We start from the raw sequence: 68,822 nt of genomic DNA on the forward strand, positions 1-68,822 counted from the left end.
GGGAAGATTTTCAGGAAGGCGCACATATCCCATCTGAAGCCTTGCCGGAGTCATCCGTGATTTCTCTTTAGTCTGTGCGGGAGGGTTTTAGGTCCAGAGGCCTGATCACCTCTGCTCCTTCTTCCTGATCAAGGTTCCTGTTTTCTTCTTTGTACCCACGCAACTCTTGGAGGGATTTCTTGCCTCCAACTGGATTTTCTTGGTTTTACCTTCTGCAGACTTCAGGGTTTCCGGTTTATAATTCTTCAACCATTGGGGGGAGAGGCATTTCGTTTGGTTCTTCATTTTGAAGAAATTAACAGAGGGGAGTTCCTCCTTTTGGGGGGGGAGTCTGAACCGGTTCAATACCTATATCTCCCCGGCTCATGTGTGTTTTATATAGTGTATGTGTGTGTGGTTTATTGGCTGCAGAGGCCACTGACCATTTGAAGGCGTTTGGCCTTTTCCGGTAGAGTGGCAAAGACTCCGAGCCGTGGTGTACAAGTTAGGAGTAGCTCCAAGTTAAAATTTTTGTTTAACTAAGTGTTTTATTTAGTTTTTGCTGAGCTGTTCTCCTTCTAACATGTGCGGCTAAGTTTACGGCCCCATCACTGATGAGGTAAGTTTTGCTTCTTTTAAATTTTAATGATTATTTTTATTTTTCATACTGTGAAGGTTAAGAGCACATGGTTTTCCAAATTGTAGTTTTGCCTTTTATTAAATTTTAGTACTTCTGGCTGTTAACTAATTTTTAAATTGGCTTTCAAATTAATTATCTTACACTTTTATTAGTTTTCACCCTTTCTATTCGGACTTAAATTAATTTTCTGTCTCTCAGTGAGGACCAGTCCTAGGCTATATGTTACAGTTCATTCTTATTCTGCAGCCAATATTGTTTGTTATGTGTCACTTGTTATGTAGTTTTTGTAAACAAACCCAGAGAGACTGCTGAAGGTTCATTTTACTAATTTTTTTAAGCCTTTCTGAGAGATGTAACGTTCTTCCGGTCTTTTAGCCCATAACTCCCCCTTATAGCCTAATTGGTTAATTTAAGGCCTTCTGCCATCAAATTTTAAATTTAGATTCCTGTTAATAGGCTGCTACTTATGGCCATCAGTTTTTTTTCTAATAATTTAATTTTTTTTTTTACCAAGAGTAAAAACGCTTAAATTTTTGTTCTGTTGACAGAGGGGATTTTCATACTAACTTTCTTTGGGGTTGTTGTTGTTTTGAGTTGGGAATTTTATTTTAAGTGCAGGATGCCCTTCCCTGCTTTTCACCAATTTTTGAGCCAATTCTGTCAATAAATGCCTGTTTTAAAAATGTTTTAACCAAATTGTTACGTATGGTAGGCTACTGCGTATACCTCAAATAAATTTCTTTATAACTTATTGTTTTAGTCTTTTAAATGGAATATCTTGTTTATTTATTGTTTTCTAATGTTACCAGCTTCTATATTAAGGTTTATTTTAATTTTTATCAGTAATTGATTGGTCTGTGATATTTTGAAATTTTGGTAATTTAACTTAACTTAAAATCCTTGATAGATAACTTTTGGCAAACTTTACTTTTATTAAAATCTATATTGTTTGGCAACTATTTTTAATTATTATTAACTTTAAAAGGGTACTAGGCTGAAACCTGGTTTCAGGGTCCAGGGAGATGAATTGATTTTCTGCTGTCATCTCTCCATCATGCGTGGTCGCAGAGAACCTTCGATTTTGCGCTCTGCTGAAGGACGGCCACCATGATGGACATTTCTACTAGTCAACATCTGTGATACCCTGCTCATATTCTTTATTTATTTGTTATTGTTATTGTTGCCATTTATTATAGTTTATATTTTGTTATTTAAATTTTAAGTTAGTTTTAGATATTATTTAGTTATTTCTTGGTTTTTCATTAGGAGCCCGCCCTTAGCCGAAGGATACCGGGTGGAATTGGCATTTCTTGTTTCAAATTATGGCGTTTCTAATTTTTGTATGCAGGTGCACCTGACGAGGATTGTTTGAGGTATACTACTGCAGGCACTTTTTATTTTTTTTTTATTTATAGTATATATATATATATATATATTTATTTTTGACTGGATAGGCCTATGCGGTGTCTTAGTAAATGAACCTGAGTATACTGACCACGGTGTTCTTTTTTTACCTAGTTTGTTTTGATCCGGCATCCCGTTCGCCACCATGGGCGCGCGCTTCCCTGATAGTTTGCTGTGGGTGTGCGAGCGGCGATGTACGGTTTCAGTACATGAGTATAAAAATACAAGGTTCTTAGTAAAATGAAGAATGAATGTCTGTTACATTTATGTAATGAAACGTGATAAATGTATTTTTATTTTAAAGAATTGTATTTTAAATTAAACTATTGCAGTATTTATGAAATTGAATAGCCTGAAAAATGAATTAATTGTAATAAAAATTTGTCTTTTCTCAAAGTGAAAAGTATTAGTGCACCTTGAAAGTATCAAAGGAAGATTGAATATTTAAATAATCTAATCAACAAAAGAGTAAAGGTGAGTATATTATTATAGATGATTGAACTCTTGTGGAGTATGCAAATTTTGCATATGAATTTCAAGCAGAATACAGTACCGATCAAATTAATTGGAAACACACAGGGAATTTCACTCTTTTCATCATGCGACAGTTGGCATCACTGCTATAGTACTTTTATTTTGTTTTACCCACAACCTAACCTCACAAACAATTGTGCACATCTGATTCTTTGTGTTGTATACATTTTTAGTGAAGTATTCGTAGTTTTTATTATTGCTGCAAAGTTTGTGTGTTGTTTAACAAACTTATTTTAGTTTTACAATAAACTCAATTGATGGATACCACACCTAGAAAATGTAGCAAGATTATTACGCTATGTCAGTATGGAAGTATGTCTCAGAGGAAGATAGCTGAAGAATGTAAGGTAGTCCTAGCTACTGTTAACCAAATTTTTAAGCAATTTAATGAGACTGGCTTCTGCTAACAGAATAGAAAATTTTGGTTGTAAAAGAAAAACCACACCTCAAACTGATTGCCAATTAATTAGGAACAGTAAGATCAACCCCAGGTTGTCAGCTGTAGATTTGGCATGAGAAATTAAAAAAAGCGGAGTTAATATTCATATTAGTACTGTTACAAGAAGGTTGGCAGAAGTCGGGCGAAAAGCTTACCGACCAAAGAAAAAGCAGCTTCTTACTGTGGCAATGAAGAAGAAACGCTTGCAGTGGGCTATAACCTACAAGAAGTTCTCTGTTGAACTGTGGAAAAACGTCCTTTTATCTGATGAAACACATTTTTGTTCAGCGACATAAAGTAGTTAACTTTGTCCGTAGAAGTGGGAATGAAGTTGAGACATCAGCTCACATCCTTCAATAGCCCAAACACCCACCTAAAAAATGTTTTGGGGCCGTATGTCCTATAATAGTCCAGGACCATTAGTTCCAATTAATTGAAGGTATGATGAACTCAGACAAATATATTACTTTATTACAAGGAAGAGTTGTTCCACTCCTTTTGCAAATGTTTCCAGAAGCCAATGGGAGTTTTCAATAAGACGGCTCCATGCCATACATCTAAAGATATGCATGGAATTTTTTTCTGAGAACAAAGTAAAAGTTCTGGAATGGTCTGGTAATTCACCCGATTTAAACCCAATTGAAAATCTATGGGCTATTTGTAAAAAAAGATTGCTAAAGAAGGTTGTACAACAAAAACATCCATGATTACTGCTGTAATCAAAATATGGTTTCATGATGACAAAACAAAAAATAAATGAAGAAAAAAACTCATAGAATCAATGCCAAAACAATGTGAAGAGGTTACAAAAAATAAAGGAGGGCATATAAATTATTAGGGAGCTGTTTGTATTTTTTGTGGTCAATAAATTGTGTTTCATTTAATAATCGTAGTCATTTACCTCGTGTTCCAATTAATTTGAGCGGTACTGTAGATGTATTTTGAACTCAATTGGACTTCACCAGAGTTAAAGTGAAATATTAATTAACTTACATCACAGTGAATAACATTAATATCCATGTTAAATGACAAAGGAATATTATCAAAAATTAGACTTTCTATTTAACGACATAGGACATTGACCGCCTCATATTATTTCAAATTTGAATTGAATCCAACAATTGTTGGTGGACCCATCAGACAAATTCAACACCTTTTAAAATTAACACCACCACACTTCCAACACTTACAGATTACTATCCAACCACGCGGGATTTCATCCTACAATATTCTTAGAGTTCATAGCAGACACATTCAACCCATTTCATATTCACACCACCACGTGAGGCAACAAACGACCCAGTACAATTAACACTAAAGGAAATGTAGGCAATTAGGAAGCGAACACGAATGCATATACATTCACTACACTGTTATGGAACACACTGACTGAGGGCAAACAATGAGTTTCCGCCTTGCACAACAAGTAGTGACTCGACTTCCTGAGTAAAAATAACGGATTACAGAGGGAATACTGTAAAAGAAATTTATTTATAATGTTTGTAATCGGGACAGAAAATGAAGTAGAGGATAACTTCCTGTAAATTCATTTGTCTGTAAGTGGAAAACAACTGTTGTTTTTTTGGAAAAATACCAATATGCTGTTCTTTGTGTGATAACAAATTCAACAGAGTTAAATTTGTTTTCTGACAAGCATGAAAGTCACTTATCAATAGATTACCATCTTTTATTTTCTGATGTTTTCATCTTGCCTCTCCTGTAACTCACAGGCTATCAAAAAGTCTACTTTCTGTGATTAATTGTCAATAAATATCACAATTTAACAAAAGTCAGAATGAAAAATGTCCAAATGTTCAAAAATAGTGCATCTTACCTCGATGCTCCCTCTTAGCTCTATGATGCGGTTCTGGTACTTGGCAACTAGTTTCTCCTTTTCTGACAACTGCTTTTTGACATCCTCCAACTCCTGCCGGAGGCCCTCTACTTGGCTGTAACAGTAAACAACTATCAGACCACTGTTATATCAAAATAATATCAGAATTCTTTATTGCTTACATATATATGAATTAAATTATATCAATCAGGTATGAAAAGGTTGATTCTCACTCCAAACTATTAAGTTAAATTCAATTAAGTGCACCGTATTTTTAGTTGCCTGTCTTTTGCTAATATAAATAAATTAGATAGTTTACCAACCGTGAGTATGCAAGATATGATTGGCCATGACAGAAACATGGGATTTTTCTAAATCTAAACCGCAACGGACACTGTCTGGTCCTTTTAACCTGTTGACAAGTGCAGCAAAACATACCCAAATGAGTGCATTTGCCGTTTGGTCCCGTATGAGGGAGCACAGCATTTTCCGTTGTAGACTAATGACAGTCAGTTCGTTCTCACTGACTTACTGTGACATCTAGCGGAGATTTTCGGAACTTTTCAGTTGTTCCTAATAGTGTTGCTGTACAGTGTTGCTAGTCCTGTATCGTGGTGGCACCTGGTGATAACTTTTAAAACTATTTTACGGAGGAGGGACACAAGACCCGCTACGCCTCCATTTTATAAGGCCACTCCCCCAGAATGACACAAAGAAGCGTAAACTACTCAGGCAGTGCTATGTGTGCAAACACAACCACTCGAACTGGACAAAGAAGAAAAGAAACCAGCTATGAATGTTCAACATGTGAGGTCGTCCTTTGTATAGTCATAGTCATAGTCATAGTCATAGTCATAGTCATAGATCTTTATTCAAAGCTGTAATATTATAAATACAGTCAGAATAGTGTCACAAATACAGATAGGACTAATATCATCACAGATACAGGTTAACCTATCTAAAATCTTATGTTAACTTAACATAAACATTGTTAATTTAAACAACTAAAATTAACTCAATTTTTATTTATATTTAATGGCCCAAGCCCTCAAAAAAATTCTTCAAAAGAATAAAATGATCGTGATATGAGATAATTTTTTAATTTATTTCTAAACGGATTGATTCCTTCAATTTTTTTTACGTCAATAGGAATGTATTGAATAAATCGTGTACCAGCGTATTCAGTTTTCTTTTTAAACAGCTCTAATTTATGATTTTCCAAAATTATACCACTCCTAGTATTATATCTATAAGTGGTATAGTTAGGTATATTTTTAAATTTTGTGTAAGTTATTGTATCGTATATGTATTGACTGTAAACAGTTAAAATTCTTAATTGTGCAAATAAATGTTTAACGGTTGCTTGCCATGGTAAATTTAGAATTAACCGTATTGATTTTTTTTGTAGTATAAGAATTTTTTCAAGGTTTTTATTTGAAGTAGCTCCATATACACTGATCCCGTAGCTTATATGGGAATGTATTAAAGAAAAATAAATTTGTTTTAAAGTATCCTGGTTACAAAGGTTTGCCATTTGCCTAAGGGCGTACAGGCCAGATGATGCTTTTTTTTATTACGGTTTGTACATGTTGATTCCAGCTTAAATTTTGATCTATTATTAGACCTAGGAAACAAGTTTCCTCTACCTCCATTATATTTTGGTTATTTATCTTAATGTCATATTGAAAATTAAACTTCGATTGGTGTGTTTTAAAGGGTATAAAATGTGTTTTGCCGGGGTTAAGTAACAAATTTTTTTTAGTTAAAAAAGAGTTAATTTTATTCAAAACAAATTAAGAGATGATGTTTCAATTACCTTGGGATCCTTTCCTTTGACAATTACGCTTGCATCATCAGCGTATAAACACATTTTGTTTTCCTCTGCTACTGTAGAAAGTCCTGTTATATAGCAAATAAATAGTAAGGGACCCAAAATTGAACCTTGTGGTACGCCATACTTTATGAGTTTTTTTTTCGGATACAAAATTAATTTTGTCTTTATTTATTAAGTATGATAATTCAACGTATTGATTACGGTTACTGATGTAAGAGTGAAACCAATTTATTTCTTTATTTTTTAAGCCTAAATCTTCCAGAACATTTATAAGTTCGTCATGAATTACGCTGTCAAACGCTCTTGTCAAATCCATAAAAATTCCTAAAGGTCTATTACCTTTATCTAATTCCTCTATTAAATTTTGCACAAATTCTACTGATGCAGTAATTGTTGACCTGCCTGGACGAAAACCATGTTGTTGATTATCAAGAAAATCATTTTCCGACAGATAGTTTAACAGTTGTTCATTAACAACTTTCTCAAATATTTTAGAAAACGTCGATAATAATGATACTGGCCTGTAGCTCTCCGGCACCTGAGGATCTCCTTTTTTGTAAATAGGAATTACTTTAGCCGTTTTCAGTTCATCTGGGAATTTACCAGATATTAGAGAAGAGTTTATAGTGTGTGTTAACGGTCTTAATAAATGCCTTATTGCTTTTTTTTATTATTACAATTGGTACTTCATCAAAACCAGTAGAATATTTATTATTAAATGAACTGACAATTTTTTTAACTTGCTGTTGTGTAACTTGACTGAATCGAAATACTTTTAAATTTGGATTCCAATCTCTATTACAATAATTTGAGGATTTAGGCACATCTTCATCACCATGGGATATCTGCTGATCCACAACATTGATGAAGAAGTTATTAAAAACATTGCAAACTCTACCTGGATCCAACAACAGTTTTTCTTTATTAAGCAACATAATGTTTTCTTTTAAATTCTTATTTTTACCAGTTTGCATGTTAATTAACTTCCAGGTTGTTTTGTTAACGTTACTTGAACATTTTATTTTTTTATCAAAAAATCTTTTTTTAGCTTGAATAATTTTTAGTTTAAGATCACGTTTTTTAATTTTTAGCTGCTTTAAGTTATTATTTTGTTTGTTCTTCCTATATATCTTTTCTTGCTCAATTAAATCTGTTTCTTTCGTTTTTAATCTCTTCTGTCACCCAATTGTTTTTGGATATGCAATTAGGTCTTAGACTAGATACTTTAGGGAAACAAATGTTAAAATAATGCAAAAAAATAGAATGGAAAGTATGAAACTTGTCATTGACACCAGACATATAAACATCTATCCAACTTTCTGATCCTAAAAGTTTTAAGAAAGTTTTAATATTACTTTCGCTAAATTTTCTTGTTAATTCTCTATATTTATTATGTTTATTGCTATCTGTATCATAAAAATTACCAACTTCCATCAATTGCCCGTCATGATCAGATACTGCTGTGATAATCCCCTCCACTTTTATATATTTTTTATCAAATATTGGTTATAAAGTTGTCAATTGATGTTGCAGTTTCTTTACTAAATCTAGTAGGAAAATTAACTGCATAATACACTCCATGTTCAGTTAATATATTTCTAAAACTTTTTAAAGTCAGATTATTATTTAAAATATTTATATTGATGTCCCCAGCGATAATAATGTTACCAAAGTTATTGCAGAGAACATTCAGCAGTTGGTCCAGTTTTTCAAAAAAGTTATTGATTAGACTATTATTTGGAGATCTGTATAGGCAAACAATTACAACAACAACATTTGCAATGGTAATTTCTGAAACACAACATTCAAATTCCTTTTCAGTTATTAATTTGTCAATTGAAAATTTACTTATATTTTTACTTTTGATCCCATTTTTAGTTAACACCATAACCCCTCCTCGTGTAGTTTTAGAACGGCAAAAAAAAGAACTTACTGAGTAATTACATACATTAAGCCGAGAAATTTCATTTTCGTTCAAACTGTGCTCACTAAGAGCTACAACATCGGGATTCAATTCCTCAAGAGCAATTTCTAAAAGGTCAATTCTCGTAGGTAGGTATTGTACATTTTGATGGAAGATGGTAATTTTTTTACATTTTTCTAATTTACCAAGTTTTAACCTACATTGTTTTTGTTTAACTCCTTTTCTAAAAAATTTGTCCGATGTACACTTGACATCGCTGCTTCAGGTGTAAGAAGAGCCAAGTAAAGGGTCAATATCACTCAATTCACCAACCTCACTTGAAATATTGAGCACTGACTTCCTGAAACCAAACAACACTTTCACTTGACTCTTGAGGCATATTCAGGGCATCCTCCTCCATATTCAAGCTGTCACCAGTTTCCACATCCATAACTTGCTGGTCACTGCTGAGGTTTACAGCGGCAGATGCATGCAGTGGTGGAAAAGACCTCATCTCCATCATGTCAAGAACATCTGTCGGGCCATCTTTCCTCTCATTAAAAGACGTTGAAGTTTGTGAGAGAGACAAACAGCTGTTTAGGTCAGGCGTTGACGGTGGAGGTTTTAGCTCTTGACTTAAAGAAGATAAAATTAGCTGGCGTAAACAACTCACAAACTTCTCATGTGATAGTCCGTTTCGCAGCACCCCATATGGTTGTTCATTATGAGTGATAACAAAAACTTGTGCATTGGTTGTCAGACGAAATTCAATAAGCTTGTGAATAAAAAGATCAGGAGGCAGGCAGTCCCTAACACAACCCAAAGGCGAGCATATAAGTCTCTTAAGTCCTCTCTCTTTGAAGTCTTTGGTCATTTGGTTAAATGCGGAGATGTAGTCAGCTGCTGTAGGCTTTTTGTGATATATAGCTTTAGTTACAAGTCCGTTACACAACAGCTCCATCATCACTCTTTTTGTAGAGTGAGCCGACTGTCGACCAGATTTGATGTTTCAGGCTTTCCAAACTTGTTTTTGAAAACAACTGCAACGCCTGCACCCAAATGAAAATCTGCCGAGATGCAGTGGGCAAAACCTACTGTGTTGTCTTTTTGGTTTTCGTCGATGGCCAAGACTCATATGTTTTTCTTGTACTACTATAGTACCTTCTTCTTGTTGGTTGTTGGTAAAATAAGGTGTTGATGAAAGCAAAAGAATTTAGAGTACTGTTTGGAGTGGTTGTGTGAGTTAAATCAATTTTTGGTTCATTCTCGATTACTTGAGGTGGATTATTAAATTTTGGTTCATTTTCAATTACTTGAGGTGGATTTGAAGTGGTTGCGGCTGAACAGAAATCATTTTTAATGTTTATAAGTAATTTGTGAACCATGTCAGATACGCTAACTTTTCCCTTTTTATTTAAATGTAGGCCATGAGCAGTGAAATAGTGGCGTGGAAGATCATCGAGGGGCAAAAGCTGCACGTTAGTGGAGGAATTCTTTACTAGGTTTCTTATTTCCAAGTTTATTTGTGAAACTTTTAGGTCTAAGCTCGGCTTGTCATGTCTCATGGGCAAACTACCCAGTACCAAGTTCGTGTGGCTAAAGGAGTTGGTGACAGTTTTAAGTTCTTCTACAATACGCTTTTCACCCATTACTTCTACATTGTTTGCTCCACCAATTACTAGGACACAATCTTTTTTTGTAAAGTTTTTACACATTGAATTTGCTTCCTCAACAACTCTATTGAGTCTTGCACCTGGGCGAACACAGGCAGAAACACTAACTGAAGTCTTTGCCTGTATGAGATGACTGAGCCCTTTTCCATGGCTATCCGCAAATATTAGAAGTTGACCTTTTTCAGTTTGGGGTACCAGTACAGCTGTTGGGTTTGGTTTTAATTTGTATTTTTTTCCAATTTCATTTTCGGTTTTATTTTTGTTTGACAAAGATGGAAAACAGGTTAAAACATTGGTTCTTGCTTTGTTTTTCAACGTCAAGTAATAAGTTTTTGTTGTCAGACTGAAGCAAATCAACTGTAGTTTTTAAGTTCAATATTTCACATTTTGCGGATTTTAGTTCTTGTCTGAGTATTTTTGTGTGGAAGTCCTCATTTTCAGCCATTTTAGTAAGTAATTGGCTTTTCTCTCAGTTTTTCTGTTGTTTGTTTTTCTTCTGACAATTCCTTTTCTAACTGTATACATTTATCCGTCAGTGCATTTAGTTGAAAGTGTATGTCCAAAAAATCTGGAGTGTTAACCCCAACATCTTTCTTGTTTGCTACAAGTTCTTCTGTGGAGGATTTCTTAGTATTATTGAGTTCATAAATGGCTGTAAAGCTTGATGATAGGTTCATAGATACGTTTGGTTTAGGAGAATTATGTACCTTTTCCATAGATTTTCTAGTTTTAAATTTATTTCTTGACCTAAGTTCTTCTTCAATTTCTTTCACCGCTACAACAAGAGTTTCATTGGTAATTTTCTTTCCATTAAGAATTTTATGTTTATTCTCTTCATAGTTACTTAGTTCACTAGGCCTACACTTTCCATGTTCTTTGGAATCCATAAAAAATTACATTAATTGTATAGGATTTGCCTTTTTCTTCTATTTTATTAACTAGTGCAGGCCGAGCAGGATGTCCTCTCAACTTGACAATAACTAAGTCTTCAACTCTAAACTTACAACTCATATTCAACTGTTTTTATGTTTCTAATATTTTTCGGTGTAATTTAATTAATATATATATTTTTTTCATTTACTATTCATATCTTTGAGACTTTTCCAATTTAAATAGAATAAATAATTAGATTTAAATAAATAAAAATATTTACATTTGTTTTTAATAAAATTTATTTTTAATTTTTATAATTAATTATAGTTTAAATGTCATAATAATGAATAACAATGTTTGTTGGGCGAGCAAAAATATCACTGTTCTGTATATGGTTTTGAACCTGCGACCCTCAGAACTACAGTCTGACACTCTACCACTGAGCTATCAGTACATGAGAACTGATGGCTAATATGGAGATGTTATACTCCTGTCTACTGTTACTGCTGTTGCCGGTTGTTACTGGCAATACTCACAGTCAATATCTTATCACTGGTAAACCCATAAGCGCCAAAAACTTATATTCAAATATGGTGCATTCACAATGTAACCTCTTTTGAGTTATTTTAAATTATATTACGTGTAGTCAGCAGTAGTTAAACATTTTAAATATGTATAGTTTATAAATAACCAACTTTGTGAGGTTAGCATTAGAGTTTAAATTAACAACTTAGTCAATGAAATCAGCACTTTAAAAAATGTAAACTGATTATACAGTACTTAAAAAATTACTTAAACTTGGACTGTAAAATAAAATGTGTGTAGTAAAGCAAATATTAAATAAGTTAATCACTATCTAAATACTTAGTCCTAATCACTACATACTGCTCCACTTATACTTTGCAGACGATATAAATCCTTGTTTTGAGCAGTATCACACACTAGCAAAGTTTTAAAACGAAATTATTGCTTTTAACAATCTAAAATGTATTTTTATATACATTTAAACTATAATAAACAAGTTTATTAACATTTAAAAGTTTTTTGATTTTACTCCCTAAAAGTCTGTCACTGGTCAATGAAGCACTCAGTATGAACCGTCATAGCGGCACCGCAACAGGTTAACTTAGTGGTTAATTATGCATTTTTTGGTCCATAGTTGATTTTCCTGGTTGTCCGATCAAGAAAATATATTTATGCTGTACATACACAGGACAGAGAAACCTACTTCTGTCAATAGACAATTAGATGGGTTTTATAACGGACTTTTTAAGTGTATAGTAAAAGTTAGATCGTGACTTTATTTTTTACATCTACATTACAACTGACCAGGCATTGTATACTTCACATTTTCTAAACTGTACAGTTTAAAAGTATATTTTTATTAAAGTTTGTAATTTTCTTATCTGGATGTTTTCTTACTCTATGCTAAACAGCCGTTGCACAAAATGTTGATATGAGAACTGATTTTACTATCAAGCTTACTTTATGCTTTTAAGACTATAAATGTAAAAAAATTGAAAATTGTGGTTAAATTAATTAAACCATATGGTTGTACTGCATAAAACTATGTTTACACAGAACAGTTTTATTACATTTAACAGGCTCTAGAAGTGAATTCAACCTTTTATCTATAAAAAAAACTGAAAAATTTGCAATAAAAAAAAATTAACGTTTATAAATTGAGATAAAAACTATATTTTAAGTTGCACCAAACAATACATCTCTATAAAATGTAATTGAAATCAGGTTCCATGGTTTTCGGAGCTTAACGTAAACAAACTTCATGACAAAAAATTTTTTTATATACGGATAAATTATGTTCATTTCTGTTCAATAGGCTAAATAAATGCTAAATATGAAATTACGAATTTACATGTGTATCAATGACATGACTTCTGACTGTTACGTACATATAATGGGTAATGGCATTTGTGACTATTTTAAGTACCAATTACACATTTCTAGACAGACATCTTTATTTCATAAATAAAAGTAACATACATTTTTGTATATGTCAATGAATTTATATATAAACTTAATATCACATAGCTAATAAATAAGTCAGGAATCACATAAATATAACCTTCAGAACTTTGGCAGACAGGAATTCCTTGTACATTACAAAACCTTCCTATCAACTAAAATTTTCTCAGAAATTAACAAAAGCCCTTTACATTCAGCCCTTTCACAGCAGCACCTTTTTATTTCAGATGGAAGTTTGTTAAAGAAAAAGGACCAGTGAAAACAAGGTTTCTTTTGGAGAGAGTGAGGTGATGACTAGGAGTGCGCAGGTCATTCCTGTGCCTAGTCAGATATCAGATGGATATTTTTAGGACGGCCCATCGTCAACAGTATTGATTTGTAGATAAATATTGAAGGTAAGGTGGGAAGGTTTAGTGAACGGAAGGACACCTTCATGTAGTAGGGGGTAAGCCATTAAAGATACGTAATGGCTCTTTTCTGGACCAAGAAGACATTGGAAGTCTGTGGAGAACAACCCCAGACTTAATTCAATAAGACAACCATTCTATTAATGGATAAAAACAACCATAATAGACCATGTGTAACAAATTGAGATCTTAATGAGTGTGTTAATGTCCTAAGTGCGTAACAGATGCTACTACAAAGATTAGAGATGGGAAGACCAAGATAACCCACTATCCAAAGTTACACAGACAAATTTAACAGAACTACAGTCTTTTAATTAGAAATTCATCCAAAGTAATTATTTCTGGTTTTATATTCAGAGTCAGATGTTGCATCAAACAGGACTTATTCAGATTCAACTGAAGATTGTTATAAGATAACCAGCTTATGAGCGATTGTACTGTTTCCTTGACTCTGTCCTGTAAATTGATATGTGGACCTCCAAAAAGCAAGCTTATGTCATCTGCATAAAATATAGGCTTTGACAAAGAAAAGATATACTACAAGATCATTTATGTAGACAATGAAAATCAAAGGTCCAAGGATACTGCCTTGGAGAAACCCCATATCTGCATTACTGTGTGTTCTGATCGAATCTTTGAATCCTCTACAAATTGCAGCTGGTTGAAAAAGGTATGATCGAAACCGATCCAGGGGCAATGCCACGTATACCATAATTCTTCAGTTTTTCATAGAGAATGCCATGATCAACTATATTGAATACCTTCGAAAGATCACAGAATATCCGCAGGGCTGGATCGCACCGCTTAAGATGAGATAATAAATCTTGCAAAAAAGTTCACAACTGCTTGAGTAGTTCAGCGGTTTATTCTAAAGCCACATTCATTCTGAATCAGGATATTGTTTTTTATCTACATGACCCAATAACCATGAATATATAACTTTCTCCAGCACCTTTTACATAGTACAAAGAGCAAGAGGCCTACAGATGTTGAAGATGGAAGCATATATTGGTTACTGTTAACTTAATTACATTTAAACACATAAAACCAATATTTAATACTTTCTATAATAGCAAGGGGTCACAAAAATAAAAGTATTAAATATTGGTTTTATGTGTTTAAATGTAATTAAGGCCTATATAGTTGTTGACACTACTTTTCTTTTGTGACTTAAATATGGGGACAAGCCTTTCAGTTATGTAAACATCAGGGAAAAATTCCAGAAGAAATCGAGACATTAAACAGATAAGCTATTGGATCACTGATGACTGTAAATTTGTTTCAGAAGAAAACTAGAAATTCCATCAGTTCCTGAACACATCTTTAATTTAAGAGTTAAAGGATCGCTTGTTCAATTTCACCAGAAGTAACCATAGACAAAAATAAAGAATGAGCTGGAGTATGATGGTGAATAAAATTAAGTGAAAAATGGTATGGCATAGTGTGATAAATCAGCAATATTTAATAAGAAATGATTGCTGAAAACTTTTACAACTTCGGATGATGATTTGAGTGAATTACCCAGACGTTTAATAGAAAGAATTGAAGACTATGATTTTGACTAACTTGTCTCTACAAACAACATTCTAGAGGGTTTTCTGGATACAATCTGATTTTTCAATTTCATGTGAAATATATAACGCTTTTCTTCCAGAAAACGCTTACGGAAAAGATTTTTCCTTCTTTCAATAGTGTTTTTTAAGGCCGAATCTTTAGTGCTTCGAGCAAAAATCACATAACATTTCTACTAGCAAAATCCTTTAATTCTCTGCTCTAAGATCTTTTATTTTAACCTTTGATATTTTTATGGAATTTATTAGGGAATTTTGTAGGAAATGATCATTAAAAATGTGCTTGAATAACGTTTGAAAAAGATTCAAATTTGTTGTTTACATTCTTGAATACGGACAGACAACTTCAGTCTACCTGTGACAAGCCATTCTTAAAATTTCAAACTTTTTTTGGAAAAATCTTTTATTATCTGATATAATTCCGGCTTTTTAGAATTTAATTTAATTATTATCAATTACAGTAAGCATCATGATCCGATGTGTTCATAAAGGAAATGTATGATAATATTTATTTCAGAATCTAAATTAGTTACATTGTCAAGAAGTGACTCATTATGATCAGTAATTCTAGTGGCACAATTGAGTATATCTTTTAAGATTAAAAGACATTAATCTTAACTTTAAACATTACATACATTTGAATATAGAAAGTTTATATTCCAATCTTCTCAAAATAAAGTACTATCATTATCTTTCAATAAATAAGACTTTATTTCCACTTTACTTTGACGTTACTTGAAACTAACCTGGAATATAATCCATTAGTGGAAGAAGTGATGCTGATGTCAAAAAAGTTACGTTTCTTGGAAATATCCCTGAATATGAGCCACAAGTGGAAGAAGTGATACTATTTGAGGCTAAACCCGAATCCATTAGTGGAAGAGACTATGTTGCTTGAAGCTTACCCTGAACATGATATACTAGTGGAAGAAGTGACGCTGCTTGAAGCTACCTTGGATAAGATTAACTTAAGTGGAAGAAGTGACATTGCTTGAAATCAACCCGGAATATGGTCCACTAGTGGAAGAAGTGATGTTGCTTGAAACTAACCCTGAATATGATACACTAGAGGAAGAAGTGGCGTTGCTTGAAACCTACCAGAAATTTTATCCACTAGTTGGAAAAAGTGACACTGGTTGATGCTAAGCCTGAATATTATCCACTAGTGGAAGAAGTAAACCTGAATATGCCCTTGTGCGTGTGCCTGATGGGCAAGAGACAATAGTTTCTGCAAGGCATCTGACTTAATTCCTCACTTGGTAAGCCACATCAAATTGTTTTTTTTTTTTTTTTTACCTACAGATGAAATAAGATGATTCTGAACTTTTTAACAGGTCTGTCTGTTGAATAGTCTACAGAGGAGATTACGATGATATCATCCTGTGAGACATCAGGGAACTGGGACAACAGCCATAATCAAGAGACTCTGTATATTCCTTGAGGCCAGAGAGTCTATATAAAGAAACCTTAACTATTGTATCTAAACACTAGGGAGAAAGAATCTGCTTTACAATCATGTATTAATAATTAACCATGCGATTAAATTTCTTGTTTTGTTTCCAAGTATTGTTTTGGTTAAATGCTGACTCACTAGTTTTCTACCCATAACATAAACTATGGTAGGAAGGGTTGATTTAATGTGAATATTGAGTTTAGCTCCGGTTGATGTACACAACACTGTCATCAACTAGAACCAAGGGCATATTATATTATGATCAGTCAGCTGTTTGCCAGCTGCTACTGAGTATAGCAATTTTTGGTCCTTTTAAATGTTTAAAAAAGATAAGCAATAAAGTATTATGATAGTCTTGCTGCAAGTGATTTTTCTTGTAATTTCTCCTAAATATTGCTTCGACAAAACCACTTCTCTAATTATTAAAACAAAAGTTAATATATTTGAATATTAAAGTTAAAACTTACTCTAATCCCTTTGTGGACAAATTACATGAAGAAATCTGAAAACAAAATAAATATATATACATAAATGATCACAAACCCATATAATTCATTACTTAATTATGCAGAAACTATTAAATGTGATAAACTGGTTAAGTTCTCTGTCCCAAATCTTATCTAATAAGTTACAAGACTGGAAACAGAATGAACCAAATAATACACACTCAATGCAGTAACTGTAACAAGATACATGCAACTGATATAGTAGTTAGATCGTCTCTAAAGCGGTCAATGCAAAAACCAATAGTTTTTTTTATATTTATTTACTTATAAAATAATATTTGAACTTTAAATTCACAGTAGTTACTGCAATTTAAATGATTTCATTATTCTTTAGAAAATGTCTACTAAAAACTGTCATTCAACTTGACTAATTGTCATCTCCATGACTAAGCCCCCTTCTATAAAGTCTAGAAAATACAATCAGGACAAAATTTAAAATTGTAATAAATAAAAGGTATCCGAGGGGGTACCCAAAAAAAACAGGAATTATTTTATACAAATTATATATTATCACATTTTTTACAATACGACCTTATCTCCTTCAAAATAATCTCCATTACAACTAATACACTTGTCCCAACGGTATTTCCATTGATCAAAACATTTTTTGTAGTCATCTTTAGAAATGGCTGCAAGCTCGAGCTTCGTTTTTTTTCTTAACCTCTTCAACGCTGTCAAATCGTTGATCTTTCAAGCCTCTTTTCATGTGTGGAAATAAAAAAAAGTCGCATGGAGCGAGGTCAGGCGAGTAAGGTGCGTGGGGCAGCGGAACCATGATGTTTTTGGCTAAAAACTGCCTAACTGAGATGGCTGTGTGTGCCGGTGCGTTGTCGTGGTGGAAGAACCAGTCTCCAGTCTGCCACAAATCGGGTCTTTTCTGGCGAACACTGTTGTGCAATCTTCTTAAAATCTCCAAATAAAATGTTTGGTTGACAGTCTGACCTGGAGGAACAAACTCAGAATGAACAATGCCTTTAGCATCAAAAAAGCAAATCAACATGGTTTTGATGTTTGATTTGACTTGCCGACATTTTTTTGGACGAGGTGAAGATGGCGACTTTCCATTGGCTTGATTGTTGCTTCGTTTCTGGGTCATAACCATAGCACCATGACTCATCACCAGTAATTACCTTTTCCAGAAAATCGGGATCATTTTCGAGATGTTCTTTCAGAAGGCGGCAAGTTTCAACTCGATGTGCTTTTTGATGGTCAGTCAGAAGTCGAGGAACAAATTTGGCAGCGACCCTTTTCAGTCCTAAATCTCCTGTTAAAATTTGCTGAACCGAGCTCCAAGTTAACCCACTACTCTCTGATAGTTCCTCAATTGTCTGTCGACGGTCGGTGAGCACAAGTTCACGAATTTTCTCAACATTTTCGTCCGTTCGAGAGGTTGATGGACGTCCAGAACAAGGTTCGTCTTCAATCGACATGTTGCCATTTTTAAATCGAGCGAACCACTTGTAGGCCTGAGTTTTCCCCATAGCATCATCTTTGTAAGCTGTATTCAACATTAAAATAGTTTCTGCAGCATTTTTACCAAGTAAAAAACAAAATTTCACAGCTGCACGTTGTTCACTTAAACTTGCCATGACAAAAAACGAAACAAAAACAAAACAGGGTTAGCGAAAACAGTCACTACGAACGAACAGAATGCACTAGGACAACGGAACTGGGGTCACTGAGCTCGCAATGGGTTGCGCGACACACGCCTAGCGGCAGGAATGTGTACTACACGCTGCCGGCTGCCAGCAATACAATCCTGGTTACTTTTGGGTACTCCCTCGTAAGTAATGTAGCATTACACGTAAACAAAAATATCAATAGATATCAATTTGAGAAGAGACTGCTCATGAACATAATTAAATCAGAATTTCCTTTTGGTTTAAAACCTTGATAATTTATGGAAAAATTTTATTTTTACTCTTTGGCATTTCTGATGGACATCAGCTGTGAAGTATTTGTTGAACACGATGCCTGAAAATTAATAGAATGCCTAAGTTGTTCATAGAGGTATTTGATTATGAGTTGATTGAGTTATTAATTGCAATCGCATTGCCACAATGAAGTACAAAATCACAAGGTTAAAATTCTTCCACATGATCAACTATAATAGGCACTAAACAATAGGGGATAAGTTTTATTCAGAAAAAAATGTTATCTATTCAAACTTTGTAACTCAGTTTATGAAATCAGTAAACTTTGATGAAAATACATTGTAGATAATTAATCCCAAAAGTATAAATACTCACTTTTCCTTTATTAAAATATTGTATCTTGATTGTTTGAAACAACACTAATGCTGCAAGAAACGTGTCAATGTTACCAATACACAATGCCTTCACTCATTAGTAAGGTGTTCAGACATTCTTGTTCGTATATTTGGCACAGCTCTACCTGATCTAGTCTGAGTCCGCTTGCTCACCCAGTTGTGTGATAGGAGCCATTAACGCTAATTGAAATGTTAGCTGAGTCTGTAACCCCTATGACTGACCTCTTTAAATTATTTGAAAGGTTTATAACTACAGCACCTTTCTGAGAAGGCATGTGCTTGTATACTTACTCATCGGCCCATTTCATAGTTATATATTTCTTTTCCTTACTTACCTTAAATACATTTCTTTAGTTAATACATTTTTCATGTAGAATAGTATCTTTTCCAATATTGTACTCTTTATAAAATTATATAGCAAAAAATAAACAGTCGTGAAGTTTGATACTTCATAATATAATAGTAGTGAATACATTGATTGAAGATCGATAATTATTAGGTATTCTTAGGATATTCTCCGTCAAATCCGAAAACAACCATAAGGTGTTGTCAAAAGTTACATTTTTCAGAAATCATTCTACCATCAGACTACAGGATAAAATATTATCTGCCGAATGGCTTCGTTGTTGCAGTTAAAATCATATAACACGTAAAATGTAAAAATAAACACCTGCTAAAGTGGAAGCTTTTTACAAGATTTCCTTTAACTCTTTTTTTAATCTTCCAAGTTTTGGGATTTTCTCTTTGTTTATACACCTAATAAATCTTATATTTTAGCAAACCATTGCGAGTGTATGGTACAGTAGTCTGTAAATTCTGATTATCTCAAAGATCACACAAAAGGAACTTCTCCTTTCTTTATTTTATTGATATGTATCTCCCTGAACTGCAATATTTGATCTTTATATTCAAGATGTGAAATGTTTATATCAGCCTTGGATGTTGCAAACTAAGAAGTGATTAAATATAACTGGCTACTACTCCAAAATGTACGTAATTTACTTTTCTACGAAAGTGAGATAATGAGATAATGAGATAATGAGAGATAATGATTTATTTTCGATAAATATTTACAATTTAATCATAAATTACTCATTTGAAAATACTAAACCATCTTTAACCAGTTGCGATGGTTTAGCAATACATAAAAAACATAACTTAGAGTCTACCTTTACAAAATAAATATTGCGACGAGCTCGTGCAACATCTTAACCAACACAGTATGTACACTACCTAAATCAACAAAACAACATACAAAAAACAATAGTCAGAACATAATTAGACAAAAGCAAAGCTTCACTTCTAATAAAAAAAATATGTGACATCATAAGTAACATAACAAAATGTCGTAGCTAAGATATATAATCAAATTGAAATTAACAAAGTTCCACAAAAGAAAATACTAATAACAATAATGATTGAACTGTAATATTGTACTAAGTATCTGTAAAAGAAACAAAAATAACAAAAATAGCATAATCTTACTCAAAATATTATTTCAAACTTATTCACATTCAGCAAAATATACCAAATCAGACTATCTCAGGATATGTATCAGTATTGACGTGTCCTCAAAGTTAAAAAGCCATTGCTTTTAATTTATTTTTAAAACCTAATTTTTGATCTACACAATTTAATGTCTGCTGGTATTTCATTAAATAGTTTTGCACCTAAAAAAATAAAAGATCTTGTCATTAAGGATTTTGAAACTTTTGGTTTTCTTAATAAATTGGCTGATTTACTACGTGTGTTATGATTATGCATTATAAGCTCGGTTTCATTATTGCCACTACGAATAAAGAAAATTTGAAGAACCTTGAAGATATATAAATGTTGTAAAGGTAATATATTTTGTTGATGAAATAGATTAAAAGATGATTCTCTTTTATTTTTATGTAATATAATCCTAATATAATGATTCTGCACTGTTCTTACTTTTGTTATTAAATTCTTGAAAGTTCCTCCCCAACAATGAATGCCATATTGTAATTTAGAGTTTATGAGAGCGAAATAGAGTATCTTTAAAAGCCTTTGGTCACATATATTCCTCAAAAAATAAAATTTTCGAATGCTCCCTTTTAATCCTCTTGTTAGCTCCTCAATGTGATCCTTCCAAGATAATTCCCTGTCTATTATAACCCCCAAATATTTGAAGGATCCCACATTTTCTATGGCTAGACAATTACAATTTGGCTCACTTTGACAATTTAATGAATGATACTTAAATTGGATCTCTTCAAATAAGGGCCTATTCATTTTAAAATTTAAAACTTTTGTTTTTTGAAACATTGACACACATTTTATTTTCTAAACACCAACTATTCAAGAAGGAGAGTGTTTCATTTACACTGTTACATAATCTCTGGCTATCTATATTCCAAAACAAAAAAGCAACATCATCAGCGAACGCGGTTACCCTTCCTTCGAATTGGACTTCTAAAAGATCATTAATAAAAATTAAAAACAAAGTAGCTGATAAAACGGATCCTTGCGGTACACCTTTTTTTATAATTCCCGGTTTACTTAAGCATCCCCTACACTTGACAATTTGTTCGCGTTCGGTCAAAAATTGCCTAAACCAGTTCAATGCATTTCCTCTAATTCCTATATTTTCCATTTTAGCCAGTAAACATGCATGATCAACCAAATCGAAGGCCTTACGAAAGTCTACAAAAACAGCTGTACATTTGTTTTTCTCGTTTATTTTTGTATAAACAATCTCCAAAAAACGCGGACAACGCATGCTCCGTACTTTTACCTTCCAAAAATCCATATTGATTTTTACTGAAAAAATTAAAACTGCTGAAAAAGTTTAATAACCTTGACTTCATTGCCTTCTCAAATATTTTAGAAAACACAGAAAGCAAACTTATTGGTCTAAGATTATCCAGTTTAATTGCGTTAGATTTTTTAGGAATCGGAACTACGATACTTTTTTCAGACAATTTGGAAACACCCCTGTATGGAAACTACAATTTATTATATGTTCAAGCAGAAGAGCAAAAATATCCTTACAACTTTTTACTAGATTGATAGTTACATTATCAAAACCACTAGAGCGTTTATTTTTCAAATTACTGATGATAGTTTTTAATTCTTCGCGATCAACAGGAGTTAAAAAGAATGAACGTTGCTGTGCACTTGGCACTTTCCCAGTGTTTATTAGTTGGCTAGTGCCGCTTGCCGTCGCTGTAGTTGCCGCCGCGCCACCTGTGTTGTCAACAATCAGCTGTTCGTGAACGTCAATTAAGTATTTGTTTATCGTGTCACAGATGGCTTGCGGTTCTTCAATAATCGATCCGTCATTTAAAGTTAACCTCTCAATGTCAGTTTTCTTTTTACATCCAGTGATATTATTGATTATTTTCCATTGTTCAGCCGAATTTCCATTATATTTAGTAAGTAAATTGTTGTAATACTCGTGTTTGGTATTGTCTATTAAACTTCTTAAATTAAGAGAAAATCTATTAAAGTAGCTTTTGAAATGCATGTCATAGGGCCTATTTGACATTATCCTGTATAACCTATTTCGTTTTTTAATTTTGTCTAGTATATATTTATTTATCCAAGGGCTTTTGGCTTTTGCTTTACTCTCTCTGCGTGATATAACTTTACTTTCTGTACCTACCTCTATTGCTTTATTAACAATACTGTAAAATTTATCCATACACAGATTAACATCCTGTGAGTTAATTACCTCATCCCAATGTGAGCTTTCTAAATATCTTTTAACCGTTTTGATATTTAAAAAATTTGATTTCATCGTGGGATCAAAGTCCTTTTTACGACGGTTTATTACTAAAATTGACTGCTACTAAACAATGATCTGATATACCTAAATTACAAATTTCAATTTTAAAAGAGTTCAAATACCTAAACCTAATAAACACATGATCTATGCACGTTTCTGTATCTTTACCCATCCTAGTTGGCTGTTTAACTAAACATGAAAGACCATAATTACTCATTAAGGTCAAGTAGTTTTTTGAATAACAATTATCTTTTAAAATGTCAATGTTACCATCGGCTAAATACAATAAATTACCTTCTAAGGAACTCAATATAACCTCTAATTCCTCTAAAAAGTTTTTAATTGAGTAATCATGAAGTCTATATAAAGAAACCAAAGTATATTTGATATTATTCAGCTTAAAATTCAAAATTACAGAGTCAGCATTTTTCATATCACTATGAATGCTATTACATATGATATTATCTGAAACATAAACCATCACTCCACCCGAAGCATAATTGTCATTACAAGTCGCATACAAATTATATCCATCTAAATTATAGAGTCCTACTTCCTCTGACTTAATCCATATCTCACTGAAAATTATAAAGTCAAATTTTTTATTACAACTATTAATTTGTGTTTGTAAAAAGTTAAATTTATTTCTTATGGATCTAACATTTAAATGAACAAAAGTAAAACCTTCAATACTAGTGTCTGGAAAAACATTATCTAGAGTATAAGAGACTGGCCAAATGACTTCTTCCTCATCATCCAAATTCATTTGTTGTTAACTATTACTGATTAATAAATGTGCCTTAAATATTTTAAAATTCATTAGAAACATATTTTTTAATTAAAAATAATACTGTAGAAATAAATACAAATACCTTAGGAACATAAGTAGGTGAATAGACTTATTTTATTTTACACAAGTCCTGTTCGCAGTCGATTCGGATACACCTTTGGCCATCCTCGCTTCTCATAAATATCTTGCCGTCATTGCACCAGACATACTTATAGTTAATTTCCTTTGCTTTCATCTTTGCCAGTCTGAGTAGGTTCTTGGTTTCCGGGGTCAGATGATCGTTCACGTAGACGATGTTGTTCGGGAACGCTGGGTTTATGTCTTTAGCACTTAACTTTTTGTTTTTCTTGTAGGCTGCAATGCACGTATTCTTAAGCCTCCGGTCCCTAAGCTGGACGAGTGTTGTGTAACATATTTTTCAAATGTTAAATTAGATAACTAAAAAATAGTACAAGATTTGTCTAATCAATTTTGAAATAGAAAAAAGTTTTGAAATTTATTTGTTTCAATAGAAACATGTTGTTTTTTAAATGCACATACATGATTCTGATGTTTTCCAAGAACAATTAAGTCGACAGATATGAAAACTATTTTATAATTTTCCCTTTGCAACTGAAAGTGGTTAAATACCATACCATACTGAGAATATTTTGTTGTTTAAGAGTAATTTGTTCATTAAAGGAGAACATTTTTTTTTGTTTTCTTCTAACATTAGTTTTAAAGTGACATACATGCTTTTTAAACCTTTGTGGTATGCTGAATAATTGATTTTTCCAAGTAAACAAAAACTTTATTCCCAAACAAAAGGAATTCTTTGGGTTAGCAACGTTGTTATGAATTGTACCACCAGTTTTAGAGTATTCCTTTATGATTGAATAAAACTTGATACAGTTATGATTAATTGATAAAAGTTAAGCAACAATTGACGTATGGTTTAACTGTCACACTAAAAATTATAATGAATACAATTTTGTTGTATAATTTATTGTAACCACCCACAGTTGGAACATTGAATTGTGTGATCACTATGTTCATCATTTATTTTTTATACAGCAAAAGGGACCGTAGCCTACAGTTAAAAACGGATTAAATTCATTACCCTGTAAGATAAAGTAAGTTATCTAATGATGCTGCTTTCTTAACAACAGTTTTGTACAATTACATAGATTTGCACATCAAATCAGTATTACATAGCATAAACACAGTAATCTGTGGTATAGTGGTAGCACACTCACCCGGCACGTGAGATCCGGGTTTGAGTCCCGGTGGAGCAAGTACTTTTTGTCATTCAATGTTTATTGAATATAAATTCGGCTATTGCCATTTATACAAGTTTCACGAACGTATATCTATATGTCTTACTGAAAGATATTACACATGCATTGTGATCATATGCACAAGGCATTGGCATTGTTCTTACAGATTATTTTTTTGCGTTAATTTCCCATAACTTTTTGCTAGAAATGTTGTAACGATGTTTTTCTTTGTGCCACTCTGTTTCTTTTAAATTGACCTTTAAAAGGACATGTCACAGGATAGAGGTTGCAATTTGAAAATTTAAAGTTACCCCTTTCTACCCCCCCCACCCCCTTAAAAAGAGGAAACATTTTTATTCTCCCAAAAAATCCATGAAAGTATTTTAATAAATATGGTGAAGGATGTACATGGATATCTCAATCCGTATGGAATACACGACTTAATTTACACCCACAATATATAAATAAATAAATATATATAATTTCAATAAACATTGAATCACAAAAAGTACTTGCTCCGCCTGGACTCGAACCCGGATCTCTCACTTGCCGGGTGAATGTGCTACCATTACACCACAGAGCCCTTACTTTTTACAATTCATTTATTTTGTATTTGGCCGTTTCCTTCACATATGTGTTTAAATAACCAAACTAACATATGATCGGAAGACCAAATACCTGTCAAATGAACTTTTATATTCATTAATTTTGTATAGTGGTATATGTATATATACATAAACACTAACTACAGTTTTCATAGAATAAAATAAAAGTGTAAATATATATTGAACAATATGATTTCACATGTCACATTATGCGTCATAATAAAAGAACGTGATATATTAGTGTTTTATTACAACGTCAACACGTGCACCAAACAATAAACAACCCAAACTGACTTGGAGTTTTTGCATAGGATGATGCAACATCCTATAAATTGGTTGCTTTTGAAACAGCTGTGTCACAATGATTGCTGATCAATAACGATTGCAAAGGTAATGAAATGATATTAAGAAATCATAGGTCTTCATTTGGTATAAATTACATTGCTGAAAATGTTTTATATCATACATATAAATAAAATAAGATTAGTCTGTTTTTCCAACTACTGAAACTTTTGTTTGTTTGTGGTTATTCAAACAAAGACGTAACTTTAAAAATCTGTTGTATTAAAACTATAACCCGTACATAAAACCATTCAATATAGTTGCTCCAAAATTGAAACTTTTCAGTGATGCTACTCTGAAGTTTCTAAAAATAAATAACTCTTATGGAATTTTTCAAAATTAGTGAATTTCGTCAATGTAACTACGGTAAATCTTGACTTTTAAAAAAAACTATTCTGGTTTTTTTTAACTATTGTAGCCAAATAAAGAATGGTCACTTAAGTTTTATATATACGAAAATGATAGTTCAGAATCTTGTCTTTTCATTGATATGTGCTATGTTAGAGTGTAACGTAGCCTTCAGAAATCCAATGATAGCAACTTCTAGAATAAGAGTTCATACGTCTTTGGTTCAAAGTGACCAAGAGTACAGATAGACGACTTTAACTCTGTGTGTGGCTCTGAGAGAGGTGGAAGGAGTGGGAAAGTAGCTAAAAGCTCTCTTGTTTATGGGCCGGTGTCATAGCTAACATCAAACTTGCGATATGTGCATCGCAAGTCTGATGTCATTGAACCAATGTTTACACATGACAGATATTAGTAATGACACTAGTTGTAGTAGCATGAGGATCAAAATTACTAACTTGTAAGGAAGGGAATGTACAAATAAAAAGTAACCATTTTCATTTATTTTGAATGAAAAATAAGAGGAATTAGGCTCAACTAACATTTTTGAACATATGAAGTGACAGTGGAATTTTACTTAATTTTGTGAAGTTAAAATACTAAAATAATTCTAGACATGATGTTAAATTAGGTAGAAGTGTCCATTACAGAAAGCCATATTGAGCATAAATGGTGAAGCTTGAACCAATCACGAGGAGAAAGCTCTGCCCTTCAACTCGCCTGTACAAACAACAGCTGACTATTGACAGTTTCAGTTTAACATCTGTTAACTGAAGGATATCTCTCCACAACAAGATCGAAATATCGCATAAAAGGTATAAGCAATGTTTCGATGCGTTGTGAACTGGGAGACTTTGGTGTTGGTAATACGCTCTCTGTTTTATAGAAACATAACATAACTTATCACTGAAATTTTAATCATACCTTGTGAAGTACTTACATTAATATTACATAAAAATCCAAATGTATGGTAGATAAAGTTTTTTTTTTGCTTCACAATAGAGTTTAAATTGACTTATTTTGTTGTTTTATTTATTTCTTACAATTATTATTCTAATTAACAAGTTACTTCAAATCATATCACTCTTTATTTTCAAATGTACAATAATTACAATTCCGAACATACAATACTGAAAATACCGCCACATGAGCCGAAGCCTGTGTGTGGCGGCGAGATCTTATTTAAAATAATGTTAATAGGACAGACATTTGTTTAATATATCCATACAGTAAACACAATTCAGCCCTCACATCAAGTCTTACAAAATGAAATATTATTTACGAAGAAAAAGAAAGAAAGAAAAAATAAATATCTAAGCAATCGGTTGAACATGTTATATATGCTGATAGTACAGCAAAGCGACTGGAAGTAGTTAAAGTAAAATGTAGTTATTAACGGTAAGTGGGAGTGAGGAGAGATTCAGCGTTATCAGAGCCGACCATCCGCAACCAGGTAGTAATCAGTCGTTTGAACAGACCGGTTGGTTCGGCCCTCAGGTCCCTTATAACTGGAGGCAAGCACCTGTACAATGTATTTGATACATATTATGCATTCATCAGGTTTAGTAACTTCAATGATAGGGACCTGCACGCCACCCCCCACAGCGGCCTTGGTCGAGTAGCTGTGAGTGGTTCGACTAAGTACCGCCTCCCTGTGCCTATAGATGTGGACCATTACATTCCTGATATACGAGGGGGTACCCAAAAAAAACTGGAATTATTTTATAAAAATTATATATTATCAAATTTTTTACAATACGACCTTATCTCCTTCAAAATAATCTCCATTACAAATAATACACTTGCCCCAACGGTATTTCCATTGATCAAAAACATTTTTTGTAGTCATCTTTAGAAATGGCTGCAAGCTCGAGCTTCGTTTTTTTCTTAACCTCTTCAATGCTGTCAAATCGTTGACCTTTCAAGCCTCTTTTCATGTGTGGAAATAAAAAAAAGTCGCATGGAGCGAGGTAAGGCGAGTAAGGTGCGTGGGGCAGCGGAACCATGCCGTTTTTGGCTGTGTGTGCCGGTGCGTTGTCGTGGTGGAAGAACCAGTCTCCAGTCTGCCACAAATCGGGTCTTTTCTGGCGAACACTGTTGCGCAATCTTCTTAAAATCTCCAAATAAAATGTTTGGTTGACAGTCTGACCTGGAGGAACAAACTCAGAATGAACAATGCCTTTAGCATCAAAAAAGCAAATCAACATGGTTTTTAATGTTTGATTTGACTTGCCGACATTTTTTGGACGAGGTGAAGATGGCGACTTCCATTGGCTTGACTGTTGCTTCGTTTCTGGGTCATAACCATAGCACCATGACTCATCACCAGTAATTACCTTTTCCAGAAAATCGGGATCATTTTCGAGATGTTCTTTCAGAAGGCGGCAAGTTTCAACTCGATGTGCCTTTTGATGGTCAGTCAGAAGTCGAGGAACAAATTTGGCAGCAACCCTTTTCAGTCCTAAATCTCCTGTTAAAATTTGCTGAACCGAGCTCCAAGTTAACCCACTACTCTCTGATAGTTCCTCAATTGTCTGTCGACGGTCGGTGAGCACAAGTTCACGAATTTTCTCAACATTTTCGTCCGTTCGAGAGGTTGATGGACGTCCAGAACGAGGTTTGTCTTCAATCGACATGTCGCCATTTTTAAATCGAGCGAACCACTCGTAGACCTGAGTTTTCCCCATAGCATCATCTTTGTAAGCTGTATTCAACATTAAAATAGTTTCTGCAGCATTTTTTACCAAGTAAAAAACAAAATTTCACAGCTGCACGTTGTTCACTTAAACTTGCCATGACAAAAAACGAAACAAGAACAAAACAGGGTTAGCAAAAACAGTCACTACGAACGAACAGAATGCATTAGGACAACGGAACTGGGGTCACTGAGCTGGCAATGGGTTGCGCGACACACGCCTAGCAGCAGGAATGTGTACTACACGCTGCCGGCTGCCAGCAATACAATTCCGGTTACTTTTGGGTACCCCCTCGTATAACTGATGGATCGTGAGAACCATCACAAGTAGTATTTAAGACATCATACTTCACATAAAGCAGCAATGGTGGGAAGGGCTAATTCAATATGAATGTTGAATTTAACTCCAGTTCACCTTCCTCTTACGTGAGGCATCTGAAATCTGATGCTTTTTCAGACTTAACTCATGAAATCTGGAGTCATGTTCGTCTGAAGGGATCCAAATAGTTGGTGAAGAGGAACGAAGACGCTCAAAACGACTCCCCCCACATCATTTTGACATCAGAGACACCCAGACTACAAAAAGTAATGCAATCTAGGTGAAGAGGTATTCTCATTGTCTCATCAAGTGCACAATGGAGTGCGCTCAATTAGATCTCTTCAGATGAACATGACTCCAGATTTCAGGAGTCAAGTCTGCAACAGCATCATATTTCAGATGCTGCTCATAAGAGGAAGGTGAACTGGAGCTAAATTCAATTATCATACTTATTACGACTCACAATGGCTGACAGGTAAAAGTTGGACAGAATATCATCAAAGTGAAAGCAGAATGAAGCAATCTATGAATGAAGAGCTTGTTTTTTGTCACATGCATATACAATAATCTTTTTTTACATTTGTTAGGAACTGTAGTAGCATCACATTACTTACGATTAATACCACAAAAAATGAATTAACTGAAATCAGGATAAATAAAACACTAGCAGTTACCTGTGGCTTTGCACGCAAATTTCATTTTGTAAAACAGGGATACCATTAGCATATTCTTTTTACATGGGATTCCAAACAATCCTAAGACAAGTGTTAGTCACTGAAAGATATTCCAATGTCTTGATCCATTTTAGATTTAAGTTTAAAAATCGGGCACTGAAGTCAGAGAGTGAATCTGTTTTTTTGAACGCTGAAATTTCTCGAATTTCCCTACATTTCACAATATTTTACTGAATAGCTCCAATTATTTCAGTAACAATTGAACTATACGTCAGTGTGGAGACATCCTATGTCTAAAGGGTGACTAAAACTAAAGTCCCTAGCTTTTCAATTAACACACTTATAGTGTAATAAATTATGGAATTTTTTGTAGCTGATTAAAATCCCAATAAAAAACCCAGACAAAGAAAAGCATCTGCACGTAACACATAATTTATAAAGTGTAACTGATTTTGATCAGCTGTTTAAATGTGTATAAATAATTATACCTTTTATTCTTGACTTTAACAGGTGACTATCATTAGGTGACATTCACTAATAACACAAAGTTAATAAACGTAATTTATAATGGCGTGTCGAATTTTCAAGACCAGTGGAGTGTAGCCTGGAGGAATGTTTGAAATAAGTTTATAGGCTTATATGTTAACCAAAGTCCCTAAGAATGTAGATGTCAATTTCAATACAATCAGTCCAGTCGTTTTTAAGAGATTGAGTAAAACACACACACACACACACACACACACACACACACACACACACACACACACACACACACACACACAGACACCACAAAATGTATATATAATAGTATAGTTGACTAAATTATAGAATTTAGTCAACTTCAATGCCTTTTTTCCTTAATTATTTTTCCATTGTATACCTTGACTAACAAAAGTAAAAGGACACCATCAAAATACTAATACATAGACTCTAATCCTTAAACACTTGCTAAATCTAATTATTATGTTATGCTATTGCCATATTATATACCCATGAAAAACAATTTGTTTTTATGTAAATTATACCTCTCTATTGTTAATAGAGAGGATTCCACAGAATTTTTTAGAATGTAAAAATGTAAAAACAAAAAAATTGTATAAAAAATATAAAACTCTAAAACGGATTAAGCTATACAAATGGTTTTAGGCATATGAATAATAGGCCTTCAGAAATTTTAGCTGGTCATAGAAAAAATGTTAAAAAATTGTGATAAGGTTGTAACAAGGTAAAATTTTATTTTTTTTAATTTTCCACTTAAAACATTCCAAGTATTATAATGTACTTAGTTTCATAATTGAATTCATAATAGTATAGTGTATAAAAACTTTAGTCATGTAGATCTCGATTGCATATACAACTAACTTCAGTGACAGCTTTTGTCACTATTTGTTCTATAAACAGCTGTCAAATCTTACTTTACAAAGTTTTTAAGTTAAGTGGAAAATTACCAAACAAAAACAAAATTTTACCTTGTGACAGAGTTGTCAAATTTTTATTGATACCAGCTAATCATTCATTTCCTTAAACATTCCTATTAACTAATAAATAGACTATTCATGTGCCTCAAACTATTTGTCTAGTTTTATCTGTTCTAGAACTGTAAATTTTTGTATACTAATTTTTATGTTTTATTAAGCCATTTTTACAAATATAAAAACTTCTGTGGAATCTGCTGCATTAAAGATAGAAAGATCTAATAAGAGTCAAAAAGTGTTGTTTGTCACAAGTTATATAATATCATTTAATTAAATTTAGCAAATGTTTAAGTACTAGAGTATCTGTATTAGTAGTTTGCTAGTGTCTTTAAACTTTTGATTGACACTGTAAAATGGATTAGCCAATTAACACTTCTTCACTTTTCTATATTCTTAATTTAGAGATCCTCTGGTTAGTAGTTCTCTAATTTAGCTCCCATAAACAAGGATCTCTCCTCGTATAGAGTACAGTGATGTGTATGTCTCGTGATATAGGCATGAATGTACAATCTCTAGAGACTCCTCTGTCATGGACATAGGTGACTGTCTCCGACACATGCAACGAAATTAATGTCAAAAGTGAGAGGTTGACAAAAGCTAGACGCCAATTATCCCTTAGTTGGAAGCTGGTCGCTGCTCTAATTTCCTTTTTCAGGATCACCAGAATGTGCTTGTGCTGTAGGTTGGCTTCAAATAAGCTCTCTTAGCTGTCACAATGTCACTATTAAAAAAACATTCTTTTAATCACATTAAAGATGGAGCTCAAGACCTCAAAGTAAAAAGCCCATTTCAGGTTTTATCAGTTGTTATCCCCAAGTAATTTGTCTCCGTGGCAGTCACAACATTGGTATTGGAACTAATTGACTTCTTTCTGCTTATTTTAGCATTATTTACCTCAAGACTAATTATGTGGCGTTACTGCACAGCCATGTTTACTGCAAAGTATAAGATGTTATTTCCAATTTAACAGGACATTTTTAGCCGTAATGAGAACAATACAATTTAGATACACAGTGGTGTGGCATACTCTTCAAGGTATTTAGGTGGATCATTAGTCAAGGGCAACGCATCCATTAACCAAAATAGGTGGACCTCTAGGACAGCAGTTCAAGAAGTGGCAAAAAGGGGAAAAATTACAAAGATTCGTATAAATTACTTTAGTTTTTACAAAATCAAAGGAGTTAGATAAAACTGGCTTGTGTTACTTTGAAACTTAACTTTAATCATGACCAAGCTGTACCTGATGTTGGTATGTTAACACTGGGTGGAAAACAAGTAAACTTACCAAAGTACAAAAATAACGTATTTAGCTACCCTGTATGTGTCAGTGACTACAATGTCAGTGTTGTGTGTGCCTGTGCGTTAACACTGTGGTTGGATGCTACAATCAAACCTCTGTTGGAAGATTGTATCACAGTCCAGAAGCTGAAAGCCAAATTACTTTGTATAAGTACATAACCTGGTCTTCCTTGAAATCGATAGATAACCATTAGCCATCTTAATTTTGGTGGAGATCAAAATGGACGGGTATCAAAAGGGTTAAAAATATAAAATGATAATTTTTTCACAAACTATTTTACTTAGCTGGGCAAATGAAGATGCTAAAGACATTAAATGAAATTAACTCTGTAGGGTGCCGGAATAGAAAACACACTAACAAAAACATCTTACACTTAAATACTGTAGATCAGTATCGGCTGATCCCCCCATACACACTCTTAGAGTGGTAACTCTCAGTATCTTTATCTAGTTGTTTGTCGGTGATATTTGTTTATGTGTCTGACAATCACTTTTAATTGTATGAAAAAATATAATCGGAGAAAAAAAATGTGTTTCCTATCTTAACCCTTTCAGTACTCCCCGCCAGAAATATTGTGGCTGATGGTCCCTTTCATTATTGAAAAATTGTTCTCTGTTTATCAAGAAAATCCATGATATGTGCTTATACAGTGCACATTGATCCTTGGCTCCTGGGCCTTTAGGCTGGGCATATTTTTTGCAAATGAAGATGTTAAAGACATTGAATGAAATGAACTCTGTAGGGTGCTGGAATAGAAAACTGCTGCAGACGCACTAGTGCGCCATGTAGAATCAGAACCACTCAGTATGGAGCTGCAGTGAAGGTGTTAAAAGTACAGAACCTAAAATAGGACTTTGTTGAACGTCTCTTAGGTGATCAGGTACTTTTTTTGAAAAATTTCATTGTTTTGGATACGTTCATCACATTGCCTGTTATCATGGTAGCATTTAAGCCAACTGCTGTATTATGTATACCAAGCTGCTCAATGAATAAATATTAATAAATATGTACGATTGATCAGTTTTTTTATTTAAGCAGATCTTGGCCCAAAATGTCCAAACGCTTTGATGAAATCTACAGAATATCCATAAATTACTCTAAACTTCACTATTGGATTTGTCAGGTCAAGATGAGTAAGAAATGTCACACATTATAAGCCTATCTTGGTTACTTTACCATCTGTCTGTGTTTTTTATCAACAAAATTATAAATTTACAAAGAATAACGGTATAAAATTCAAAATTTGGAAAATATTTAGTCTAATTAAAGTTGTTTTAGAAAAATATCACAAAGTTTCAAACTGGCAACCATACAAAATTTTCACACTGTAAAAGCTCAAAAATGGGAGATTTTATAAAAAATCTATACGAAGGGATGGAAAGGTTCTTAAACAATTGGTTACAGATATGATCGGCTTCATTCTTTGATGGTGACATTAAAAAACTTCTGATTCAGTGGAGAAATTGTGTCAATTAAATAGGAGATTTGTAGAGAAACAAGGTATACTCAATATTTTATTTTATTTACACAACCAATGTTCTAAAACAAGTCTGGTCAATATGTGACTAACCCTTGTATAATACAAAAGATAAAGATACATGTGAGCACAGGAAATACTGTATGCACCTAGGGAATCCGTGTTTTAATTTCCAAGTAATATATATCATATGATATGACCCTGTCACACTTTTACTTTTAACATTACCACCTAAGATACAAAACATGCATTGATACAAATTTATTCATACCATCGTACAGTTTAACATAACCGAAACAAAGCTTTGGCTTGGTACGCATTTTATGTTTATCTGTCTACAAAAAATTCTTCACTCACATTTTGAACTGGTACTGATTTCAACTTACCTTCCTTCACAAAATCCATTTCATAATAATGCTGCCAAAAAGAAAAGAAAACTATATGTAAGTTAATCCATACCAAATTCAATATGGCATCAGTAATAAAGCATATTTTATGAATATCATCTGTCATTTTGTACAAAAAAAAATATCCTAGCCATATACAAAAGAAATCTAGATACATCCGTATCTTATATCAATCTATGACATAAAAAATCCTAATGCATTACAAATATTTATTGTTAATTACAGCTTTTAAGATGTATCATATTACTCACGATAGGAAGTAATACACATGAGTCTGTAATCATCAACCTATTATTCAATCTGCAATTATTCAATAAATTACACCCATAATTTAAGATGCGAAATTGTCTTACTTTTGTAGCATTTTTAGTACATAATTCTGTGCATATTGTAAGCCTTATGAATGAAGTTCTAATGATTGATTGAATCTTATGTGTCATAGTCAGTTGATATACAGTACTTTTGAGGACAGTGGGTGGATTGAATAACTTTTGAGTACCCTTTTAATTTTAATTTCTTGCAAGTGCCCACTAAGTTTTTGTTGAACAAAACACACAGATTCGCCTTGAATTATTGGTGGTCTCTCCTGTTATCAGTTTGGTAATTATTTGCGATTCTCCAGTTCCTAGGCGATTAAAGTTGAGAACCTACTCGCACAATGAAGAGCGAGTGTATAAAGTAGCACTCACCACCGCCCAACAGTAACACTTAAAAAAGTTGTTGTAACTGAATCTATGACAGTACGTAGGCGTGAATTGTACAAATAAGATTACCATGTTTGCATCAATTCGAGAGGCAAAATTTAGATTTCTTTGATCAAGTTTTAGAAAGACGTTGTGGAACTATTTCGAAAGAATCCCAATTGAAAACATTCCTTCATTATCTTGCACACCAAGAATTTTACATGGTTGTGGAAGAAGATTTTAGTGTCTACACGTCAACGGACTGCAACACAAGTAATAGATGCTATTCTGAAGAGAAGCAATTTGTGGATTAAATTTCCACCTACTGTGGAGGAACAACTAGAGGAGAAAGAAAAGAGGCACAAAATATACCAATTTCTATCAGCAATTAAAGGCATAGATTACATTGACATTCCAATTATTAAGCCATTTGCTCATGGTGATGAGAATGTAAATCAAATAAAGTTTGCCAGCATCAATGTTCAAGCAACCTATAATTCTGTCAAAGAGTTCACAAGTGTTGATGCCTCTAGATTTAGATACACTGATATCTACAATACTAAAGCAGGTAAGCAATAATAGCTGACAATTTTAAAATTTAAAACAGTTAATTTTTAAATACAAAGTATGTAAAAAGGCATTTTATGAAGGATGATTAAAAAAAATAATGTTAATTTGTTACTCTATGGGTAACCAAACTCTTGACTGATAAACTCAATACATAAAGAATGGAACAAGCTTTTAAGTTTCTAATCTGGTACCATGAAAACAGTGATAAAATTTTCAAGCAATATAGTCACTGGGTTTTTATGTCAAGGTCAAACAATTAAGCCTATCAATGGAGTGGGGTCACACCTGGTTGCCGTGAGCGATCGGTTATAGGTGAATAGGCAGTAGCATTTTATTCGCTTGTTATTGAAAAGCTTGTACCTATATAACATAAATGCTTGAATGTAAATGTTATATATGTTAGAAACAGTTTAAGAGTTGCTCTTTTAAAGGAATACCAAACATGCAGGTTTTTAAACCTAATACATATCTACCAAAATATTGATTGAAACTATTTGTTTAAAGAGGAATTTTACCTAACTTGTAAGTATCTTGATGCATTGACATGGATACTTAATTGATTTAAGTTAGGTTAAGTAACCTTTTAAGTTGACTTTGTTATACATGTGAACATGTTTACAACAAATAAATATTTGATTTGATTTGATTTGATTTGATCAAAATAACTTTGGAAATACTAATAAAAATGTAAACTTTGAAATAGAAAAATGGTTACTAAGAGTTATTCTTTAGGGATACGACATATACAACAAACTTTTTTGTAGGCCTTTTTTCTGTAGCACATTATTTTGTTAAAAATCTTAAGGTTTAATCAGTATTAACAATGAAAGCACTCAAAAGTATCAATGTTCGCATTATAAACTGTTATCTACGTTCTATGATTAAAATATTTATGTATCATAACTAGGAACCTGCCCAAGTTTATAACAAAGCCGACAGTGAAAACCTTATCAAAATCCGTTGAGTAGTTTAGAAAATATCGATGCACAAACAGACCAACACAAAAAGCTACTTTAATTTATCTATGTATTGATAGTCAAATCACTTTATACCATAATATGTAAAAGGTATAAGGCATAACGTCACTACAATAAAACTAAATACCAATATTAATTTTAAAATATAAACAAAAAACATGGTAACATTAGTTCATTTACATGATAATAACTTGATAATGGGTGAAGTTAACTATATATGTTTTCTGGAACTGTTTAGTAGAGAATGATTAGTAAATAATATATAGATACTATATTTTACTAAAAAATAATATCTTATTGTTATTGAATGTAAGTTTTATAAAAGTCTGACCGATCAGACATTTGTATTTTATGTACAAACGTCCACAGATTGGATATTGCTCTGCACACAGTTAAATAGCCTATAAATATAATTTATTTTACTACTGGTAATAAGTAAATTTATTATTATTTTTAAAATGATTAAAATGTAAGTTTATTACTAATAAAAACTGTTAATTGGAATTTCTAGTACAGGTAATTTATTAATATTTAAAGATGTTATTGTACATTAAACTTACAAATTTGCTCTAAATGTATAAAACAAAAGTTATTGCTGTTATTTCTCATTTCATAATTTTGAACAGGAGCACTTTCTTAATCTTCCTGCTACTTTTTCAGTTGGAACTGAAAAAGATCTCGGAGATTTGTCTGAGTGGTTGTTATACCTGCCACAGAAAAAGTTTATTAATTCTTCCGTATAATATTCTTTGAAAATAATATTTTGTTTAATATTTGTTGCTTAAAATTATTTGCAAATCTTGGTGTCCTAAATAAACTAAATGATGGAGCAATGTTGGCTTAGTATACAAACTTTTAAATACATTTCACTAAGCAATCTTCTATAGCCCAAAATTAGTGCCTTAATGTCAAAAGTATCACGATTGCTGATCTGACCTTTGTTCGTTAAGTATAAAAGTAACTGCCCGAATTTCAAAAATTAGTTATTTAGTAACAGACAGTTTTATCTCCCATTAGAGCCACGCTTGTCAATAGTAGATGTTTCACTAATGACTGTCACACTACTCAAGCCTTATCTTTAAAGTACAAATAATATTTCTACAAAATTAAGATTACAACTAAAACAAATTTTAAAACATCACTACCACACTCCAAAAATACAACCAATTCATTCTGTTTAAGTATATTTACTGCCATTCCTGAGCCAGAAAGGTCAATGTAAAACTATTATTGTTACAAAGCATAAATAAGCCAGGTTTACAGATAATAAAATTGTTACAATGTATTTAATGAACTCTGTGTTTCAAAAGTCAATTAATCTTACAGAGATCTAAAAATTTCATCTTATTGTAAGTGTTATTTTGTTAATTTTACGTTACTTGAGTTACATTTCAAAATATTGTAAAATTTACGTTTCCTTGTGATCCTGCATAGTCTTGTGAACTAGACCATGGGAATGGGTAATAATATCAAGTTGGGGCAATGCCGTCTTATATACGAAATAAATTTAAGCTAACCCTTTAATCCTAACCCTTCAGTTATTTGTGGTTAGTAATTTGTAGCTCTTTTGTCACCCGTATTCTTTAGTGCGGTTTTAGTAATTAGTGTTTTTATTAAGTGCATTACAATAAACCCAGGGCTATGTGGGAAGTAATGAACAACATGCTCCAAGAAAGAAAAATCTGTGAACGAAATAATGCTAGAACTTAATAGAAAAATCACTGACAACTCTATAGAAGTGGGCGACCATCCAAACCCTCACTTTGTACACATAGCTGAAAAAACGTTAAAAAAAAAATATGCAGCACTAAGGACTACTTTACTACCTACACAGTTAGCACTTCACAGCTTGTACAACTTCAAGAAACATGAAAATGAGGTCAGAACTGTAATTAACAACCTCAAATAAAAAAATGTACCTGCTGATATAGATGAGATTTGTTTGAAAATTCTCAAAATTTGCTCTAAGAGCTTGAACTGCCCCTTGTAGGACATATTCAATAATGCTTTTAGAGATGGTAAATTTCCCTCTGCTCTTAACCTTGATGTATGCTGATGACACAACTCTGATATTTAGTGAAACCTCAACTGAAAATCTGACAATCACATCCTGTATATCCCTCAACAAGTCCTATCAGTACTGTCATAGAAACAACTTAGCTGTAAACTCTACCAAAACTGCCCAAATAACTTTTGGAAGGAGATCCGAATGTGTGCCATGTATGCCGGAGGTTGCAGTGAATGATGAAGTTCAGTTTTTAGGCATAACTCTTGATAATAACTTTTCTGGATTTCTCATGTAGACAAATTCTGTAAGAAGTTGCATTCCAGCTTCTATGCAATTAAAAACATCAAAGCTTCCACTGATGACACAACAAGAATAGCTTCTTTTGCTTTGTTTGAGGCTCACGTGAGATACGGCTTAGTAGCATGGGGAGCCTCAATTGGTCACATTAAAATGGTTCTTAAAAAACAAAAAACCTAGTTAGAGTTCTTGCAGGACTGCAACTACTTGATAGCTGTAGAGAGGCCTTTAGAACATACAAGATCGTTACCATCGTATTACTATATATTCAAGCAACTGTAATGCATGCAGTAAGAGAGTGCCTAACAAAAGCGGGGTGAAGCTCCTCAGTTCAATCTCAGAGATACTACTTTGTATGAACTTTCCTCACACCGACTGTCATAGCCCATAAAGAAGTCTACATACATGGGGAGGAAGCTTCCTAACCTTCAGCCATCAAAGCTGAGAGACAAAGGAGAGAAAGAACTCAAACCTGCACTACACAAATGGCTCATTGACTGTTCCTTCTATTTCATAGAGGAATTCTTTCAAAGAGCATTTGACATTTGAATTTTAAAACTTAACCTTTGTACCATTACACAAAATTCCATTTACTTTTCACTATAACACTAATACAGTTCTTAACGTAGGTTAAAGAATTAATAAGAGTTAATAAAGAATGTTTGTCTATTTTCTTTAAACAATAATCATTTACATAAACATTTATATTTTAATTACCAGTCATTTTTACAAGGACAATACAATGTCAAAAAATTAAGATTGAAATTTTTTTTAAATTGTAGCCATACTCCTTTCCAATTTTATCCATTATAGGGGGAAGATGTAAAAAAACTTCAATACCAATAGTAATTTGTATGATTTGCTCAAAGGCGTGTTATATAAACTGTTAGGGTCTACTAAATAATAATACTTTACAATGAAACTGATGAATACTAACTTGCAGAGTTCAGGAGGACATCCAAATATATCTTCATAAGTTACAATTTTGAACTTCAAGTTGTTGAGATACCAGAAACCCTTTTCTCGAAATCTTCTCAGCAGTTCCAGCAAATTCCGTATGTCATTGCACAAGTGTTCTACCCTTGTGTCCGTACACGGCAGCTGTTGCAAAACTTCATCCATCAAAACCAATGATTCCCTGCAAGCGCTAGTCAAGAGAAACTAACATTTCTACGCTTGAAAATTAAAATAATCCGTGTATTCCTTCATGTATAGCCAAAAAAAAGTTGTATTAGTTAGCCCATTTTTAAAGAAAAGAGCTCTTAAGTGTTAAAAACTAATCCACTTTTTTAAATATCAAGTACACTATATTGCCATCTGATTTAAAATAAACAATACCTCAGTATGTTTTAGTGTTTAGTTCAGTTTTTCCTCATAGGATTAAGAATGCTAGTTGTAGTGAATTTAGAGTACCTATCATTAACACACATATTTTGCTTGATAATTTGTTTTTTAGGAATTTAACTGTGACATCAGAAAATGATCTTAACCCTTTTAGTGCTAAGGGGTCTGGTTCATTGCCATACCCAAGAGTGCTAAGCATTTTAGGGCATAAATGCAGAGTTTTAGTAAATTCCTTACTATTTCCTTAATTGAGGTCATATCTTGTTACTTTTTTTGTATTGAAGATACATAACCAATAAACAGAAATAAATACAAAAAAGTACATTTGTACAAATTTGGATTGTTATAAAAAATCTTTCTTTATAATGTAAATTTTTTAATAATTTATTTTTCACTTTGGCATACAATTTTAGTATGTAAACAATTTTATATTATTTTTCTGATGCTTCCATCGGAAAGAGCAACTAAAACTAAACAAATTGTTTATATTTTATTTTATTTTTACACAACAAATAAGAAGTGTGGATGAAAAATATAATATGTTGTCCGCGCCAAATTTTGCCCTACATGGAATGTTTGAAACGCTCAAGAGAAATGTAATACACTTACTATTATTAGCATAAATACTTTATTAACTTTAGTATTATTTATGAAAGAAGAATTTCAAGCACAGTTAACAATTTTTTTACCTAAATAATTGTTTTATTCAGTAATAAAACTATAAAAAAGTTGAAGTAACTCATCAAAACCCGCAATGTTCTTATTAGACATAGTTTGTAACTTAGTAACATATAATACACACCGAAAACACAAATGAAAAATGAAGTAATGCAATAATTTGGAATAATAATGAAGTAGTATTTCACAATTATAACACAATTTAATGGATAAAATAAAATAAAACAGAGTAAACAAAGCACAGCGTCAGTTCACTCGCAACGTAAACATCCGAACTGACCTTCTTTTTATTTCACGTCGAAGACGTATAAACAGCTGGTCGTCGGCAATCAAATATACAAATATTGTTATTCTATGGCTTTTGGATGAACTGTCATCGTTTGCAGCCAGTAACTTGCATAAACTGAACCAATACATATAAAAATACGCTGTGTCTACAACGTAGACGCTACCACTTTTAGACATAAACGCAGCTACGAGTCTAAGACGCTGTAGCACTAAAAGGGTTAAAAAAATAAAGAAGTTATGTTTTCATTGCCAAAAATGTTCTACTCTCATGAAAATCGAGTTTAAAGGTCCTTCATGTGTAAATGTCTTGTGTCCAGATAAAAACTTGTATCAACTATGGTTTAACAGAGGGTATTTAGCTAATCAAGTATTGTTTATATAACACTTTCAGCCTCTAGAGTTTATGTTGCTCTGCAAAAAGTATGAATTTTATTAGTATGAATCTTCATATATCGCTCAAAGTGTTAAGAAACTTGAGTTAATTGCTATTTACCAAACAGAACAAACCCTTCTACTTTCAAATATTGGATACTTCTAGCTCTTACTTAACAAATAATTTTAGAATAATCCGTAGAAAAGTTTAATTTTTGTTCCAGAACACACCATAGGACATAAGTAAGATTGGATTAACTTGAGAAAATGTTCACTCATGTTTCTAAATGCATACACCTATCGGAAAAAAGCAATGACGTGTAAATGAGTTTAAGGAAAAATTCTTCAGGTTTGGGGGAAAACCTTTATCTGTACAATAATGCAAATGCTGATGTGTCAAATGAAACACCTGTAAATAAATTTTATTAAAATAAACTTGAGATTTTAGTTAAATACACCAATATTTTGACAGTAAAAAAGTCTGTAATGAAGATATTCGAAATGGATTCATTGCATGGTGTCCATATCACAGACACCTAGACTACAAAAGCGGTCTGTCTTGTTTACCCAGCAGCCATCTCATGCAATCCAGATGACGAGGTGTTCTCATTGTCTCATCAGGCACATAATTGGGTGCACTACGATGTTTTACACACAATCTCTAAGCACAGTGGAGTTTTCTACACATAACATAGGAAGAGTTTATTCAATGCGAACATGTTATGTTTGCTTCATTTCAACTTCCGCTAGGTGCAGTGTCTGAAATCTGACACATTTTTTTTATCTCTTCAGGTGGACGTGGACTCCTGATTCCAGACGCTGCACTAAGTGGAAGGTGAAAAGGAGCACAAACTCAATATTCGCATTACAATTTTGTACATTTTAAAGACTAATCAATTAATAACGGTAAGATTCAACTGTAGTGTGACATTTTCTATCACAGTTTACAAAGTTAAAAGCGATTAAAAGCTAAATATGTACGTTATCATAACTGTTCTGTAAAACTTACTTGGGGATTTTGATTGTCTGTAATATTGGCCTCCAGGAGTGTGAGACGTTGCAGAGCATCAGTTTCCAGTTCTTCCACCGTCTTAACAAGCAGATCGTTCTGGTCCGTGAGGTCTTTGACCCACTTCTGTAACACCCTCACTCTCGCCTGGAACATCAAAGATAACAAAATTTTAATAAGTAATAGAAGTAATAGAAGCACGTAATGAAATTTTGATTTCATGGTACAGACATAACAGTACAATTTTCCGGAGCATCAGTTTCCACTTTCTCAAAATGAATCATTCATGGAATTCTTGGAGAGGAAGCTTCTGCTAATTCAAAGTGATTTAAACCATATTCATTCTCTCAATTGATGATCACTTTAACGCTCCCCTTCAACCTGCCATTAATTGCTCTAAAGCTAAGTGAGACTGCTCTGAGCCGTTGTGTTTTAACAGCTACTACCAGGAGCTATCCATACACCACAAACATCCTCTCAATTGATGATCACTTTAACGCTCCCCTTCAACCTGCCATTAATTGCTCTAAAGCTAAGTGAGACTGCTCTGAGCCGTTGTGTTTGAACAGCTACTACCAGGAGCTATCCATACACTACAAACATCCTCTCAATTGATGATCACTTTAACGCTCCCCCTCAACCTGCCATTAATTTCTCTAAAGCTAAGTGAGACGGTTCTGTACCGTTGTGTTTGAACAGCTAGTACCAAGAGCTATCCATACACTACAAACATCCTCTCAATTGATGATCACTTTAACACTCCCCTCCAACCTGCCATTAATTACTCTAAACCTAAGTGAGATGGCTCTGTGCCATTGTGTTTTGAACAGCTACCACCAGGAGCTAACCATGGCAAGGCTTTATCTGAGGAAGGTAGTACAAGCGCTGAGGAAGCAAAAGCCCTTCAAGATATAGAAGATCAGCTCCTCAACAGCCCAAGCACTCCCATGTCTACAGGTACGCTGGATGATGCCACAGAGCAACTCGGCAACCTCAGAATGAAGAGGCCTAATCTCACCACTGCTCAAAGGAGAGAAGCACTAAAGGCTAAACTTCTTGAAAAGGGTGAAGCTTTTGACCCTTCCAAGTGGAGGAGGGGGAAAAAGAAGAAAAAGAACCCAGAACGGCAGGAGGTCTCAACTCCGGGCCCAACTGCGGGTACCAAGGCGGAGGAGGGGTCGGCCAAACGCCCCAGAGGCACCTTGGTCACCCCACCCTCCGCTGAGGGGCCCGCAAAGAAGGCTAGGAGGGAAACCCAAAAGCCGGAAGCCCACGATCCCGAGGCCTCTGGTAGCACACCTAAGGCTACCTACAGAGAGGTCGCGGCGATCAAAATGGCCATAGCCCTCGAAGGCTACCCGGAGGCGAAGCTTAGTGCAGAGCAAGGAGAAGCCATCGAGGACACAATTATGGAAGAAATCCAACCCCTGGAGGATGGTTCCGTTCCATCGTTTGCGGGCACCTACCTAGAGAAAGGTGTTTTAATTGCTTCCTGCATCAACGAGCACACCAAACGTTGGCTGGAAGAAGTTATTCAAAGAATAAAACCTCTGGGAGACGACATCTCTCTGAGAGTGGGTCTGCGTAAGGACATCTTGAGGTCCACTAGGGTGTTTTACAGAGCTCACCCGAAGCTTCTGAAGAAGACACCTGAAAAGGTACTTGAAATGTTCAAAAAGCAGAACCCCAACCTAAATGTAAACGAGTGGAAAATCCTTCCATCCAAGCCAGATCCGAAAGGTTACGGATTCGTCTGTTTCCTGGACGAGGTCTGCTACAAGGCTGTGAAGGCTTCCAACTGTAGAGCCAACCTAGGACTCTGGCAGGTCTCAATTGTCTCCTCGACAGTCAAGGACAATGCCACGAGTTCTACAAATCAACCTCCAGCACAGTAGGGCTGCTTCGGCAGCCTTCTGCCAGTTCTTCCTCCAGGAGGGATTTGATCTGGCATTGATTCAAGAACCATGGCTTCACCAAGGGAGAGTGGCGGGCCTAAATGAAACCAAAGGTAAGTTAATTTACTGTACCTCTCTAAGAAATGTCAGGACCTGCATCCTGTTGAAGAGAGGCTTGGATTTTCTAACCCTCAACGAATTCTGCTCCAGAGATCTCACTGTGGGCATACTGACCTGGAAGAATGGAGGCATAGTACAGAGCACAATTGTAGGCTCCGTATACTTGCCATATGATGCCAGGGAACTCCCTCCATCAAGAGACCTAGAGCTCCTGGTGGAAGAAGCACAAGCCAGACATCAACAACTTCTTCTAGGTTGTGACGCCAACGCCCATCACTCTGCTGGATGGGGCAGCACCAACACTAACCCCAGAGGTGAGGCACTTTTACAATTTCTTCTAAGTAGGGACCTATTTATATGTAATAAAGGTAACCGCCCTACGTTCACAACACGAATTAGACAAGAAGTTATTGATATAACAATCTGCACACAAGGTATACTTGGAATGGTTGATAAGTGGCACGTAAGCGAAGAGGCCTCATTATCGGATCACAGGTATATCCGCTTCAACTTGCAAGATGAGGCTGCCGAGGTCCTCTATCGCAATCCCAGGAGGACTGACTGGTTGGGATATAAGTCTGACCTTCAGTCACAGTTGGGATCGGTAGGCGGAAGGGTGCGATGCTTCACAGACATAGATCAGATAGCTTCTGACCTGCAGAATGCTATAATCAATAGCTTCCACGACAATTGTCCATTGCGACGGGGGAAGAGTCGAACCAATACTAAGTGGTGGACTGCGGACCTCGCTCGCAAAAGGGTTAATGTTAGGAAGCTGCACAATCAATGCAAAAGGAGCCGTATCTGGGAGTCCTATCATAGAGCTCTAACAGAATACAGCCTAGCAATTAAAAAGGCAAAACAAAGTTCCTGGAGGCAGTTTACACAGAAGGTAAATGAATTAAGCGCGGCAGCTAGACTGCAACGTTTACTAGCCTCAGGTCCAACCGGTCACTTGGGATCTTTAAGGTCCCAGGGAGGTCAACACACTTCCGGGACTAGTGATAGCCTCAAACTTCTCCTTGAGACTCACTTTCCTGATTGTATCTTTGAGAATGACGACACCGGAACGTCTGGTAACCACGAGGCAGGCTCATGGCCAAGAGCTTATCGTGGTAGCTGGGCCATTGCCAGAAGGATTGTCACTCTCTCTAAAGCCAAATGGGCAATTTCTAAATTTGCCCCTTTCAAATCTGCAGGAGGGGATGGAATCTTTCCGGCCCTGCTTCAACAAGGGCCGGAGAATCTCCTTACCCTTCTATGTGAACTATTCAGGGCGAGCCTAGCTTATGGGTACATACCACAAGTCTGCCGTCTCAACAGGGTGGTCTTTATCCCTAAAAAAGGGAGAGCGGACTATTCTGTCCCTAAATCTTTTCGTCCCATCAGTTTATCTTCGTTTCTACTGAAAACATTAGAAAGACTGGTGGAGAGGCACCTGAGAAAGGGAGTTCTCTCAGACACTCCCCTTCATCGCAACCAACATGCATACCAGCAAGGCAAATCCTGTGAATCAGCACTGCACCAACTAGTCAGTAGGATTGAGGATAGCCTGTCCGCCAAGGAATTGGCATTGTGCACCTTCATAGACATTGAAGGAGCTTTTGACAATGCTAAATTCACTGCGATGGTAAGTGGAGCACAGCGACGTGGCCTCGAGCCAGCTCTGTGCCGGTGGCTTAGGGCCATGCTGTGCTCCAGACGGATCAGGGCCGATCTCAATGAAGAGTCGCTTGTGATCGCACCCACAAGGGGATGTCCTCAAAGAGGCATCCTGTCACCTCTACTTTGGAATCTAGTAGTAGATGGTCTACTTGAGGACCTTACTAACAATGGAATCTATGTCCAAGGATATGCAGACGACATAGTCCTTATGGTACAGGGAAAATATACAAATGTTGTTGTTGATATCATGAATACCAACCTTCAACATGTACACAACTGGTGTCATGGAGAGGGACTGAAAGTAAATCCCTCTAAGACAGTAGTTGTACCATTCACTAGGAAAAAGAACCTAGAGTCTCTTTCTAGGCTGAAACTCGCATCCACACAGCTTGAGTGGTCAAAGACAGTCAAATATTTAGGACTGACTCTAGACCATAAGCTTACGTGGAACGATCATCTTAACAATATCCTGCATAAAGCAAAGTGGGCGCTCATGACGTCCAGGAGACTTGCAGGAATCTCATGGGGCGTAAAACCCCATATAGCACTATGACTTTACAAAGCAGTTGTAAGGCCTCAAATCACTTATGGTTCATTAGTCTGATGGACAAAGGTGAATCAGGTAACTGCTAAAGCCAAGCTCGAAAGCTTACAAAGGCTTGGCACAATCTTTGCAACCGGAGCATTTAGGAGCAGTCCCTCAGCGACCCTCGAGGTGGCTTTAGGACTTCTACCTCTTGATGTCCATATAAAAGCTGAAGCGCGTAAGTCAGCCTATCGGCTGATGGTTGCTGGCTTGTGGAGGAATGGCGCGTCTAACGCGGGCCATGGCACCATCACTGAAGCTGTAAACCCAAGCGCTATTCTCGAAATGGTCTCCGACATGAGAACGGAGTTCGTATTCAATAAGCCATTCTCTGTTGACTTCTACTCCAGAGATGAGTGGAAATCGCAAGATAACATCCCAACAATAAGAAAGAGCTTTGTCTGGTACACGGATGGCTCGCTTATTAAGGGCAGAACTGGATATGGAGTGTTTAGTCAATCCCCTAGAACTGCCCTTTGCGGCAGTTTGGGACGGAACTGCTCCATATTTCAAGCCGAAATCTATGGTATCCTGGCCTGTGCCAACCTAGGCCTTACCAGAGGGTACCAAGGAAAGAACATCTGTATAATGTCAGACAGTCAGGCAGCTCTTAAAGCTCTTGACTCCAACAGCATTACATCCAAGCTTGTGTGTGAGTGCTTTAACACTCTCTGCAAGCTTGGATCACGCAACTTTGTGCGTCTTGGTTGGGTACCGGGCCACACAGGCATAGGTGGCAACGAATGCGCCGACAGGCTTGCCAAAAGCGGAGCAAGCATGCCATACACCGGTCCAGAACCGAGTTGTGGTATAAGCAAGTCAGCCGCTTACCAAAGTATAAACAAATGGTCCAGGAAGACACACCGCTTGCGGTGGCAGAGTCACCAAGGACAAGCACTCGGCAAAAGACTGCTTGCTGATTCTAGCTCCGGCTTCACCAGATGGCTGATGGGGCTGGGCAGGGATCGGGTTAAGCAAGTGATTGCCTTGATCACTGGACACGGCCACTTCAGGAAACACCTAAACACTCTAGGTTTATGAAATGAGGACTCGGAGTGTAGACTCTGCAATAAGTCTGAAGAGACTGCAAAACACATAATACTGGACTGTGAGAGACTGGGAGCAAGGAGAAGGGCTCTTTTCGGTGATAAACAACCAGGCGACGAACCAGATGCTAGTATCGGGGAAAAGCTTCTTAGCCTAATTAAGGGCACAAAGATAGGCTTACCCCTCTAACATCAAAGGGGCACACAATAAGCTCAGGTTGACGTGTGAGGATCTGTGAATCCACCCCAATACCCCAACGCAAAAAAAAAAAAAAAAAAAAAAAAAGGAGCTAACCATACACCATAACCAACCTCTCAATTGATGATCACTTTTTAACGCTCCCCTTCAACCTGCCCCTAATATCTCTACAGCTAAGTAAAAACATAGTACACAGAGGGGATCAAAATGCAATTATCTACATAAATAAAAAAAATTGCAGTTTGTCTAGGTATATAACTTATAACTATAACTTAAGTTCAGATGGCCAGAATTGCCTATTTTTACTTCAAAATGTTTGTAATAATACATAAGTCACTGGAATATTTAAAGTCACTGAAGGATAAAACTGAGGGACTGGGCAGTAATACGATTTAACGAGCCATCTCCTCTAAGACTATAATTTCGGCTCTGGCCATTGCACATGAAATTATAACAGAAAGTGCAATTTTTCAGAGGATGAGAAAACCATAAAATGGAACAGTGAGTCCATTTTGCACCAATGAGAGGGCACACGATACTGATCAGGCATACAATAATTTAATTCGTAGACTAAACCAAGGCAATAAGATAATACATTGAACAGAGATTGTAATGCAAGGACATAAACTGTATTGCATCAAATTTACAAGTACATATTCATACTTTCCAAGAACAAAAACTAAGGACACAAATGATAGAGAGTCTGGTGGTCAGGTAGCTTTGACGGATTTAATCTAATTGTAAATATTATAAATATGATAGTTTGGATGTTTGTGCCCATGTCATGGAAAGAGGCTACTATGTATGTATTGAATTGTATTGAAATTTCGCATGAACCCTAAAATAATACTGTATGTATCTCAAATATATCTACTCCCTTTGTTTATTGTTGATGATGATTAATGGTTTGAAAGGATAAAAGGATTTTGGAAATTTACCATTGACAAAAGGTATAAACGTTTAGAGGATTGGAATCTATCCTCTTCATCAGGTAGGAGAGGTATTACTTATCTATCCTGTTATCCTTTCATATCTAGTTCCGTTTCAAAATTATCAAACGCCTTGATAATACAACATCATAAGTGCTTTCACTACAACTTCAGATTCTTTCTCAGTGGTGTACAATACAGGGTCTGTATAATAAGTAACCGGACTGAGCCTGCCCCGCTCCGTCAAAGCGTCTGCTAACCGGTATCTGGTGCTGTAGTGGTGGTGGGGGTCTAGTGAAAGGGAACCGGGCTGCAGCAGTTGCCTCCAAGCGCTTGGAGAGTTTTTTTTTTTTTTTTTTTTTTTTTTTCCTTCTGAGGGAAGAGGACACTTTGTCCCCGCACTTAGTCCTAAAAGGACCTTTGCGCCTCCCTTACTTTTATTTGTGCCCTCAAAAACCCGAGGCTTTTTGCAAAAAACCAATCAGATTTAAGGGCTCCTGTTCTTTGATGTCCTTGGGGCTGAGGAGGGTATGCTCCCAGGTATCTTTTCCTAGTCTCTACGATGGCAGGACAATCCAACCAAATGTGCTCCGCTGACTCCTCCTCCTCTCCACAGAGTCTACATTCGCTGCTCCGACTAAGGCCTACCTTCAAAAGGGTGCTTTCTCAGAGGGCCATGTCCTGTCAACATTCCTAATATCAGTCTTATATCCTCCTTATTCTGGTCTAGGAGAGCTGTCCATCCTTTTGCATAAGGAGAGATAAACAGTTTGGATATTCTTAAACCCGAGGCTCTGCTCCAATTCTTATATCTTGTCCTCTTTTTCCAATCTTTAACCAGAGCTTTAATGCTGGAGAAGGATATTCCACATTCCTGGCTCTGGCCCCACCAATATGGATTCCGCTCCCTTTTTGGCGAGGATGTCCGCTTTTTCGTTTCCATGAATTCCTTCATGACCCGGCACCCATCCGAGTGTTACTCTATTACTTGTTGCTAGCTCTGCTAGGGCCTTCCTGCATTCCCAGACCGCTTTCGAATCAATCGAACAGGTATCCAGTGCCTTCAGTGCAGCCTGACTATCAGAGAGTATAAGGTATGATAATCCTTTAGTCCCCAACTGTGTGAGTCTTCTAGAACATGAATCTATTGCCATGACCTCCCGCCTGAAAAACTGAGGCATGTCTTCCCCAGGGCACAGCCATGTCAACTCCAGGTCCATGTATTCCATATCCTGACCCTTGAGTCTAGGAGTGAACCATCGGTGTAAAAACTTCAGGACTCCTTTTTTTGGGTAGGCTCCCTTTTAATCCATTCCTCCCTACTTCCCGATAGAGACCGTGTATGGTTTTTCAAAAGGAGTATTTCTTAACCATAGTATCAGATACTTTGGTTAGCATTTCAGCCTCAGGGAAATTTTCCAATATCTTCATATGGCCTTCTAGGGAGGTAACATTTATTACCTTTGTCCCTAGAAGCTTCATTGCGCTCATCGCAGCTGTTCTCATCACTTCCTGGCCAAGAGGAGTATAACCCAGAACCGCTTCCATTGCTAGTGTTGGGCAGGAGCTCATTGCTCCCGTGATGCTTAAGCAAGCTAACCTCTGAAGACTCTTGTAGCCTTTTTTGCAGCTGTTGTTTGTTTCGACCTTCGGCCACCATACTAAAGCAGCATATGTGACCATTGGTTTCACTATGGTTTCGTAAATCCAATAAATCATTTTGGGTTTAAGTCCCCATTTAAATCCAAAGAGTCTCTTACAGGCCCCAAGGGCCAATTATATCTTGTTTCTATTATGGGAGTTCCAAGTGTGCTTCTCATCCAAGATTTAAACCCAGATACTTCACTTCTTTTGTTTGGTTTATGCTGATTCCCTCCAGGACCCGGTTTAGCTAGCTGGAATTTCCTTTTCCTGGTAAAGGTAATCATGTTTGTTTTTGATGGGTTGATCCGCAGACCTTCCCATGACACCAGTTGCTTATGAAGTTCAGTTCTGTTTGTAATTGGCGTTCCAGCCTGCCAGTGTGTTTTTCCCTTTAATCATAAGCACTAGGTCATCCGCATAACATTAGTAGCCTTATCCCCTCTTCTCTGCTTTTCTTAGGAGATCATCCACTACCATCGCCCACAGGAGAGGAGATAAGACTCCCCCCTGGGGGGGGCAGCCTCTTTGGGCCGTGTTGGAGAGTTAGTATCGAGCGAGAGTGGAGTGCATGTTCAGTTACCCCGTCGGAGTGAAAATGGAGAGTACGATCGAGCAACGTTTTAGCATTAAATTTTGTGTCAAACTCAAGAAAACGGCCACGGAAACTCTTCAAATGATTCAAGAGGCTTACGGTGAGGATGCTCTGTCCAGAACTCAAGTGTTTCAGTGGCACAAAAATTTCCGGGAGGGCCGCGATGACGTCCATGACAAACAGCGCATCGGTCCTCCATCAACGAGTCAAATGGACACAAATGTGCAAAAAGTGCGTGATGTGTTGAACAGTGATCGTCAACTGAGCATTCGGACTATCGCAGATGAGATCGGAATTGATAAGATGACTGTTCAAAACATTATTAAGAACGATCTGGGCATGAGGAAAATCTGCGTGAAGCTGGTACCAAACACCTGCCTGATGAGCAAAAGAAGCGTCGTGATGCTGTCGCTTCGGAAATCCTTGATTGACTGCAAACCGAACCAGAGTTTTTCAACCACGTTATTACAGGAGACGAGACGTGGGTTTTTGAATACGATCCTGAGACGAAGCAGCAGAGTTCGGAGTGGCACACACCGGCGTCACCATGACCGAAAAAAGCGCGCATGAGCAAATCGAAGGTGAAGTCGATGTTCATTGCTTTCTTTGACGTGAAAGGCATTGTTCACAAAGAGTTTGTGCCACCCGGTCAAACTGTAAACGGCCAGTACTACAGAGAGGTGCTCTGTCGACTAACCGCCCGGGTTCACCGAGTCCGTCCGTAGATTGATGATTCGTGGATTCTCCATCACGACAATGCACCGTCACACACCTGCCTGCTCGTCACCGAACAGTTGGCAAAACAGTCGAGGGCAACGTTGCCACAACCTCCTTACAGCCCGGATATGGCACCACCGGACTTCTTTCTGTTCCCCAAGATCAAGAGACACCTTAAGGGGACGCGGTTCGGGACTCTGTAAAACGTTCAACGTGCTACGACAAGGGCTCTAGACAACATCGAGGTTGCCGACTTCCAGGGAGCGTTCAGGGATTGGAAAATACGGTATCAGCGTGTTATCGACTCCAATGGGGACTACTTTGAAGATTTCTAAAGAAAAATTGTACATATTTTGCCAATAAAAAATTTCCTGAAGTCAGTCCGGTTACTACAGTTATTATACAGACCCTGTAGTATAAGTGCTACTGAAATCATGGAATGTTACATATAGGAATTTTAGTCATTAGCGTTTTCTTTCGGGTTTCAGATCTCCCAAAACACTATTCTTTAAACTTAAAGGTCAATTTTAATTGGATCAGGGGGACAGGAATATTCTCTAAACTAGTTGGCCATCACTTAACTAAGAAGTGCTTAATATGTCACTTAAAGAGGGCATGCTTATGAAATCCCTGTTATTCAGCATGAAAATGCTGCAGGTTAATAGCTAGTTGCAAATGAATATTATTGTAAGAACTATGTAAAACACATTTAATGACAAATAAAATAACCAGTTTTCTAGCACACAACACATTCAGGCCCGGCCCTATTTCGGGGTATAGCACCCGTGATCCCAAACTTAATTTCTTAGCCTATTGTATTCATTTAGCATTATAAATATTGAATTATATTTGGAAAAAAAGTTCTTTTAATTTAAAAATAGGCATCGTTGGAACTTATGGTAAAGATATGTGTCACACTGATCAAATATTGCATTGAAATTCTTGATATAATACGTATAGTTATATAGTAATAACATGGCTAAATAACATAATTTCTGTACATGAAATTTTTACATACAGTAAATAGTACTGTGATGCTACCATGGCGTCATTGCCCATTGGTACTAATGGTGTTTACATGTTGTAACTTCAAACTTACTCATCTCCCAAATAATAAAAGTAAAAAATGTGAGAAAATAGTGGGAGTCCGAGTTAGCTGAGGGTAATGGAAACATGTGAGAGACTGGCTTGCATTGAGTCGACTAATCAGAACAGCTGATTACAAATCAACTGACACTTAAGTTGTAAACATTAAAAAATAATAAATTCTTTGAAGACTGATTTCCAGAAACCAAAGCTGATTTGGTATACTTAGGATATTAAAATAAACATTTAATATAGCAATAATTATGAATTAATGTCACTGTGGCATCGTCAGTACTAGTGGTGTGGCATCTGATCTAAAAATAAAACATACTGATTTCATAGATGCACAAGATTAATGTTACAAAATATAGTCTAAATTGTTATCTTCATTTCTTTACACCAGCAAATGAAAGTTAATTAGTTGATTAATTGTGGACCAGTTCACATGGTCTTTGTCATTGCCAACACATTTTTTTAATTTTTTTAGCATTTAAATATGTGAAAAATTATTGTCCAAATCTGGGAAGAATGGCTTTTAAATTGTTTAAAACCTATCTTTTAAATTATACCACAATTCTCGATGTTTTAATACAATTATGTTATGGTGTAATAAATGTGTCCACACTGCTGGCGAGAAACCAAAAACAGCATAATGATTGTACCATCTATGTATAATGAAAGGTAAAAAATCAAAGAGAAGTAGTCTTTAATAAAGCGGCCTACACTCGCTATTTGATTTGTTATTATCGAAGGATTTGATATTATATAAGAATCATTCGCAACAAGAACTATATTACATTAACAACAAAAATAACATATTACAACAAGAAAAGTAAGTTAAAAAAACAACAAAACCAATTTTAATGTTGGCCTACATATCACAGATTCTTTACAATATTCACAGCTTTAACCAGATAGCAGCGAGTAACCTATTTTGTGAAATGAAGGAAAGGATTTGCCCCCAGACAGGCGCACTTTCCTGCGACACAAAACAAACGGTACTTTGGGATTATACCGACCACACCCAGACATGAATCGTTATTTCACATTTCGTTTCTACTGATTACTAGATTAGCGTAGAACAATATTTCGTCAATATAAAACAGGAATTGTCTTATCGCAAACACCTCCCCATCCTCAGACAGAGGTCAAAGTCGAGCGTCTAGTAGATAACGTGATTGCAGAGTCTCGCCGCCCGTTCAGCTGGTGCATCGCTTTGTTTTACTTCCGTGTTTTACCTCTACATTTCTCCAAACACAAAAATTCAACAAAAACAAACATTTACCAAACTAAACTTTTTATTAAAAAAACACTCAAAACTTGTTTTTATTCTTGATCACATTCCGCCACCCAAAATGCGAGTGCCTCCGGCCGAAGGTGCTGCCGAAGCCCGCGCTGATGTCGACGAAAGAAAAACATCCCTCGAGATAGTACCTATCAGTAAAATATCAAATTCTAGAGGGGCTAATCAGAAATATAAATTGAATTGTAATGGAAAGGCAATGATGTACCGTGCAAATCACGTGATGCCGCGCGGCCTGCCGTAATCAGGATTCTCGAGAAAGATAAGATAGATAACAGCGACAACAATACCGATCACAATACCTGGAAATGCTTGTAAGTTTGTAATTTTTGTAATTGAAGAGTTGTTTTTTCGTTCTATCATGTTTGTTTCTATAAATTTCTATTTTTGTGTTCTTCATACTGGTGTGGTCGGTATAATCCCAAAGTACCAAACAAACAAAAAAGATGGTCTGCTAGACAGTATGACAGTATTCCACTCCTCAAGCTCGCCAAGAACTTTTATTTCTCAAATTCATCGCCATTTTCAAATTCTCCATAAATTCATAAATTGGTTACTTTGTGTAATTTATTGTTTACATTAAATATTATTATAATTTATTAATATTTGAAGTCGTATTTTAGTTTAAATAAGTAATATTGAATTATTCATTATATAAAAACAATAAAAAATGTTTGTTAACAAATCTAAAAATGAATGTAGGCCACTTTGAAAGTCTATCCCTAGAGGGTTTTATCACATGCCTACAGCCATCAGTTTAGGATGCAACGATCACCACGGTGTTGCTCCACACTGCTGGCAGCAAATGAAAAAATTTCGTAAATATTTAGGATGTTATTTAATTTTGAGAAATATAGCCTAATTTAAATTTTAATGATTTGTCACTTAAATACTGGACGAATCAGATGGGTAGAGTACGATAAGCGGACCGGTTTTTTATATTGAAGAATGTAATCATCGATAACTAACATTAGCATCTCAAATCCTAGAATATCAATCGATATAAAAGTATCTATAGTCCTCAATAACAATCATATGTTTTAAATTAAAATATGAATTTAATATTTACAGTGATGAAACAAATTAATTATTACAACCAAAATTAGGAAAACTGAAGACGACCATATTTGCTCCTCTCACAGTTACAGTTGTTTCTTTCCCACAAATTTCACATAATTTTTTGGTTTATCGGTCCAACATGTTGAAGCCACGAAAAACATGTCTTATCATCTTTCAAAGCAATGTTGTGTAGTTTTCTAAAACTGACTGCCATTCTTAATAATCAAATGTTACTTGAATAAAATTGAAATATTACGTTACAAGTATTATTTGAAAGTGTTTACAGCTGTTGATATAGATTATTTAAGTTAATTGTTCAAAATAATTAATCAGTATCGATTGATTATATCAATGGTTATGATTAAGTAATATCGTTTGCCAATTTCAATATAAATAACCGGGCCTGCTTATCGTACCCTACCCAATAAGTTAAATGTAGGCTTGCTTGAAATATTATAATTGAAAATATATAAACATGGATAGACCCATCCTTCCTATATTTGTCATGTTCACTACTGTGGGTTACAGAAGCAGCTTATGGGTGGGTGGGTGTATATGCCAATATAGACACTGTGGCATTTAATAAAGTAGGCTATTCACAGTGCTACATGACTACAACACAGGTAAAAATACTATTCGCTGAAACTTGAAATATTCTTCACAGAATACATTAAAAATGAATTATTTTTGAACACACAATGTTAGTTGGTAAATTCAATATTAACCCAGATCAATTATCCATTTAAAAAATATTTTATAAAATACCTTAATAAACAGATAGCTCAGTAATTAAATATACTTATTCCAAAGAAACTAATTATTATATTAACCAGATTATTTTCTTTAAATGAATACTAGCTAATTTAGGTTCTATGGTTGATATTCTATGATAATAGTTACCTTAAGCCCATCATATGAATCGTCTGGTTTCTGTATTTGTTCGTGATACAGCGTTTGAAAATGTTGTAAAGATTCGAAGATACTAGTACTAGATCTGCTAGATGATTCTTCTTTTTGATCATCCATAGCTATTTGATACGAAGATGACTATTTTGAAAACAAGGAATTTAATAATAAATGCAAATGAAAAATAAAGATCTACCCTTATTTATACTTAATTTGAAATCAATTTATGTACACAATCATCTAGGATCACGAAATTAAACTACATCACTAATCTTTCACGTGAAAACGAAAACAACATAACTAAGATTGAAATTATAGAATAGTATAGGAACAGGAGCGCCCAAGTGCAATAAAAATAAAAAAAGCAAAACATATGATTATTGTTTCATAAGTTGTCAGAATCAGATGTTAAGAAAAATAACGTTGACTGCTGGACTGCTTGTTTCTACAGCCTTCAGGGACATTCTGCTGTTAGTATCGACTTTCCATCAATTGTTAGGTAATAGACTACCTATTTACATGGCTATATCCAATTTTCTGTTCCAAATGCATACTATTGAGTTTGCAGAGTATTATATAAAAGTATATACATATGAATGTATACAGAATTGAATCTATATTTCACTAAATCCCAAATTTATATTTTATTTAAAAACTGTTCCATGTTACCGCACCATACATTTTTATTAAGCGCTATAAAATTTTATATTCAAATTTATAACTTCTTTAATGACAATATTACATCTTAGTCTATTAAGTTGTATTAATTATCATGTTTATAGGCATGTAAGTAGAAAATGTTTTGCATAAAAATATGCCAGAACTTTTAGACTGAGCTCGATAGTTGTGAAGTACGAGAGCTGCTTTAGAATCAAGAGAAATACCAAGTTTCCACGCACTTAAGTAGTTAGTATGTTTTATTTTTTCTTAAAGCCTTTTGTTCTTAAGAATCTCATCTGCATAGTAAATTTAAGATAGATCTAAGTTGTGTTTATTGAGGTTTTAAACGTTATTTTGTACTTATTTGCAGAAGCCTCATAAACATATTTTATTCCACCAGATACGTCTATTATTGTATGCCATGACGTATAAGAAAATTATGAGTTCATCCTGTTAAAAACAATAAAATTTAATCTTTAAGTAATTCCAGCTCTGAACGTACCAGTTCATTGTACTGGTTATTGGATTTCCTTCAGCTTTATTAGCACTAAACCATGTACATCAACGAACTATCCATTGTTTTAGCAGTTTAAGCCTTTTAAAGTTTTCCTAATGTACTTTCTAACAGTAGCAGGCTCGAAAACATATTTTAAAATTGTTACTTTTGTTTTTGATATCATATAATGAGGACACTATACTAAATTCGGCAAAATATGCGTTAGTTCTCACCTGTTTGCAAATCTTCTTATGATGCACTTTTTTAATAAATCGTCGATATTGTGAAAGTGCAAATAAGTACATACTTATAATTATCCATTTTTGTGCACTTGAATTAGGAATTGAAGACATATCGAAGCAATAGAAATATTGGATTTACTATATTATTCAAATCACCGTAGGAAAAATAAGGAATTGTTCCGAGTTCCTACTACTCCCAACCGCTCTCGATTATTCTATCCCCATTTAATAATATCCATTTATACTAGGAATAGCTACAACTACTAATAAATATAAAATCGGTGAATGACACATGCTGGACTATCTAGCCCGATGACTGAGAGGTGTGCGAAAAGAAAAATCACCGGGTCCCGATCCAGGGTAGTCCGGCAGGTTTAAAGAGGACTCACTGCTACCAGTATATTATAATATAGTTTCTTACGAAGGAATAGATAAAGAGTATTTTACTATTCGTTTAAAGTCCACGGTGACCCGGATGAGTCAAAATATAAAAGTTAAGTTAAGTGGAGTTGGAAGACCTGAAGACAGCTCAGAGCAAAGTGCACAGGCCCTGCCGGCCTACCATCGCTAACGTCGACCGTTTTTGGAATTGTATCAGTTGAATCTAAACTGCTTATAAGCATTAGTTTTTTAGTCTATAATTTAGACATTTTGTCTAAAAAAGCCAAAAAGGGTTGATTTAACTGTAGTCTAATAATGTTTTATGAATTTGTCTGTAGTTATAAGTTAGTAGCTACAAAATCAGTTTTTTGTTATTCACTCAATGTATTAGTCCACTTAGCAAACTACGATCAATGTATTAAAAATTACTATTCATTCAACACGCTTACTTCAAACTCAATGCGTGGCCCTACTAGTTTTTACTTAATAAGTTCAATTAAATAAAGTTATGCCGTTTAAACATTAACCAGACAAAAAATCTATTAGGTAATAAACAATATACTATACAGTGTGCTTTTAAAACCATTCTCAAATTTGATTCCATGTGTTTCCCACATCGCAATTGTAAAAGTAGTTACACCTTTGATACATTATAGTCTAGATACTGTACTTTGTGACAGGTAATATGTACAATACTTTTCTCATACACCGTAATGTGAATTTTGTGTGTCACAATTTTACAAACTTTTATACAATGTCATGGTAGTAGGTAAAAGTATGTTCTATTCTTGGGTAAAAAAATAGATAGGTACCCGAGTTTGAACGTTAACCGCAAACTGAGTAATAGATTAAAATTACGGTAGTTACATTAAAATTTAGCTGGTTTATTTCTGCGTTTAGGCCAATAAAGCTAATTATTAATACAACTTCAAGTTTCTACATCAATAAGAACTAAAAAAGAGAGCGGTTTTTTACTCTTTTCAACCAAACTGCAACTTTGAAAATTGACAACTAGGAAACTTATGATCTTATTAACACCAACATTTTATACGAGATAGGTACAAGTGTATTGTTTTCAAACGTGTAATTTTAGTGTTTTGCTCAGCCCCCCCCTAGCTCTCGTCAGCTCTGTGGACTATAGGGTGTCGGATTAACAAGATCGCTTTCTGGTCTTATTGTAGTCTATCTTTGGATCGTTTCGACATCAGAGACATCTAAACTACGAAAGAGCTCTGGTTATGTAAAGAGCTCATTTTTATCGTCTTCATCACTGACTTTTGTTGGATCTCTTTAGACAAGCTTGGAATCAGATCTCAGGAGCCAAGTCTGTGACAGCTTCAGATTCCAGACGCTACACTAATCGGAAAGTGATACGGAGCTAAATTCAATATTCGCATGGAATCAACCCTTACCACCATAACTGTGTTATTTTTTACTATTTTTTAAATGTACTAATTACTTGTTACTAACTAAATTGAACAAAAAGTAAGAAAAGGGTAATTTTTTTAATATCTGCACAACATAATATATGTTTATTTACATTTGTTATAATCATGTAAGTAAAATTTACGCAACAAATAAATCACTCATTGTGATTCTGGCTTTGTTGTTGAAAATCAGTAAATCAAATGGAAGGCAGGACGGTTGGATACATTTGCTTATCCCTAAAGTCATATTTTAAGTTGTTGAGGAGTGTCAAAAACTAATCTTAATTTTGTGAATCGGTCAGTCATTTAGTTATTGTACATCTGTTAAAAAAAAAAAAAAAACAGCTCATGCATTAATCAGATATATGAAGATAGTTCAGCTTTGGCAAGCCTCTGCAAAGAAATTCGGCCGGGCCTCTGTCATGTCCCGCTACTTCGCATTCCGTCCACACGGTCCCTTCAGACTTGTGATGAGGCCAGGCCCGGGCCTCCTGAGGATCGGTAAAATTTCCGAAAAAAAAACGGCCTGAACGAAGTTATAGGTAAAACCGCTAAAAAAATTAAGTTTTTAGGGCGATTTTAGTTCACGCAGGGTGGAGTAAATTCCCCTCCGCCGCTGTGAAGCAGCCGTCCCCCAAGTATCCCCACCACTGCTCGGCACTCGCCCGCTTGCTCTATCCCCTGACCTGGCCACTGCCACTTAGCGGATAACCTCACTCCAAAACGCAAGCTCCCGGATACGTCTATGATACATTACTCTGTTCAATCAATATTTTTACGCTTGTATAGGCCTACACACTAAAATACAATATATATAATAGAATAGGTAAGTAGCTGCAGAGTAAACAATATAGCGCGAGCGAGACACGACCCACACAGCTGATAAAACAAAGATGAGGAGATGCTTATCTCACTCCTCACCACTGGAGGGGGGCCCTCCTGCGCGTGGCTGCTCAGATATTTGCTTCTGCGCAGGTTCCTTTGCGAGCGGTTTATATATAATAATGCCAACCTTAAAGCATAGTTACCCTTATTTTTGGTTACAATAATCAAACAACACCACAGTTTCAACATCGAGTTTCTATTTTCTTACACACACTGGCACAATAACATTTACATAGCTTTATAATAAATATAGAAAAGTCCATTGTATACATTCATATTATAACATATGATAAACGATTCTAAACCATTTCGATGGTAATACATTAGAGTTTTTCACTTATGTACACAGAGGATAAATCGGGGAATCACTATAAATTATCTGTGTGTTGCGCATTTAATGATAACACTAGTAAATGGAAATCAACTTGAAGGAACTTTCTTTAATTAATGTAAGTAAACAGCTTTTCATGCTTATAAAATAAATACAGTGGATTTGAGATCAATTTTACACAGCTTACCTTTATAAAAGGTATTTAATCCTTGACACTTTTACCTTACAAGAGACTTTGTTGAAGAGCAAAAGACTTTGATAAAACTATTTGATTATTTAGAGTGTATTACTGGGCTCACTTACAGCCTACATTGAGAAATTTAAGTTGTTTTTAATCTTTTCAGCTCAGCAGGAATCTCTTTAAATAAAAATTGTAAAGAAATAAGCAAATAAATTAAGAGAATTTAATTCTTCAAATAAAGGTTTCACAAACCTATAACTTTGTCAAAAAAAGTATTAATTCGTGTTTCAAAGCTGCAATTCACATTATTTTGTATAACACACTAAAACATTAGGGTCCAGGAGTTCTACCCTTGTAGGTACTCTGTACATGATACAACCATATGACTAGACTTTCTTACAACCATTGACTAGACAATTCTGAGATCAATACTTCAAACTTAGGTAACTAATTCCATTTAATTATATACACTTATGAAATCTGAGATAAGGTAAGTTCAGTTGTATGAACCTGTTTGTACGATATTTTATATTACAATTCATACTTTTTATACCTGTATTATTTTTAATCTTTGATCATGAGTTCAAACATTTTTGTTTTTTAACTATGTAGAATATTGTAGTATAGTAACGGGCCTTTTAGATTGTCTTTTTAGAGAGCTATTTTTAGTTTACATATAAGTAATAGTTTTTAAAATCCTTTCCACATTTTATTTGTATAAAAAAAGCTAAAGTAAAAAATATAACAATTGGCAATAATAAAATTACCCTGACTATTCTGTACTTATAATCCTTTCTGACAATTTGTCTGTATCGTAAACAGATTTATTATAAACTAGAATAGTTGCTTCAAATAAACTATAGACTGGTGGTAGAAATAAATATATAATAACAAACAGATTTCACTATGACATGAATACAGTAAGGGTCTTCAAATCAGATTTCACCCCTTTGATACTTACAAACTGTTTAATCGTAATAACTATAGTAGTGTTACAAGTGTTATGTTCTGAACCTTTACATTGATCCTTAGGTTTTAATGATGATATGATACCAGTATGTGTAACAAAGATTCAATTTGTATACAGAAGAAAAAACATAGTTTTTTAAATGGACATCGTCAGGTGACTTTTACAATTTACTATTTATAATTACTGACATCACCCTGCTTTCTGTGAGGAATTTAAATGTTCAAAATATCATAAAGAAAATCATTAAAAATAAAGATTAAGACAACTTTTATAAAAATATTTATATGTATAACAGTTCAATGGATTTTAAGGAATGATAAGATTTTACAAAGATAAAGTTTACCTTGTTCCTAAATCTGGAATAATTTACCATTTCTTGCATAATATCTTTTTTAATTCAAACTATATTAAAGTAATTAAAAGTAAGTCTACAACAGAAATTATTGATTTATGTCTGAGGATGAAAAATTAAATACAACATGGATAAAGAAACAACATCTGATACAGTACGTATTTCAGTAGTCTAGTTCATTATTAAAACTTGAACAGATTGTATAATAAAGTGAAGTTTAGCAATGTTGATGAGGATTTGTTTTTCAAAAAGGTTATTGTACTCTAAATATGTTAATAATCTGTAATGCATGGCCTTATAAAATATTTTTCATATTGATGGCAGAAGTGCGATAGGGTGATAATTAGAAATTTAATGTAGTTTCTCAGTTTTAAATATTGGAATTACTTTAGAAATTTTTATTTTTGGGGACAACTACCAAATAGAAAGGTAATATGCATTATTAACATATTTTGTGCAGATTGTTTATGAAGCTTGGCATTAATAATAATCATAGAATAATAAATAACTATTAAAAACATCACTTGGGTAAGTCAGATTGGAGATCTACCCATTAATATTTTCTATATTATTCTTCCTTTTCCTTATTGCCGATTGTTTATAATGTTCCACTTCGTCTTACAAAACATTGATTAAATTATTTCTTTTCTTTTGAAAGAATACATTTTTTTGCAAACTTTAATATTGTTTATTTTTATTTTGTATTTCAATAAATAATTCTGACAGGTTTGTTTGTTTTTCCAATCTTCTCAACCGTACAATTATTTTTCTTAGCTTTAAGTTAGTCTGTTACCCAATCATACAAATAGTTATGTTCTCTTTGGAAACTTGTGTGTAAATGCCAAATAAAAGTAGTACGCTACATGAAAATATTGAAGGCTTCATACTTTGCATACACAGAATCACCATAGACTGATAAATAACCAGTTCAAAGCACGATAAAAAAGTATCATATCAGAGTAGTTGACTCAATCATCAGTATGGGTTAGTGGTATTAACTTTTACCACATTCTGGACTTTCCAATTTCATCTGTATAGACATAAGGAACCATCTCAAAAGGTTCAATGTGAATGTTACAATTCACAATGATTTCCTATAACAATACAAAATCATATTTGATGTCAAATATAAAATACTTATAACGAAATAACAATGTAAAAACTAAAACAGACTAGCAGCAATAATAAAATAAATATAACTTTTATAGTAGTCAGGACACAGATTCAGAGTTTTAAAATTTTTAAATGGACCTTAATATAGTTATAAACTATAATATCGATCGTTTACCGACTAGAAATATTAATTACAAGAGTGTCGGTCTCACTACTCTGTCTGAGGCGACTGTACGCCTTCCTTACAGTAACTCTACACAAGGACGTAGCCAGCGAGGGGGCCCAAGGGGTAAGGACCCCCCCACCCAAATTTTTAAGGAACAAAATGGGTATGAATACTCTTCAGGAGGTAATTTTTGTAATCATTCAATACAATTAAAATTATTATTAGATGAAATTACTATACACTGTAAAATTATTCACAGCTCTGTCCACTACGGGAAAATATCAGTTGTCTGGAACCCCTCAAAATTTGTTTTCTGGCTACGTTCTTGACTCTACGCTAACTCACTCGTTGGCTCGAAACATACGGTACTCAGTACAACATAATGTAATTGACTAGAACGTGCTTCCGTTTGCGACAGAAAGAAATATACTTTAGCATTAAATACTCATTGTCTTCTATTTGTCTGTACACACATTTCAACACTATGTCGGGCGGCTTTCCCTGGGGGACTGAGGACGTACGGGGACAATGTGTTTAAACAATTTTGAAAGAGTGGTGGTACTTGATGAGTATCAAACACGTTGTTGCACTAAATCAAATTTGGTTTCGTAATGAATGATGTAGTAAATGTTTTTTTTTTCTTTTTTTAAATCACTCAAACTAAATGTGGGCAAGGAACGGAGTGCAGAAGGGGCAGAGCGAGCTGGGAGAGCCGCCGGTGGTTGTTGGGTCACATCTATACAAGACATCGCGTCGCCTACCGCCGACTATCTATTTACATAAGACACAAAACCCAAAGGAGCGGGAGGAAGAGTCCGTTTATCACATGGTTTCCTCCGTCTTGACCGAGGGTATGACGAGGGGACTGGGCGAGGATGGCGGGGGGATGACGGGCCGCAAGGGGACGGGCTGGGGCAGCGCCCGCGGTCTGAACACATCCAGTCCCGGAGGAAAGAACCTGGGAGCGAGAGTCTGGATGGCGGGGGCCGTATCTCAGTAGCGATGGGGGGCTTCGCCTAACCACGAGTCCGGACTGGGGGGAAAGTCCGGGTACCCATGGGTGGAGCTGCCGTCCGATATCTCCGAGGGTGGCGGGTGGGGGTGTCCTTGACCTAAAATAGAAAACATTTGAAATTCGTTAAAAATTCGATACCTCTAAATAACATAAAATGTATGAGAGAAGAGAATAAGGATGTAGTAATTGACCGAAGTTGGGTGTACCTAAGGAGGAGTAGGGCTCTCCACCGTAGGGCAGGGGGTGCGAGGGTGACGACAGGTAGGGCGGGGTGGAGGTGTCTCCGTGGAGATAGCGGTTGTGAGGAGAAGCGCCTTCCTGATCCATCGCCAAGGTGCCGTAGCTGTCGTTGCTCTCTAAATCTGCAACAGATAAACAGCATGAGAACAATTCTCGTGGATAGTACTCATGTCGTAGGTACATGTAGGTATAAACTATAACAATAGACATTGCCCGATATCAAACCCAATGCTGATACTAACCATAAACTCTGAGAACACATATAAAGGACAACCACAGAACAAGTGAACTTCGAGGCTTCATTGATAAAATCCAGCCTGCCAAATGTTTTAAGTTTCCAGTGCCTTGTTTAAGTTGTAGTCTTGATTTGGTTATGATATGTTAGTGAGATGTTATATATCTATGGTATAACCAATAATGAAATTTAGTACAACAACAAATCCAGAAAATGCGCACTAAACATTTGTTTCCCACATCAATTAATGTTTGCGCATTAAAATTGGCAGAAATCTAAAAATATTCGAGTCAAATTTTAATACAATCATCAATATTTAGATTCAAAGAATTCAATATTTTAACACCAGTAACATTTAGCTTATCGATAATAACTAAGTAAAATTTAGTTATGATGTTAATTTGATATATTCCCTTGATTCGTGTCAAAGGCATTTATTTACAATTACACTTATTACAATATTTTAAAAGATTATACTTAGAATTGTAATTCAATAATATAGCTCAGTACGGAAATTCTTGATTTAGTTCTAGTTTGATAAGCAATAATGACTTAGGTAAAGACCTGCCATGTACTATGAATAGGAGGACCTGTAGCAGAGAGGTCTGACGTCAAGTTTTGGGTCTGAGTTAGATCCAATATAGACTTTTTGTTCCCTAGGACAAGAAGCTTCGAAATTGCACCTAGTCCTAAAAGGACCTGTACGCTGCTTCTGGAGTGACAGGATATGATGTATGGGTAAGGTTGGGAGTAGGGACCGCCTCCTGTCGAGATCCATGAAGAAGCACTTAGGTTAGGTTAGGGCAGTGGTTCTCAACCTTTTCGACGCTGCGACCCCCTTTTTTAGGTTGAGAATTTTGGTGACCCCCTTCTTGTAACATCGTAAAAGTAAGCCTTTGTATGCAAAAAGACAGCAATAATTAGTTTTAAAAAACATAAAAAAACACTATTCAAAACTATATAAAAAACGTTAGTGAGCACTAATTTCTTAATAATTAATAAACGATCCGGTAATAAATGTAACGAAAGTAATTTTAATCATTTTCAATTCTTCAATATCAAAGCAGGCAAAGACTTGTGCGCAGTATATTTACAGAACTGACGCGTGGTGTATTTAAAGCCGCGGAGACAGCCTGACATGGAGCTGCGCGCGCAGCCATCGCACGGCGCAATTCGTCCTCCGACAAGCCACTGTGCCACTGTGCCAGTCGACTGCCTCACGTCTTGAAAAATAGTGCGTACTTTGATCTTCAAATTGAACACTCAAGTTTTAGTATTAATAATGGACAAGATTTTAAAAAAGAGAAGCTTCATGTAGCAAAAGTAGTTCCGAAGTCTCAAAACCAAAATGCCGAAAGTATGATAATGCATATCTACAGTTTGGTTTTACTGAACTTGAAAACAAACCTCAGTGTGTTATTTGTAGTGAAGTTTTATCAGTTGAAAGCATGAAACCTTCAAAAATGAAGCGTCATCTTGAAACTAAGCATTCTGCGCTGAAAAACAAACCAGTCGAGTTTTTTCCAGAGAAAACTGCTGTCCCTTCGCAGTCAACAGGTAAATATTAAAAGTCATACCGATGTTAGCAAAAATGCCCTCAAAGCTTCGTACGAGGTAGCGCTAAAGATTGCTAAAGTGGGGAAGCCACATACCATTGCTGAGGAATTAATTCTTCCTGCCGCAATCGATATGGTTTCAAATATGATTAATCCTCAAGAAGCTGACAAGCTAAAAAAAATCCACTATCAAATGACACTGTGTCACGACGAATATCAGACATGGTGAAAGATGTTCAGAACCAGCTAAAGATGCACATAAAAGAAAGCACGTTTTTTTCGATTCAAATGCGACGAATCAACTGACATTGCTAACTGTGCTCAGTTTTTGTGTTTTATTAGGTATGATTGCGGTCACTCTATTAAGGAAAATGTATTATTTTGCAAATCTTTGCCAGGACCATGCCACAGGTGAAAGTCTTTTTAAAGTGTTCATTGAGGCAACTGAAACCATTTGAAATTGATTGGAACAAAATGTGTTTCAATTTGTAGTGATTGTGCAAGAGCCCTTTCGCGGTAAAAACAGCGGATTGATTGCCAGGTTGAAAACGTTAATGCCAAATGCAAACTGGGTGCAATGTTTTTTACATAGACAAGCTTTGGCAGCTAAAGGAATGCCGGAATGACTTGCGTCAAGTTTTGGCTGAGGCTATCAAAGTTGTTAACTACGTCAAGAGTCGACCATTGCAGAGTAAATTACTTGAAAACTTGTGTGAAGAGGTAGGAGCCTTGCACAACAATTTGCTATTCTACACCGAAGTGAGATGGCTGTCCCGGGGTAACGTGTGGAGTAGGCTGTTTTCATTGATATCAGAAATGTTGCTTTTTTTTTAATGGACAGTAAACATGAACTTTCCCATTTTTTCAGCGATGAAAAATGGTTAATAAAGCTTGCTTACTTAGCTGATATTTTTTCTCATCTCAACATTTTGAACTCATCCCTACAAGGACCAGAAACAACTATTTTGTATGCTCAAGACCGAGTAAATGCATTTGTAAGAAAACTTACTCTTTGGAATACAAGAATAAAAGATGAAGACTTTGAAAATTTCCAACTTACACAAGAATTCAAGGAGTATGTCCTCAAGTATTGGTGATACATCCATAGACACATCATCCTCTCTTCATTACTCATCATCATCACACCTTGAAGCCTTGATAAAGCAGTTGAATGATTATATTCCTGTTAAATATACAAGTGGATCTGTGTGGATAACAAAACCATTTTCCGAAAAAAGCTGTTCAAAAAGCTAAAATTGAATGCTGGCCCTCCACGACGTACTGATAGATATATCAAAGTGATCAGTCATTGAAACTAACTTTTGACGATGTTTGTCCCGACAAGTTTTGGCTAAGTATAAAGAAGGAACACCCAGAATTGACCAAAGTAGCATTGAAGATTTTGATACCTTTTTCTACTTCATTCTTACAATTGTGGAAAAAGGATTTTTCCACAATGGTGAATTAAAAAACACAAACCAAGAAATTGTTTGGCACTGGAAAATGATATTATTTTGTGTTTGACAAAAATCAACCCAGACATTCTACAGTTAGTTAATTCAAAGCAAGCTCAAGTTTCTCATTAAGTCATTCTGCAGGACTTTAAAAAAAAATGTATTTTTTGCAATGTATTTTGTATAGTGTGCCTTTTTTAGAATAAACAAATTTTGTCTCACAACAATAAGGCCTACGTTACGATACAAAGCGGCGCGGCAGGCACCATCATTTTTAGCAGCGATGTTGAGTCATTTAGAGCTCCATTTGTTCCTTTTTGTTAATTATTAGTTGTATTTTAAAATAGTATTGATTAATTGTAAATTGATTAAATATACTTATTGTACTTAACAAGCGGCTCCCG

General features: G+C 34.9%; 2 protein-coding genes across 2 annotated transcripts; both read right to left on the bottom strand.

Moving 5' to 3' along the window:
* Positions 1-4,830: 4,830 nt before the first annotated feature.
* On the bottom strand, positions 4,831-57,056 carry LOC124372194 (the record flags this gene model as incomplete). Its single annotated transcript, XM_046830561.1, has 4 exons — positions 56,709-57,056; positions 42,968-43,114; positions 16,998-17,032; positions 4,831-4,945 (listed from the first exon to the last, which is right to left on the bottom strand). Coding segments are annotated over exons 1-4 (423 nt in total), but the record flags the coding sequence as incomplete, so codon positions are not given.
* A 7,126-nt stretch (positions 57,057-64,182) lies between these two features.
* On the bottom strand, positions 64,183-65,273 carry LOC124372195 (LIM/homeobox protein Lhx3-like). The gene is made up of 2 exons (XM_046830563.1): positions 65,140-65,273; positions 64,183-65,030 (listed from the first exon to the last, which is right to left on the bottom strand). The coding sequence occupies exons 1-2, from the start codon at positions 65,258-65,260 to the stop codon at positions 64,912-64,914; spliced, it is 240 nt and encodes a 79-aa protein (XP_046686519.1). The 5' UTR covers positions 65,261-65,273; the 3' UTR covers positions 64,183-64,911.
* Between the last annotated feature and the right edge of the window lie 3,549 nt (positions 65,274-68,822).

This window comes from Homalodisca vitripennis, unplaced genomic scaffold, assembly GCF_021130785.1.
Source record: "Homalodisca vitripennis isolate AUS2020 unplaced genomic scaffold, UT_GWSS_2.1 ScUCBcl_2738;HRSCAF=7795, whole genome shotgun sequence".
Lineage (NCBI taxonomy): Eukaryota > Metazoa > Arthropoda > Insecta > Hemiptera > Cicadellidae > Homalodisca > Homalodisca vitripennis.

Coding starts and splice junctions, on each gene's coding strand:
- LOC124372195 (XM_046830563.1), bottom strand. CDS start 65,260: ATGGATCAGGAAGGCGCTTCTCCTCACAACCGCTATCTCCACGGAGAC. Junction 65,031..65,139: donor AGAGCCCTACTCCTCCTTAG/GTACACCCAACT, acceptor TTTCTATTTTAG/GTCAAGGACACCCCCACCCG.